At 34.8% G+C, this 72089-nt stretch overlaps 1 protein-coding gene across 1 annotated transcript; it reads left to right on the forward strand.

Moving 5' to 3' along the window:
• Nucleotides 1-166: 166 nt before the first annotated feature.
• LOC104624344 (parkin coregulated gene protein-like) lies at nt 167-52612 on the forward strand (the record flags this gene model as incomplete). The annotated part of the gene is made up of 2 exons (XM_010291688.1): nt 167-313; nt 52478-52612. Coding segments are annotated over exons 1-2 (282 nt in total), but the record flags the coding sequence as incomplete, so codon positions are not given.
• Between the last annotated feature and the right edge of the window lie 19477 nt (nt 52613-72089).

A 72089-nucleotide genomic window follows, 5' to 3' on the forward strand; every position in this document is an offset into this window, starting at 1 on the left:
AGGCGAGGCGCGGGTAGGGTGTGGGGGGGGTTGTCGCTGGTGGGAAGGGAACAGAGGCAACACACCTGCTGCTTTTTCTAACTTACTGAGGGCGCGGCGTTTATGTCAGTTTGTGTTTTTCCAGTCTGTATTTTGCCTCTTGTCCGTCACGGACGCTGGTGGGGAGATGGTGGTGGAGAAAGCGGGCCCAAGCCCCTCAAAGCCTGTAGGTGATAGGTGCCCCCAGCAGCAGGAGCCACTGGGGCACGCGAAGAAAAGCAAGCAGCAGGTCTCCGATGGATTCACTGTTAAAGCCATGATGAAAAACACTGTGGTATGTTTGCTGCTAGTATAGAAATGATGTTAATTAATTTATTCTTGCGTGTCCAGGCAATATAGCAAGTTAGAGCTGAGGGTAAAGCATATCAGGAAAGCGTGTGAGTTGCTAAAACTTTATCTGGAGTTTGCTGGTTGCTGAAGTTACCTTCAGGCTTTATAGAAGGTATTATCATAAGGTAACTGTCTGTGCCTGTGGAAATTGTGATGCTTCGCCTCCAAGCGTATTGCTTTGCTGCCACAATTTTGCTGTATCTTTTTGTGTTGGCAGTGCACGTTCTATTAAACTGTCAGGCTATAAAATTGTGTGCAAGGCTTACTACCTCACATTTAGCAAAATGCTGTCAAATGATACTGTGGTACTATTTGCAAGTTTTTTCATATACGGGCACAGTGTGATATAAATTCAATGTGAATGTCACATAGGATGGCAAAGATCTGAAAAATACATTCATTTTTAAAATAAGCTTGAATAATAATAAAAAGCTTCCACACAGTGTAGGAGAATACTAAACTGGAAACAAACATTAGTTCTCCAATTCATAGTTCAAAGACTAAGAGGGGTTGACCCAGCAAGCATCACTTTCAGTAACAGTTCCAATTTCTAGGGAATTTAGAAGTATGTAAGTGAAAATACTAGGATAAAGGCCTTTCAAATTGCTTTATATTGTTTTATTTGTCTACTTTTATCAGATTTTAGGAGTAAAAAAAGCTTCAGCTACTACAGAATGCAAATGTTCAACGTGTAAGTGGATGAGCTAATATGAGCACCATCTGTGCTTAAACTCCTGAACTGTATTTTTCTTTATTTGGACACAGTGCAAGGTGATAGCAAAGTCTGGTGTTCTCAAGGCTTTTTAGATTCTATGTAGTCTTCTGACAACAGTTATGAAGTATGTTATTTCACTTGTTTTGCTGAAATAGTCTTCCTGGAGCAGCCTCTCTGGACTTGTTACCTGTAAGAACATCCTCCTAAAAACCCAAACAAATCCACCTTTAAACAAATTTTAAATGGAGTAGAAATTGTGAACATTAAAAACTTTCTCCTTATTAGTAAAACTAAAACATGTTTCATCTTAGTGTGAAAAATACAAGACTAAAACAACAAAAAAAACCCTTTGTTTTAAAGATTGTTTGGTTTGTTTGTTTTTAATTCTAGAGATATGTGGAATAGACTATAACACTTCAGTGAGTTTAAGGATTAATTTTTAAAAGATGTTTCCTCTTCTTTGGACAAAATTCACATCATGGATATTTGCACATATTTGTTTACACCTTGATATGTAAAAGACGCTTGATTTTGTGTAGAAGAATCAGCAGTGTCAGTGGAGTTTGAGAAATACATATTTAATTTTTAAAAAGGAGCTTTGACTTGTGAACATAACTAGCTATGAGTTTAATCATTAAGTTTTCTTTTAAATATTTGTAGAGTTTTAACTTCTATGGCTGCAATTCTAACTTCCTAAACAGTAACAGAATGTTAAGTCATGTGGTACGGTCATTAAGCAACAGCAAACAGGTAAATCTACTGCTTTTGGAACTACTCATTGAATCATAGAAATGGTGTTTTTTTGGCATGGACTTCTGGAGATCATCTAGCCCAACTTCCCATTTTAAGTGGGCCCATCACTAGCACTAGATCAGGTCAATCATGAGTTTCCCTAGCTAAGCTGTGAAACTCTCAAACATCAGAGATTCCCTGACCTCTCTGGGCAACTTGTTTTGTTGTTGCCCTGCCTGTGCCCTGGACACCCTGTCAGAGGTAGCATTAACAGTGTTCTGACGCACTCCACAGGTTCTGCTCATAACTGGGTAGGAAGCAGTAAAACTGTTAGACGTCCTGGGAGATTCATAGTGCCAGGCCTGTATTTTGTAAAAGCTCTGAGTCAGGACAGGCAGCCACTGGAATCCTTTCCTGGGGGTCAGTGTGCAAAAAATCGGGACAGAGTAAGGAATATCTCATGCCACTCTGTGCAGAAGTGGGTGTCCCTTTTCTCTTTTCCAGCTGGTTAAATGGAGCTTCAGATTTATCACTGATGAAGTTCTCATGGAAGCCTTAGGAGTTGACTGGAGGGTTGAAAGCACAGCAGGCAAATATAGTTAAGACATGGTAATTCTTTTTGTTAACAGCATGACAAAGCACAGGGCTGTCAGCATCATGTTCAGTACCTCCAGGTCAAACAACTATGTACAGATTAATAGCCTTTGGTGCAAACATGCAGTGAGTCTTAAACTCTTAACATGGAGTCTAACAGATTGCCGTTATGCATATGTAGCTGTAAATATTGGAGTAAAGGTTCCAGATTTCTTTGATGTTGCTTGTGCAAAGAGAATTTTGCTAAGCTATTTTTCATGAAAGTTGCTGGGTAAAGTTTTCTTCCCAAGTCTGCTTTCATAGCCAGCAGTAACTACAGAAATTAAGTACATACAATATTCAAGACTTTTCTCAGCTCTGGCTAAATCTAAAATTTACTTCTTGAAATATATTACTTAATAAATATTCACCAAAAAAAATGAACTGAAGAAACTGTGTTTTCTTTTATGTTATTCCAAAACTGTTAATTTATATAGCAGTTTAGATTAAGAGCAAGACCCAGTAAAGGTCTTCTACACTAAAAAGCTAGATACTGTGACATTAATATTTTCATTGTTTTGTCCTCCAAGTGGAATCAAGAAATCCAGGTTATGTGCTCATACTTTACATGTACTGCAAAGCTAGAACTACGAATATAACTAAAAATTAATATACAGACTACCAAGTAGAAAAGTGGCTGTACATGAATGTAGACAGCAGGAGGATACCTCTCTTCGCTTCTGATCCTCTCCAAATGGTTATTTTTCCTATTTTGTGCAACTGTACATGAGATAATAAAGTGTTAATGCCCCTCTTTTCTGTAATAAACTAGTGGGTAAAAGCACTGTTTCAAGGAGAGGATTCATTTTATTCCTTAAAGGGAACTGTAAAAAGGGTATTCCAATCTACCTCCCAACTTTTAAAAGATTCTTAACCAACAAGTTACAAGATCACTGAGGTGAAAAATATTGCAGAGGAAAAAGTCTCCACATGTCCTTTCAAAGTGCTGTTACTGTGCTGCAAAGAGTTAGGATTTATAGGGCTAGAAAGCGTCAAGGTAGGAAACTCACTAGACAATGTATTTTAGTGCATATATCATTGATGCAGGAGTTTTTGGAAGCTTTGGTTTTGGGGATTTTATGTCCATCACTGCTTGCTAGAATGGTTCCAATGATTTTGGGGTAGAATTGGAACTTAAGACATCCCCTCCGGAGTGCTGAGCCAATAAAGCTATGAAAGGGTGGTGGGTTTTTTTTCTGTTTTTCCTGAATGTTGAATTGCTTACTACAAAACTGCAGAGCTTCAGCAGGTTCTTCTACAGGACCTCCTTCAGTAACAAGTATTGCCAGGTAAATTGAAATACTCTTCTTGCAGCCTGTGAATTTGAACTCCTCTGGCCAGGGTACTGAATTCGGATTTTCTTCCTGGCTTAGCATGTAAGCTAGTAGGTCTTATGTAGGAAATACCACTATTATATCCATCTGTGTTCCATGAAATCAGTCAAAAGCTGCTGCTACTAATGGGCCACATCCAGCCTGTGCATAAGGGATAAAAAGAGAATGTCTACTAGATGACCTTAGAAGGGGAGTGATGCTAAGAATTGTTTTGTTCTTGGATTTCAAAAACCAAAGCAGAGCTATTCAATCTGGGAGAGTCTTAGCTATGTGCAGAAGCACAGCTCCCATCTCTTACAAGAAGTGTAATTGCTTATAAGCAGAAAAAAAGGTTATGTGGATTGCAGTTCTGGATTTTCATTCCTGTCTTCCTCATTTAGGAGTCTACAGTCTGTATGTATTGGAATGAGTTCTCAATCTTTGTTGTTTAAACTCCTCTTTCAAGCCATTATCAGTAATGTGTGTTGTGAAGGACTTTCTTACCCTTTACCCTTTGATAATAACTCATTGCAAGGGTTTCATTTTAACCATCAAAATAATGTGATTTGCTTACATTTTGAAACTTGTGATTTGATATTCTGTTTATATTCATCCACACTGTGTAACTAAAACTACTTTTGTTATTTACCTTGTAGCCATAACACTTTCTGATCTGATTTTAAGGCTATAGGAAAGCATTTTTTCACAAGAAAAAATATTTACTTTTCTATTATAAAAGCAAATTTATTGGAAAAGGCGGTATGTTTTGGGGCAAATAGATGTCAAGTTAAAGGAATGTTTTGATAAATGTTTATTGGGCAGTAGTACGTCCAACTTGGAGGAACTGCTCCAGTTTAACAATAGCGATTTTGTACAATCTACGAGTATACTTTAGTGAACTTGAGTCAATTGACTGTGACTCAAGTGACTGTGAGTCAATTTAAACTGTCAGTGCTCTGGAAGGCAGTACTATCTTCTTCCTGTTTCAGGCTGTTTATTACTGCTGCCCCGTATTGTGCCTGCATTTGTACAATGTTGGCTCATCAGGGAACTGATCCTGCTGAAAAATACTCCAGCCTGTTAAAGCTGACAGTGTCAAACTGCAGTCTTTGGGACTGAGGCAAGCAAAGCTCCTGCTGCCAACAAGGTTCGTCTGTCCTGCCCTCCTCCCTGTCCTGACTGCATGCTTCCATTTCCCCTTTTGCATTTACATTGGTGTTTCTTGCAACTACAGAGCAGGTTGGATCAGCTCTAACAGCTGTTATATGCAAGGAGGAGGGGAAACAGGAATATGTTGTCAGCACAAGCTGGGTGGGTGGGAGTGTCCGTCTTGGCAACATCGTGGTCTTAATTCATTTAAAACCGGGTATGAAACTTGAGTTCTAGCAGAGTAATTCCACAAGCACTTAAAGCAGCACAAACTTGCACCACAGTTGAAACGTGTGGTTTTCATCCCTGGATGTGTATTCTTTGTGCAGTGTAAACTTTTGAATGGCTGTGCAGCTCAGCGTTTTTTTTCCCAGCAGTGCAGACGTGACAGTTCTGTAATAGCGTAAGCTAACAAAAGTTGTGGCTGCTACAGTCCTGCCTGCTTCTGCTGCATATTTGTACCTCCTCCTTTGTGTCAATACACATAGTAAAGCAACTGAATTGATGAGGCTCTTCAGTTGCATTAGTTCCAAACATGAAAAGCTTCAACACAAGGAGGTTTTTATTTCCCCTCATAAAGTTATGTTACTTTCCAATTCCATGCTTGTTTTTACTGTGATGACCGCATAGATAGTAGAATGTAAAAGCAGAATGCACAGGAAAAATACCAATGCTTAAGACCATAATGTCTTCTAAAAGCCTTATTTCATATATTTCATGTTTTCCAGCTATAACTTACATGGCTTAATCATACTGCTCTTGTTATTTTAAAATACTTTCAAATCAGCCCTTAATTTTTGCAAATATGGGGAAAGGTTAATATCATTCGTAGTTCCAGCACTAAGATGATAAGATTTGTTTAATATCCTCAAGTATGAAGAAATCATGCTGTTTTCTTTATGAAAATCTGTTACACACTTGAATCTCCAGTAAATCTTTTTTAATGGGTTAAAAAATTAATAGATTTTTTTTAAAATCAGTTAGACTCCATTTCATGTGTTTGATTGACATTTCTTATTGTCTTAAATCAGTTCATTTGATTCACAGTATTTCACATATAAAAAGACCTTGGAAGATTTTAAATTTCATACCTAGAGGAGGTAAATGTAAATTGATTTTAAAACAGTATGACAGTGATGTTTCAAGACTCCTCTACTGATCAGTTTTTATGAACTAATGAATAAAATATTCTAATTGGAGACAATTACAGAGGTAGTTGTCAAATTCTGTCAATTCTTGCATTGGAATGAAACTTTTAAACTTTGCAAACTGAAACTAACATAAAAGAGCAAATGTCAGACTAAGTTTTTTTAAGTATATGAGAGAAAAGATCTTATGTATTTACAGATTTCATACAAGTTAAATTCCTGCAGTGATTTAAATATCTATCTTCATCTAGTGTTTCACCGAATGACGTGGGCATTTTTCAGTTTTCAGATGTCTGACTGTAAGTGTAGGAATTCAGAACAAAGTATTAGAAAATAGTTAATAACAATAGTCTCAGGAGAAGATTGTAAGCTATCAGCTTGCTGAATAGGTAATTATCTAAAGTCAGTATTTCCCACATGCCACTGCACACACCTCTAGAGCTAGCCAATAGAAAATGTGAAAGAAATTAGTTAGAAAGCATCTGCTATACACTCTTCTCAGCACTCTGAGAAACTGTCAGAACAGTTTCCAAAGAACATATGTACATATTCTTTTTTTCAACTTGATATCATTCATTCCAGCTAAGAAAAATCCTGTCCTCTATGTAGGCTTCAGCCTTTATCTTAGTCTTACCCCTGTTAATTGACTGGGGATGCTATAGGATACCTGGAGTGAGCTCAGTGAAGAGCCATCAAGATGGGTTTCTGGAGCACGTGTTCCATGAGGAGAAGCTGAAGGAACTGTATTTTTTTCATCCTGGAGTAGAGAAAGCTACCAGAGTACCTAATGGTATTAGGTCCTAACAGACCTAATGGCCCAATAGCTATGAGAAGGCTGTCAGGAAGACAGAGCCGGTCTGTTCACTAGTGAATGATGGGAGGACAGAAGATGTGACTTGAAACACGGTGCTCAGGATGGTGAAAAGCTTTTTCATCGTGAGGATAGTCAAGCAGTGCATCAGGTTTCCCAGAGTTGTGCAGTCTCCTTGGAGGTTTTCAAGACCCAAATGGAAAAAGCCCTGAGCAACCTGGTCTGATCTCAGAGATAATCCTGCTTGGAGAAAGAGATTGGACTGGAGACTTCCTGACGTCCTTTCCAACCCAAGTTTTCCCATGATTCCACCTCTTCTTCCATAAGAGGGTGGTTTGTGGCCACTCCATGGCTCTGCTACTACTAAGGTCAGACAAATTAGTGATGATTAAGTGACTCTCGAACTGGGGGAAGAAAAAGGAAAAAGGCATTTGAGAGTTTTTGCTTTAACAGTTTTGCAGCTTTTCTGAAGATGTGATTTGAAGGGAGTAATAAAACCTACAACTGAGTATATGTGCCACCACCACAGCCCCCGTTTTATAATAATATTTTAGAGGTGTTCTAAAAAATCTAAAAGCTTTGAATTAGTTTCTTTTAATTGTAAGTCTCATTGCATAAAATTAGGGGTATTTTATGATCCAAGTTTCTTGTTTCAAGACTAATCATTGTATATTTATTTAGAAAAGGCTGGTGGTCTATATTTAAATCTTTATTAAAAAACAAATTATGCCCTGGCTTTTCTTACTGTACTGTTGCTAATGATTAACGTGACATTAGTATTTTGTATTGGATATCTTCTTAGCTAAAACTATTTAGGCAAAGGTGCATGCGTGCTTTACTGACACTGGCAGCCAGAATTTGATAAACATTTTTTCCCCTCCCCCCAGAACTTGAAAACATACATTCTTACTTCCTAAAGCAGGTCTATTGATATCTCTGCACTCTTACCTACTGCTCCATGCTCACTTTTTTTCTTTCTTTACTTATCCTCCAGATGTATAATTTTTTTTGTATCAGTGGATTTCTCTTGCAATGATGTTCAACAGGTGGGTTTTTTTGGGGGGAAGGGCAGTTCCACATGGCTAGAAACCTTTTAGAAAATGTGCTTAAAAAGCGTATTCCCAGACCTTATTAGAATGCCCTAGATAATAATTTTTACTGTAAAAAAACCTCGAAGACAAGAGCTTGTTATACTTTTAAATTGCAGGTCTGTCAGTTATGACTCAAAAAATATTTTTCACAGGAAGTGTATGTGTATTAGCTCTTTTTTTTTACATCTTTTAGACAGTGTTTTACTAACGCATCTCATGCCCTTCTAATTTGTGTGCCTTTCGTTTATTTTGTCAGGTTTTAAATTAATAGTTTACAGTCAGAGGGACAATTAATACAAATTGATTTGGTCTCCTGCGTAGTATCTCCTCTGTCCGTCAAATTCAGAAAGTGATTTCTGCATGAAATGTGTAACTTCTAGTTGAGCTCAAAGATATGTTTTTAGAAATACAACCTGAAGGTAATTGTGGTGTCAGAGAGTCCATTATATCTGTAAATTATGCCAATGCTTAAATTAGCCAATGCAACACCATTAGAAATTTGCAGTCCAGACCTATATATAATTACCACAAAATATTCAAATTTCACTGTGTAAATATTTTAGAGTCAGACAACCACTTACAGAGAGATACTATTTTTAAAAATCCACAGAAGTAAAGTTTTAGCATGCTTCAGACTGCTACTTAAAATCTGTTTAAGTCATTATTGTTTTATGAGCTTCTAGTATGCCTTTGGACATATTTAGCATGTGTTACAAGATTATTATTCAGGACAACAATCAGGTCTTAATATTTTATTTGATAGTCTCTGAAGGCTTTTGGTCATCCAATTGTTCATCCAGTATGAAGAATTCAGGCAGTTCACTAAAATTCTATAAAATCCAGCACTTTAAAAAAGCAAAATAAGTTCAATTGTGTCAGTGGAAATCGGTGAGTTACACATTTAAGCTTGCATGAAATTTCACAAACTCTTTGGTCTACTGTTATCTTACAGGAATCTTTAAGAGAAGTGTTAACTGTGTGTCAACCATTGACAATGCTGTGCCTGCCAATAGTATACAACATTCAGGGCTTTGGATATAAATTTTGTTGAGGAAATTACTGTTTTTTTAACAGGGTTGTTTCTGTTTGGATTGTCATTTTTCCTTTTCCCTGTCACCAGATGGAATGGAAATTTTTTTTCAGTTTAAGTGAGAAAACAAGTGGCCTTTTAGTAGCAATAGAACAATTCTTCCTCCATATGTTCCTCTATACAATGTTCCATTAGACAGTAATAAAAAAGTGTGTATCAGGATATAAAGTGTGTATATATTAAAATACATTTGCAGAGGTAATCACTAAATTGCCACTAACAAATCTAGAGTTAACTCCAGATTTTTTCCCCTGTTTGATATTACTTAAGCTGTTTATCAGGTCATCCTTAAATAGGATTTAGGTGATTTTTCCCCACATTTTATCCTATTTGTTCTTTTGCTTCTGGTAAGTGGAACACTATGAGTTCTTGTTCTTTAACAATATTAAATATTCTTAATTTTTACTAGTTTTAAGTTAATACTCTTTTAACATTGATAACAAAAAAGCTTGCCTAATGACCTGTTTAGCACCAATGTTTAGCCAGCTACATGGCTAAACACTTCTCAACACGTAAAATACAAGCAAAATGTTTGTTCTGATTACCAAAAAAGTTCCTCTGAAAGCAGCTCTAGCTGAGATGTGCACATGACCTTTTGTGCTTGAAGTCACAGGTTAGTCTTCATACTTTAAAGAGTCTAAATGCATATCGGCTGACTCCTAACTGAATACTCTTCCCAGCAGACTGGAGGTAAACTCCCTTGTGCTAGAAGTTCTTCTAAAGCCTTAAGTCTTGTATTCTTAACTCTTGTGTGGCCTACTAGGCAAAGATAGTTTTGCAGTTGGATTATCAGGATATACCACTGGGAAGTGAAAGTTGTAGACTAGAAATTTTGTGAACTGGAAAGAGAAATGAACAAAGTCACCACTTCCTGAGCTTGTATTGTAACTCCTAAATAAAAGTGAAGAAGATGGAGATACTATTTAAGGGGACCTTCCTGAAAGCAGGTTTTAGTCTTCAGAAAAAAATGTCATGGTCTGCATTTTCAGTAGGCAGATATATCACTTTTATAGTCTTGATTCAAGTGACTGAACTCCAAAGAGGAATGGAAATTCACATACATCCCTTTATTCAGCATCCTGTAGGTATTCGGCATCTCCCCCAGCACTTCATCTTTTAAATTGCTGAAGTGTCTCATTCTCTTCACCAACAGTTGAAGGAGCCTGCATTCAGAGCCTAATTTAGACTCTTAGAATTGCCCTGATGTTGGGGGCTGGTGTTCAACGGTTAGACCGTTTTTTTTACTTTGGGTTTGTATCGTGCATAACTCTATGGGACGACAGTCTTTGACTAGGTATCTAGAAAATACTATAATGTAAATATTGATTATTAACTAGTGGGAGATTTAAAGAAGTTCCACTTAGTTTAATATGTTCACTATGGGTGGAGTCTGTCATCCTCTGTAGTATCCAGTACTGCCTCCTTTGGCCTTTATTTTCAGATTTCTTTTTTCTTTCTTTCTCCAGTCTGTTTCATTATTTTCTTCATACCTGTCTTAATTGACTGCTTTAGATGTCAATGTCAACTTTGGATGAGTTTACTTCAGGGTCTCATAGACCTACTCTCAGAGACAGAGTAGTTCACAAGGCACCTACTGAAGGAGCTATTACAGCATCTTCTTTTCTTGCAAGTTACAAATTGTCTGATTAAAATGGTCATTTTGGATCATGATTTTCCAAAGAAAGGAAATAAGATGTGTTTTTAAGGGAGACCCTTGTAAATATGCCATGGTTCTTGTGTTTTTAAAAGGATTCTCTAAAGCTGTGTAACATTTGCAGCCTAGCCACTGGAAGATTATGCTACTACATGAAAAAAACACAAAGAAAAAATAAACCACTGCACCAACTACTTCAATAAGCATCCAAACTAACAAAGCCTGATACCCTGCAGTTGATTAGTATCAAAATTAAGCTTTTCCTGATCATATTTAATAAGGTATTTCGTGACTAATAACATCAGAGTCAAGCCTCTTGATTGGAGCACTCTTCTCTGTTCTCCGATATTTCCATAAAACATGAAGGCAAATGTTTATGCTTGAAATCTTCCTTTTTCTCAAATTCAGTTGAAAACGACCAATGGATAGAGATTCTTTAGGAATGAAGGCAGGCAAGTATACACACAGCATGGATGTATAAGCCTTGTTTCCTTATGAAGCTGTTTTAGAAAAGGTACCCATGTACATTCTTTCCGTTCAGCAGAAAAGAAATGAGATAACAAAGGGACTAAATAGAATTGAACTATTGCAATATCACAAGTGAATCATACTAGCAAGAAAAAGATTGAGTTCCTTTCAATCAGAAGCCATTGCTTGAAGATGAACCAAAATGTCTGAACAGTTAATACCTGAATTACATAATTTTATTGCTCTCTCTGTCAGACCCTAGACTTCAGTTTTGCAACAAGAACACTTGTTACTTCAGTGGTTTTCCAGTGAAGTGACTGGTGGTATCACCAAAGTTGACAGCAGGGTGCATCAGCAGCACGATACAGAACTTCTTGTGGAATCAGAATATCTGAAGCAGATCCTTTTTGTCACTTGAGTAGAAAGTAGAAATTCTTTTCCTGCAGTGACAGAGGAGAAACCTCAGGCTACCTTTCTGGCTTCCATGTTTAGCCTGTAGGTGTTATTCCACATGACTAAAGGTTAAAGAGTCTGTTACTAAGTTTTGTAATTAACCAGTAAGTATATTGTTGTTTATTGGGTCCTATTGTTTAACCTCCTGATTTTAATGTGCTAGAAACATTAATTTAATGAAAAAGTATTACTTATTTAAGAAACATTTCTCAAACTTTACTAAATGTCATCTGATAACATACATTTGTAAACACAGGAAGCTAGTAATCATGGTAACACTTTTAGTTTGCAAAGCCACAGTCAAGGACTGCAACTGCAAAGCCACCAGTAATACTAAACATTCTAATGTATATTGAAGAGTTTATTATACAAAACATTTGTGTAGCATTAATGAAAACCAGCCTTGCAACAACACATTCTTATAAATAAAATAGAATGAAGTGGTAGATAAAAATAGAAGGCATGGAGGAAACAATTGCTTAGTGTATAACCAAATATTGTGTTCACATGTGACTGAGAATAAGACAAAAAGAGTTTTATCAATGTTCATTAAGATAAAATACGGTTTTGTAATTTATGTAATCTATATGAGTAAACCTGTGAAGTGGTTTTGCTACTTATGTAAGTGAAGAGCAATTTATAACATGGAAGCACCACTTAATTCCCAGCTCTTATGTACAATACTGCATCTTGGGAGGAGTAATAAAAGGAATTCTTCCAAGAATAGGCATTTTATTGAAAATTACCACCAGAAAACATACTTTGTTTTAGAGATAAAATGGTGTGAATGATAGAAGTAAGATTGTATTATGGGATAATAAACTCTTACCACGTGGTTCAAAATCCATTTTGTTTCTTTTAAAAAAAGCATTTATTCAGTGATCTGTGAGTTCAGTTAGTAGACTTATGGAACATAAATATTTAGTGACACCTTAAGTCATTGTAGGGTGCTAGATGAAATGTCTTGGTGAAAGCTATGGTACTTTTTATAGTTCTCAAGAAGCCAGAATTTTACTTCTAGCATAGAAATTTGTTTTGGATACTTAATATTTTCTCAGAGTATATAATTATTTTTATTTAGGGTTCTAAATAGATTCACAACCTACATTAAAACATTACTTTTTAATGACTAGCTATGCTTTCTGTGGGCTACCAAAAATTGAAAAGAAACTGTTAGCTGAGGACTTTGACTATGAAGAATATAGAGTATGGAACAAATATCAGCAAGCCTTTATTTTTTTTTGCTGCTATGAGCCCTGTATTTATGCTTTTTATTTTCTCAAGACCGTATGATTTACTGTCTCTGTGCTGCAACCAAAATTCAGCTATTAAAATATAACTCCTTGACCTGAAAAAAAAATCATGCTTTTGCTAAAAACTTGAGTAGTAGAAGTTTTGATATTTTCAGAATTTGTATACGAAAACTTTAACAGAATGTAAAAAAGACAAAATCTTCCCGTCTTCACTTAAGTGAGGGTTTTTTTAAGATTTAAATGAACCTGCTAAGCAGAACTCTAGGTGCTTAGTATGGAAGGCCTTGTATTTAGTTGTTTAAAACTAAAATATGCTTGCATAACCTTTAAACTCTTAATTTTTTGAAGTATGATATTAAGAGCTTGAGAATGATATACCAAACTGTATTTTCTGAGTCATTCATATCATCCTCAGCTACAGTGTTTGCAATATTCCATATTGAAAGGGAACATGTAGATAATAACATCAATGTACAACTGGAAAATATGAAAGTAAAGATGGTGAGGGTGTGTATGTATGTATGGCTGGTGGCAATGTTTGTGCTCAGTTGAAGCTCAGTGAAGAATCAGGAGGGCCTATGTAACTTAGTTTTGGCCAGCTCTTCAGTCTTGCTTATGGCGTTCGGAGTGCACTAGTGTTCCTGATAAAGCACCTCCTTTCCAGCACAGCCATGAGGAAGATATACATGTACCTCATCAAACCTCTCAGCAATGTTTGGCCCTGCTTATCTTCTAATTGTATTTTTTTTCACAGTACCACACCTTTCTTTGTCATTTCAGACATTTTTTAACAATACATCCAGATTTTTCACAAGGGCCTTAGGATGGCAGACCGTCTGTGTTTGCAGGAATGAAATAAAATAAGGAATCTGCTAGTTTCTGTTGCCACTGAAGAAGTGTGTTGTCTCAAGATCACTCATAAAGTTTTGTGTTAAAGAAAACAAGAGGTAGAGCCAATCGTCGTAGCATCGCACAAATAAAGGCTTTCAGGGCTGGAAAGAAACCACCCATCAGAATTGTCTTGAAGCTGACTGATAGGAATTGACCCATCTAGTTTAGGGTGACTGATTCATTTCTGCCAGTCTCCCAGGCAAGTCAGTAGCACATGCTGATCTTCAGTGTCAAACACTGCTGATAGGTTTAATGAAGTAAGCATGGATATCTTCCTCTTAGCTGTGCCAGAGAGGAAATGGTTCGCAAGCACTCTGAAAGCTGTTACCAAGTCTGAAAGCCCAGCTGCCCAAATTTAGGTCATTGGCAGAGAATTTGAATTCTGTAGAAGCGTATGCTGGTTTGGTTTTTTTAATCATTTTTATGAACATTTTTCCCAAGAATAAAAAGCTATGTTATGTATGGTTTTAAACTAAAAGAGGTCAGATTTAGACTAGATCTAAGGAAGAAATTTTTCACAATGAGGGTGGTGAGACACTGGCACAGGTTGCCCAGAGAGGTGGTAGATGCCCCATCCCTGGAAACATTCCAGGTCAGGTTGGACGGGGCTCTGAGCAACCTGATCTGGTTGAAGCTGTCCCTGCTCATTGCAGGGGACTTGGACTAGATGACCTTAAAAGGTCCCTTCCAGCCCAAAGATTCTATGTAGTAGCTGAACAGAACATTCAGACTAAAAGGAGTTTTTCAGCCTGGGCATTAACACTTCATTTTTCATGTTGGTTTAAAAAATCTGATTTAGATTCAGATTATGTTCAGATTGCATTAGGCTGCTCAGGGCTTTGTATAGGTGGCCTTTGATTGTCTTCAAGATGGAGATTCTACATCATCTTTGGATAACCTGTTCCAATGACTTGCCCTCATTGTGAAAAAGGTTTTTATACTGTCTGGCCAGAATTTTCTTTATTGCAATTTTTGACCATTGCCTCTTCTCTTTTTGTTGTGCATCTCTGGGAAGAATCTGACTCATCTCTACTGTGCCGTCATGCTGGGTAACTGAAGACAGCAATGAGATTCCTGCTAAGCTTCCTCTTCTTATTAAGGCTGAACAAACTGTTTCTTTCAACCTCTCCTCGTGTTATGTACTTCAGCCCTCTCTTCATATTGGTGGCCTTCCACAAGCCTTGCTCCAGTGTATCAATGTCTGTCTTGTACTGGGGAGTCTGAAATGTGACCTTGTGCTCGAAATACAGTCTCACAAACGTCAAATAAAGGGGGATGCTGAATTCCCTCAACACTCTTGATGTAGCAGAGAATGCAGTTGCCTCATCTCTGCCACAAGGGTACACACGGTTCACCTTGTTGTTCACAGGATCCCCAGTATCTTCCCTGCTAAGCTGCCTTCTGGCCTGAGTCAGTGCCTGGCCTGAACTGTTCCAGTGCAGAACTTTGCATTTACTATTGCTGAACTTGGTGAAATTCCTGTCAACTCATTTTGCCAGCCTGTCAAAATATTTCTGAATGCCCCCCTCCAAATTTTATGTCATTCATAAAGGCTCTTAGCATACATTCTGTCCCATAGTCCAGCTTCTTAATGAGATATTAAATAGCTCAGTATTGAGCCCTGAAGAATGCTTCATGTAACGCCCTACCAGTTGGTCAGCTAACTGCTATCCTTTAGGCCCAGCAGCCCGCCATTTTACACCCTCCTTGTGCTCAGCTTTTAATGGAATTCACTTGAAGTGAATGGGATGTAGACTGACTGCCAAATGGCATTAGATGCCACACTACACAATTATGAATGTCTCCATCTCAAGATCATGGGTCCATGCATGAACTCGTTTCTACATCAACTCTCTGTTCCTTGAGAATAAGAATTAACTGACATATTTCTTTTATAAAATTTATATATATAAAATAACTCTATAATTTTAAAATCTCATTCTCCACCATTTCTTGAAGGGATGAATTGCATATCTTAACCCAGTGTGAGGAATATAAAGACTATAAATCTTAATTTTTTTATGTCACTATTATTGCGTTGTAATCAGTGTATCTTGATCTGTTACTCTTCCTGAAAGTGTGGAGGAGTAAATACAGGTCTTTCTGTATTTACTATATAAAATTTCAATTAAAAAAAAAAATTACATTTCCATGAACTGAGAAGGAGCAGCAATGTAATTAGTGTTAACAGGGCCACACGAATTTTACTATACATTTCTATATTATGTAGCTTTCTGTTTATGTAATACAAGTAAAATTTCAGCATCCTAACAGCACTAATAAATATTACAATGCATTATTTGAAATGCTTTCTGAGTTTTGTACCCTTTTGAATATGAGCTATTTTTCACTTGGAACTCCAGGATCAAAGTTGGAAGAAGTTTGTTAATCACTGCCTTTTCTGTGTGGAGGGAGACAGATGGCTAGCTGCTACTTAGCTATATTATTGTAATTATATTTTATGGTATTAGAATAAATGTGGACTGAATATCCTGTTGTATTGGTCAGTTAGAACAAAAATAGATGAATAAATTAACCAATGATATTAGAAGATTCAGTTTTTAGACATCAGGTAAACCAGACCTACTTTTTTAAACCCCATGGAAGAAAGTTAACTCCAGAAAGTGGTCTGGTATCTCCCTCATTCTTAAAGAAAGTAAGCTTACTATTTTATACGTGTAACCTTTCAAGCTTCATGTACTGGCTTGGCTTCTGTTGATTTTATTCTTTTGGAAGTTGGCATTTTGCTTTTCATCATCTTTCTGAACATTTCATTAGTATTTTATAAAATCTGTCAGGTATTGGAACACAAGTAGAGAAAACATGTTTAAAAGGTTCGTAAGCAGTTTTTATTTTGTAACTAGCCTAAGTGAAGACTTATTTACTCTTTCTTTACATTTTTCTATCATTATGTTCTGACTTTCTGTTATAGTCTTGTGGTAGTCTGAGTTGATAAGGTGTAAAGGGTAGCAGTCTTCTGTATAGCACTTTGGCACCGTATAATCATAGTAGCCATCTTTCATTATTATTTCAGTGCTTATAGTAAGATGATGGAATTGTATAGGTGTCAAAACTAACTTCTCTATCTTCTGTAGCTTAGTTTGCAGTCAGTCTGCAATGTCAGTAGACATTTGGCTTGCTTTTGACCAAAAGAACTAGTTACAAGTGAGCAGGGGCATAACTGAGCAACAAGGTACAGTGAATATGAATTAAACAAAGCATCCCTAGAGCTACATGGCAGAAGTCAAGTGTTACTAATTCTCTGAGTTATTACCTCATAATAACTAGCATCCTGAAGGTGTTCTTCTGTTATTAAATTCTTGCAGGGAGAGTGTGTTCTATGAAATACTGAATAACGTTTTTCACAGTGTGTGATTCGCATTGAGTACTTTATCTTTGGTAATCAGATCACATTGCATAAAGGAAATGTGTATGTGGTTGAATCAGGCAGAATTTAGATGAAAATAATATTTTCATTTCATTTGAAATAATATGTAGAAGAAAAATGGAATCATCAAGCATCTTTTTTGCATATGTTTAATGGATCACATCTTATAGACTTCTGGAGTTGCATGGTTGTCAGAAAGTTATTCAGTAAGGGGAAAGGCCAGTGATGAATCTTTTTTAGTTTTCCCATCTCTCCAAAACACTATTTTTTATCTTAAAATGTACTGTTATGCTCACATTTCTAACATAAGTTGAAACTTATCTCCAAATCAGTAAAATAATAATGATTAAAAAGCTATAGTTTGTAGTTTCTATTATAAAATATCATTGCATTTAACCAGATGTATAGCTAGTGATCCATTGCACTGTATTATAGGTTAATTTATAAGAATTAAGTCTACAAATCTGAAAATATTTTTTAAAAAATCAAGTTTTCAAGCATTGTAGATTGACTGAACCTAAGTATTTTACTTGCCCTTGAAAATTGTTACACTTTACCAACATATTTATCCAGGCAACTGAAAAGAATCCCATTTGGGGTAAAGATGGAAGTTAGTTTTTCTACGTTGTTCAGTTCTTAGCTTGTCTGTTAATAATAATTCCATACTGTCAATTGTAATGATGGCTTTTATGGTAACTCAGAAGTAGATAGAGCCACCAGCCTCACTCAGCAAACAGTAATCATATATACACAACTTCCTCTCACTGTTGTGGATAAGGTAAAATGCAACTAAAGGTGAAAAGCTTAATATTCTATTACAAAATGTTAGAATGTCAGAACTTCTGTCTGTATTTTCTGCAAATGTTGCCAAGGAATGAGCTCTTTTCCACAAATCATAAAAAATGGTATTATGTTTTGAGACTGTTTTTGAAAAATCAGCATGTTAAGTAAAAATGCATCAGAGTATACATTTTAATTATACTCAATGTAGCTGATGAATAAATATTTACTATAATGCTCTTATAGTAACATTTGCTTTGTTACTTACGATGCTCTTACAGGATTTAAGTGGTGGGTATAGAGTTCCATCAAAGTCTGCATTTGTAAGGCTTTTGCACAAGTATTTTATGAAAAAAGAAAGTAAGAAGGTACATGGAACCTGATATTTTCCTGTGCTCATTCTTTTTCCGCAAAAGAATCTAGTTGAAGAAAGCCACATTACATCAATTACACAGTTATGCTTTTGTGCTTACAGAAAGCTATCTGTATCTCTCACAATGCCTTTATACTTTAATAACACTTTTTTATTGAGCTACATATATGTAGGCTTCTGAGCCCATGCACATTTTAATTTTCCTTACAGAAGTCAGATGAGCTGTATGCAATCATCGGTGTCCATCTGAACCCAGATCATCAAAGATCTTGGTGTTAATTAAAGATTGTTTGACATATTTAGGATTTTTCTGTAATCCTGGCATATGTCTGATTTCAGCATGAGCAGGCACATAAAACTCCATGCTGCTGTAGCATGAAGTTCAGTACAGGGAAGCTACTGAGGTTAGTACTGGGGAATCTGGATGAACACTTTCATGCCAGAAACTGAAGACCTGCTGACACTTCCACTACCTGTGTCAGCTCAGTTAAAGCTGGTACAGAGTGTGCTTGCATGTGCTGTGCTAATCCTTCTGCTCACAGTGGAGCACCTTCACAACACAGGTCTATCAGATTTTTTTTGTGTCTAGTTATGTTTAATATGATGTATATTAATATATAAAATATGTTACTGAATTGTAAATACCTGTAGTTACACAGATACCTGTACAAATATAAATAACTTTGCATTCTTGTATATTTGCATACAGAGAGCGCCATATTCACAGTTAAGTTACTTTGATGCATTTGTCAAATTCTGTTTTCATACCATTTGGTTATGTGATAATTTAAAAACCAAACTAAGGCATTTTCAGTTACATAGAAGAGAAAATGTGTATGCAATCTTAAAGCCAATTTATCATTATTTGTTGCTGTGCTCGCATAGCTAATTAGGTTATATAGACATGCAAAGATCATTATTCAGTACTTTTAAAGAGCTTAACCTTTTAGCATAGAATTAGTATGAGAAAATTTAGCCCAAAGATTGCTTTTCCTAATCACAAATTTTTGAAAGTAAGAGTTCACAATGGCAGTATTTCTTGTGCTCCATCCTCTTACAGCCTTCACAGCATAGCTTGGTAGCTAATAGGGGCGTTGCTAGCATCCCTAATACTTAGATGGCATAACCTTTTCCATTTTAATAGATTCTTACATTCTTTTCTTTGAGAAGCTGTGCCACTTACAGTGTTTGTAGCAGATCTTTAATTTGGTGTAAATAAACCCTTCAGGCTATGGTATATTTTTTGTAATGTGAAATTCTCTTCATCTTTTGCTGATATATGAACTTGAATGTTGAGATTTCCTTTCTTACTTACAGAAGAACTGTGGCCAACTATCAGAATAATACTGCACCAAAATTTGGAGGCAGACAGGCCTCTCTGCCGGAGTGAATGCTTGAGAGCTCTCTGAGCTGCTTTGTATTGGAAGGGGTGAGGCAGGAGCCAAAACAAATCAATCTGTCCCATCTTCAGAACTCTGCTTTATCCTACCCCTGACAAAACTGGCTGCAGAAGAAATAAAGCTCCGTTCCCACTCCCAGTAGATGTTTCCCCATGTCCAGGGCATTTTATTCCTGCGTATAGTTTCCTTTCTTTTTTCCTCCTTCTTTGCCTCTGACACAGACACCATATGCCCGTGAAGGTATCTTAATATTCCAACAAAACCAATGAGAGGTGGAGAAGAAAAAAGAACTGGAGTGGGTTCTTTCATTTGCCAGGGTGGAACTGTTTGCTTGTTTGCTTTTTCCTTTAAAAGAGTACATAGGAGGGATTACATTGGAGCAACTATTATATTAGTTGTAAAGCACACCAAAATGAGGAAATGCCAGATTCCAGATTGCCCATTACACCTTAATTGCTGCTTCTTTGTGCATTTATAGTATGCTATAATTTTTAATAATGTTGTAGTATACTAATTTTTATTATGCAGTCCTCAGGATAAAGTGAGAAGTGTCAGAAATGAGATTGCATGTACAATATTAAATTTGCTGCTTTTAGATTACTACTTTGTTTTGCAACATTAAAATCTTTTGCTCAATCACTGTATGTAGACAAATGTAACAAAATCTAATAAGTATCTGGGAAATTAATATTTTATAAATGTGTGTATGTCAGATGCATTTTATTTCAATTATTTGGGGAAATTATTATTCAGGAATGCTAAAATTTATTTGATCATAAAATATTTATGGTAATCAATAATGATTAATAAAGTGTATATCTAACTTTATTTACCATTGTTGTCCATGCATGCAATGAAGACAAGAATTTCTGGTTGTAAAATTCTAAGCTGCGAAGCGTTATGAACAAAACAAATTTCAGAAAACATGGTAGAGTTCCTTTTATATAAAAATGATGTGACTCAAACTCCTTATAGTTACGACTACCCTTATATTTGCATCCTTTACTGTATGCAGATTAGAGTTATATTTATGAGCTTATAATAGTTATGAATTTTGCATGTTCATTCCATTGAAGCTTCCACACTTCTTCATAGCATAAAGATTTTCTCATTTTGTCTGATTATCTTTGTGATTCATGCTATTTACACTGTAGATTGTCCTGGCTAATGCTATTCACACATTTTCGTTCAGTAGTTTTAAAGAGGCAAATTGAGAAGTGAGAGAAAAGCTTCTGTGAGTTACCTGTCCTTTCTTATGACTCAGGCCTTTCTGACAGTTCTTAATATTGTAGCTTTTTCCTTCAGCCCATTCAACTTGCTGGATGTTCAACTTCCATCTTACTCTTTGTCTGCAGAAGGGGCTACCTTCAGCACATATTTAAAGAATACCACACTCATCCTCGTGTATGCTCTCTAAAATATGCTTCCAAGTGATTTTTTTGTTGATCCACCTTTCTTTCCACAAAAATGCTTTCTGTGTTTTTAAACCTAGTTCCAAAGGGGGAGAGATGAAGCTAAAGTTCTGTCAGCAAGGCAAGCTCATAAGACATGTTAAAGGATCTGAGGTTATTGTGGTGTTGGGTACTATGGAGGAGAGCAAAACAGTAGGGGACTCCAGTTTGGAAGTCTCCCTATCTTAGAACAATTTGTTTTTCTATATTGCCACTGTAGAAGTGTTTAAACTTGCCCTTGAAGGACTATTTAACATTCCAAAGGGCTAACTAAACATGAAACCTAGGGCACCGATGCTTCCTCTGGAGCCCAGGGTTTAAAATACAGAATTGTACAATTTCTCACCACGTTTGGTAAAGCCAATTACATTTAATTGTTTTAAAATGCATTTGTTTTTTTAAGATATACACATAAATAATTGACACAGGATGCTGTGTGGGTATATACTGCTTTTCTAGCTATCAAGAGGCAATAAGTAATTATTGTTGAAGTCAACAGTTTTTCTTTCTTCTGTTGCTTCCCTGTAAATGGAAAATTGTTTGATGTATATTTACATTACAGCTCGATTGAAAAAAAGCTGTTGTTGAAATCTTCACTTACAAAATTACATTATTTGTGTTTTGTAAATGTTGATTTTTTAAAACCTGATATGCAGTTTATATGCTAAGAATATATTACTCTCTAAAATATATTTGATGAGGTCTGAAAAATAGTTATGAAAAATTCTTACATAAACTTTTGATTGACTGAATTGATAAGTAAATGATTAAATAAACTTTCTCTAAGAATATTAATTCTAAATAGAGGCAACTGAAATGGAGCATAAGCAATAACAATTTCTTCTTAGAAAAAATTTCTTACTTTTTGAAAAACTGAACCTTGACTAATCTTTCATTAGTTATATCTTCCAAATATAAATTTTTTCAATGCTGGGTCAACTTATTTTGAGAATTCTAACTTCAACTTTTATTTTTTGCCATCATAAGGCACATCAATGTTTTATTAGAAAAAAAAATTGATGTCTTGAGCTAGTGTTGTAAGATTAGATAATAGCTCAGAATAGTTCAGCTTATAACTGTTTTTTAAATATATATGTATATATACATATGTGTGTGGGTTTAGGGAGGATTATTCATACAATATAAGAAAAATCTCATAAGAACCCCAATGTGAGATTGATTTCAACTGTTTAGAATTGACCAGAATTGGAAGGTTTCAAAACCAGCTGTCATGTAAAAAAAGCAATAAACTGGTTCAATTTCTGCCCTCTTTTCTTAATTCTGTATTATATTTCTGCACCTATACCTATTTTTTGAGTAATTTCTTTAAATTAAGATATTACCACATACATTGTTGTCATAAAGGAATATAGCTCAGCTTACTCTATATTTCTGTACTTTTCAAGTTCTAGCTGATGATTCTATAGTAAGATCAGCAATTAAGTATCTATACCTGATTTTCCCAGGAGAAGAAAAGCATGCACAGCTTGTTCTTTAAACGCATGCTCTTCCCTTAATTTATAACGGTTACAAAAGTTAACAACATATACAATAACTATGCATACTCAAGGATTGAGACATATGACTGGCTCTGGTTTTGAATCACTGGCTTGCTTGTACTACTGGTTTGTTAAATAAGAATAATAATTATTTTAAAAAAAACCTTAAATGCTTTTCTGACATTCCACTGTCTCTAAACCATTCAGAATAAATCTGCTTGCAGACATTGTTAAATGAAATTTTTTCACATTTATGAACACTTGGTATGTTGAGTATGCTAAACAGTTGACTGTCCAAATAGCTTTTTTTCCTTTGATACGGCATTCTTAGGCGGTCAGTCAGAAAAAAAAAGGATTATTCCATTCATTGTGAATTCTACTTATAGTATCTCAATGTAGTGATTTTTAATGAGCTATTCACTTAGCTGTCTATGAGAAAGAATGAACTTCAGTTACTCTGTAGATCTAATTTCAACTTGCTGTTTTATAGCATGTCTTCAAATACTAGTCATCCAGACAAATCTATTCCCGAAAGCTTCTTGAAGGCTAATTACATATCCTATACTGAGATGCATGTTATGATGATGAAAAAATCATAAATCAGGACATAATTACGAAGTTTAGTAGAGCTAGAGAAGCGAAAAAAGGAAAATTGAGAAGAATTTTTTTCCTACCACGGTTACCATTCTACTTAAAGTTCTATGATTAGCGTAACTGCAATAACCTTGGTAGCGATTTATGCAAACCTATAAAAGATTAATGCTGATCCCTATAGATTTTTGTTTTTGGGAAGCTGCCATAAAATACACTAAAATATTTCCTGTTAATTCAGTGTGGCATAACATGACTTATTCTCAAATATAAAATGTCATTGTAATCGTGTGTTACTGGGATTTATTTTTCCTCATCCAGTCACAAGAGACTATAACTGATTGGCACTTTGCCAACGATAAAGTCCTTGTCTTGAGTCTGGTTTACCCTGTGATGATGATTGTATAACATTTCTCTTTCAAAAACCCTGTGGTTTTGCATTGCCTCTTGAACCAGGTACCAGCTGTTTGATTAGGCATTGCAATCATCAAGAGGCTCTGCAAATCCCAATAATGGGTGTAGAATGCAATCCTAAATTTTAGGCTCTTGATCCCCAGGGAAGAATATGGAATATGCAGGTTAAGTCACTAAGGTCCCTACATAGCATCTTGAGGATAAGTGCCATAAAAAGATAGTCCACAAAACTTCTGTTCTGAAGAGGTGCCTCTTTTGTCTATTCAATAGGAAATTTGAAACACATGGTGTCATACGGTATCACATCAACTTAGATTCATCATCTCTGGCTTAGAGGTGCAGGGAGGTACCCTCATTCACTTGAAGTCAAAAGACTGAAGAGTTTTTCAGAGAATAAACAGCTACCAATATTCTTTCAGCAAATGAAGTCAGGACTTGCTCCTGTGCCACTGCCACAGTTGCTATTCTCTGTGTAATAAACTAGTGTTTAGAGATTTTGGCTAACAAGTGGAAAGTCTAGATTTGGTTCACTTAGGCTTGAAGGGATTCAGGTCCACTTCTCACGAGGCTGTCCATATATACATATATCTCCTTAACTTTTCCTATTGCTTTCTGATATTCATGTCCAACAGGAAAGTCGCCAGAATGAAAAGATTTCAGCTTTTACATTTGGGAGGAGCTGTTTTAGCAGGCAAAATTGGCAGAAAACTAACCCTTCTTTTCCCTAAAAATGAATATAGTTTTCTGATTGTGTAGTGCATGGAAACAGCTTACCATAGCCAGACCTAAGGCAAGAGAGGAAAAGGAAACATTGCACCAAGGATAAGGCTGTTGTGGCACTGCAGCTTTGAACATACTAAAAGATGACTTTTAGTTACAAGAGTAGGTGTATTTGTCTTTGTCTTTGCACTACTCTCTATCTTATTATAACAACGCTGGTATCTAAATTTTAAGAAATAACTGACATCTCTTTAAAGGTTAAGTAAAATATCATTATAAATGAATGTGATTACACTTTAAGAAAACCAGGTGAAAATAGTGGACATAATTAAAGGATGATTCTGGAAACATGACTATCTTAAAAACCGTAATAGAAAAAGTGACTGGAGAAGTAAGTTGCTGCAGTATAAGTGTTTGATTCCCAGCATCTGCACACCATTTTAATTCCTTAAAAATTCCTTTTTAATTTTAGAGACATCCTGGAATGGATGCAAACAAATTTACTTAGTATGTTACTTGAGCTAATTTCAAAGTAAGTTTCTTTTATCTCATCGCAAAACATTGTTAGCATTCATTTACCGTTCAGTGAAACGCAAACTTACAATAGCTGCTTGAACAAGAAAGCCAAATTGATATAACAGGTTTACTATGGTATTTTCAGCACCAAACAACAACATTTTGTCATGCTCACTTTGTTAGGTACTTAGTGCAAAACAAAATGTCAAAATGTAATTTAAGTACAGTATCCATTTTTCTTGTTTTTAATTTGAAAATATACTGATAAATAGTTTTCACAGAACTATTACTTGTGAATACTTACATTACCAGTTATTAAAATAAAATATAATATCACTTTCTATTGATTGTCTACGAAATTGCAACTGAGAATATATGCCCTTCTACCGCTTTGTTGGAAGAGTCCTGTTATGTCAGAAGAGTCAGCAGCGACTTCTGTACTGCATTTGCCATGTCATTTATTTTTATGAATTTAGAGTACATATTTGAAACTACTTTTTAAAAGTTACTGTGGTAGAAACATGCAGATGTGATGCTAAAAGAATTATAATTTTTTTTTAAATGTCATACGCATTTACACTAAGTGCTTCATTGTCTGTGCTTTTTGATCAGGTTCCTGTGTTCTAAATTTTGAATTCTAGTATATTTAAGTTTCATTCCTATAAATACAAATTTGGTAAATGTAGCACTACAAAATGGTCATACAGTCATAACTAAGAGCTCGTTTCCAATGTACACATTAGAATTAGTGAACGAATGCTGTAAGCTCTCAAAAGTTGATTTTAGATGCTTGTATCTGTTCTTTTTAGAAATTTACAAATCTTTAATGGAAAATTTCCGTAACAACCCAAAATAACATACTCCATATAAGGTAGATTTTAAATATCACCACATAAGTCAAACAAGGAAGTCTGCAAAATGGAATAGAAAACAGATTCTGTAATAGTTAACTCTTAATTTTCTGAGATTTCTTTTTCCTTTCATCCATGTTGTATTATAGAGCAGTGCTGATACCAATAGTCTTCAAGGATATGATCAATCATATTATATTTAATAATACCTACAAACCAGTCTACAATATGAGTAGATTTTATAATTTTATTATTATAAACATTATAATTTTGTTTAAAAACCATTATCTTGAAGTAATCAGCAGAGCAAGCAGATAAATTAATGAATATTTACAGGGAGGTACTGTGGCAGATCAGCACTTGCTGAACAAAGATGGGAGTTAGGGTGTTCAGTACTTCATCACAACTGATGTTGCCATTTCACAACTGATGTTGCCATTAACCATCTATCTTCTGAGCTTTGATTTTCATTATTTTATTGAAAATTCGTATCCAAAATAAAAGGAAAGTCTTAAACCTGACGTTTATGCTAAGATGCTGTCTTAATGCACTCCTCATTTAAAAATGGGTGAAATCAAAGTCTTTCACTAAAAACAAGTGTGGTTTAATTTTTTGTGTTGCATTTATCAATAACACTGAGAGATAACCCATTTCTCCTGAGTTTTGATGTTTGTCCTAGCGGCAGTAGAAAAATCAAATGTATTTTAATTTACATTATCTACCAAAATCTTAAATGCCCTTGATAAATAAAAATATATGTGACAGCAAAGGATAGCTCTTCTTTTAATCTGTTACAAAGATCATAAAAGCAGTGAATGTTATGACTCTAAGATGTTTCCTGAGGGATCAAGAAATCTGCACTTTTCTTAAGATTGACCTATCACCTTGAAAAGCAATCATAAAGGAGAGCTGCAAATGCAAGACCACTGTCAGGTCAGCCTGTCTTGGTGCTGACAGGTCTCTGATATAAAACCCAATTTACTGTTTAAGAAGCACATCCATTATCCTTCTGATTTTAAAATAGAACATACATCAGCAAAATGATAAAAGAAAGTGCTTAAGAATTATGAAAGTCAAGGACTATTTCATATCAGAAAGTCACAACCTTTTTTGCATATTACTGATTAAAATTACAGTGAATGTTAATATTCATCTGTGTCTTTTTTTCTTCCAGAAAGTTAAGAGTTTGCATCAGTTGAACTTTAATCATTGTAATTCTACTTTATTATATTATTATTTGGATTAGTCAGACATTATATTTCATTACTCTTTACAGGAGTGGAAGAGGTTTTTGGAAGTGTGGGTAATTTTAGGCAAACTGATGTGTCAGTTTTGGGGAATAACATCTGTCTTTTTGATCCTAATGAAAACAACCCACCAACAAGCAGCCATGTTTTTCCTATCATGAAGTTTAAGCTTCATCTCCATTTGTAATTTGGAACAGAGTAAAATTCTTAAGTTTTCTGTGTAAAGAGGATCTGTAGACTCTTCTACTTACTACAGTTTCATTTCTTGAAAATGGAAAGGTTAGGCATTACTGAATGGGCAGTAAAAAGGAAAAGCATATTAAGATTTTTTACTTGATGACCTAAATGGATTTAAATGTTAAGTTGCATATACTAAAATAGTAGGAACAAAACATTGATTATATTACTAAAATGTCCACCAAGGCTGATGGATAAATAAGATTATGGATTTCTAGTATCAAAGCAGCTTTCATCCTCCAGAACAGTTTCCAGTGTCATCTTACTTATGAAATTTTAAAATAGCTGTTTTAACTTGTGCCTATATTTGATCATACCTTTTTTCCTGTCTTTTTTTTTTGCTTTTATTGCTAGTTAAAGACCTAGAGACTTACTACATAACTCTTAATTCTGCAGAATTACTGGGCATAAGATTGCCTAAGTATAATTTTTAACCTTAAAAATTTCTCGGGAATAGATATAGTATTGGTTTCATATTTCTCATGTGCTTTTGATTTTTTCAAGAGTTTGTCCAGCCTGCTCGTAAAGGATTTGTATTTCTTTAAACTAGTAGGCTTGTGGATTCCAGAAAGGCTCTAAAATCTTGTCAGCCTTTTGTTTTAGTTTGACTTCTACTGGTAAACATTTTAAGATCATTAATCTGTGCTCTGATCAGTGTAGTTATGTTGCAGAAAAGATGAGTGGCAGTAATCAAATTTTCAAAATTTAAATACATTTAATTAATATTTCTAAAGTCTCAGGAGATCTTCATATGGAGTAATTTATAAAGGCACAAAATAATTGTAATTTCAGCCAACTGGCTCAAAATCTATTTTGCTCACTTGGTATGTGTTTGTTGTTGTAGTCTGTAATACACTTAGCATTTCCTTGTTTGTTGAAGATACTGAGATTTTATCATCTGATTTATTTTATTTTATTTTATGTATCAATGAAGTTAAGAATGTTTATAATTTAAAGGTACTCAGAAAAACACTTTTAGCCATGTAGTCTATACACTATCTGGCAAGATTGTTCTTTAATTTATAACATATATAACTGCATCAGTCTTCATGAGACTGATGATTGCACTGCAAGCAGTTGTCATATAGATCTATTTATAATATGCATATCTTCAGGTTCATTGTTTTCGTTGAAAGACAGCTGCTTTTTTGGAATATAAATAAAGCTGCTCTAAAAAGCAAAAGGAGTCTTGTACCTGCACATGAGTTTAGCTAACAGGAAGCAGACCTAGCCATTTTTTTAATTACTCTGATTATGAAAGAAGGTCATCTACCACAGATAGCCTTTAGCCAGAGTTTTACTAAGAGATACCAGACAGCTAGCCTTCCTGACAAGTTTTTTTTTGGTTGGTTGGGTTTTGTTTGTTTGGGGGTTTCTGTGGTGATTAGATGTAGTAGACGTTTTTTGGAATGAATGTAAAAAAATTCAAAAGTTGAATTTCATGCATTTTTAATTTCATGGAAAATTTGAAGAGTCTGTGTTATTCTTTTCATGATTGTTTGATGGAAAAAATCTTAGAGTGAATACTACAGCTCTTAAAGATTCTAATATTGAAATAATTTGAATAATAAAAAATAACATTTACTTTGAAAATTCCAAAAGTTAACTCTGTTTCTCTAAAGTAATTTTTGTAATTTTTGGCAAGTTATATTCTATTCCCTGTTGATTAAGTTGCTTAGTTGTGTGATTTCCTGAAGGATCCTTAAATAGTTTATTTGAGCTATTACAAGTGTTCCAATAAAATGTATTTTTATACAGCTCAGTGTAAGGTTATACAATCTGCAAGCAGGAAATGCAGGCCAAATGTGCAGAGTAAGGTCTATATGCTGAAAAACAGGCATTTCAAAAAACTAAGTGTTACTATCATGAACGTAATAATGGATAAGCAGCAATGGGCTCTGGTCTTGTATATAACGGACTAATAGGAAAACAGAGTTTATACATAGAGACCATATGACAATTATTCTAATCTTATATATAATATCAGCAGTTGGGGATAGGTCGTGAAGATAATTTCTTGCATTACGTGTAGCTCCATTGTACTGCAAGACATATGTAAAGGGAATATTTACCCCTTTTTTGTGTGAATTTTAGATTTTTCCAAAATATAAGTATTCTAGAATAATTAACTCTATGTGCATACTCTCCTCCTAGGTGTGTTTCCATATGGAGTTGAGGAGAAAGACCTTGTAAGAAACAATTGTTCCAGACTAATTAGTGCATATTAAATATTTTGGAAAATTTCCAGATATAGATGAGTGTTAATAATGTACCCTGCAGACTTGGTCCAGAGCCCACTGGATTTAATTCCCTTGCTTCAATGAATTTTCTTTCAGAACTACTGAGCCAACTTGTAATATTTACTAGAATAGATAAAGTTAAGGCAATTTGCAATTTTGAATAGGATTTAATGAGGCATTCAGATTATTTATCGAACTCTCAGAAGTGCTACATTGATTGAATTTCTTTGTAGCTGTCTTACTCCAGAGTGAAGGGAAACATCCTTCTACTCATAAACGCATGTGCCTTGTGGCAACCATTTCCACCAGCTTCCTCCAAAAGCAGCAGTAAATCCTCCTTTCTGCAGGTATGGTTCTATGACCAGATGAGCTCATATAGCGCTTTTCTGCTGCCTAGAAGTCTTCATTATTTCTCTTTTTTTTCTCCCCTGCTCCTCATTGTGCAGTGTGTCTTCTTACGCCATCTCTCCTGTTCATCTGACACTATTGTAAACTGGTTTGATTGCTAAGCCAGCAAAAAAGTATAATCTTTTTCCTCCTTGATTAGTTTTCTACGAAATTATTGAGATTAATCAACTCAGAGAACTCTGACAAGCACATCAGGCAGTGAAAGTCAGATGTTGGGAGTATGTGTCTACTAGTAGGAAGTGGAGAAAAAGGAAGCTCCAACTTTAAGCAGTGGTGAGGGGTTAGATCAGCTCATCTCATTGTGTAGAAATGTTGTCATAGCAAAGCCACTATTGAAGTTTACACTTGACAGGGGTTCCTCAAAGAAACGCTGGCAGACATGAGGCACAGTGTAGGTGTTTTGTTTTGTTTTTGTTTGTTTGTTTTGTTTTTTTGTTTGTTTTGTTTTGTTTTTTATTAGGATTAGTTCTTTATTAAACCCATTGTATTTATCATTAATTGTTCCTTTATGCTCTGGAGGATTATTGATTCTTAATTCTTTTTTCTTCTTTGTAATACATTCAGTTTTTACTAGGTATTCTATTCAGGTGTATTGGACAAAAATGTTCAGGCTGTGTTTACATGCACTCTCTCCCCTTCTCTGTCTCACACACACAGGCATGCATAAAATTCTATATTCATCATATTTCTTTGGTGATTTAGTTTACAATATATTGTATACTGTATATAATATATCTCTACTCTGTTATTTACTTTCTGTAGTTTTCATTGTCTAGTTGAATACTTCCTTTTTTATTTTTCCCTTCCTAATGCACTATGGTACATTTATCCACATTTTTGTGGATAGATTATTGAAACTTGTTTTTGCTTTTTTTGTTAGCAAATCACCTCTTTCTCAATAGGTTAACATTCTCAGTATTTTCTCTAATATTGCTATCATTTTAGTTACGACTCTTATCTTTTCTCTGAAAATACTTTTGTCAGAAGAATTTTAATCTGTTTATTTTGTTAGCTTTTACTTTTATCTCCCAGTCCTGATTGGATTTTGGGGAATAGGCCCAGCTCAGCTATTCTTGCTTTCTAGCATAATAGTGTTGTCATCCTTTTCCTGAGCTGTTTTCAAAAAATCACCCTGAACATTTCTTTTTCCTGTATTTTTCCAGTAAACTGTAATTTATTATTCATTAATTATTATGTCTTTAAGCTGTTTTAATAATTTTCCAGGTTTATATTACAATAGTATTGCAATATTGCATGTTCCCTTACTCCCTCTTTGGGTACAGAAAACCCCATGAAACTAATAAATCAATAAAGATATAGGAACAGAAGACAAGGCACAAACCAATAGTACCACAATTCTTCAACCTTGTTTGTGTATTGGAACACCTCATTTCAGGCAGCTTCGTTCATATGCTGTCCCATTGGTTGCAACAGTCAGTAATAATTATTGCAACACTGCTGATTCAGAAACAATCATAGCTTTTTCAATGTTGGGGTTTTGAAGATTTTTGAAGATTTTCTTCAAATTAGTTGCAGCTTTCTACTGTATTTGTATCTGGGCAAAGATTTGTGGTCAGGTATTTAATTTTCCCAAGTTCCTTTCTTGGCATCAAATATTCTTTACGGTCTTGTTCCTGAGTTTATTCCTTAGCATTTGGAAATGCAAAGGTGTTCTACAGCATAAAACTTTACTAATATTTCCCTTCTGGATCAGTTTCTTCCTATAAGTAAAAACAGAGAAAGCCAGAGAAAGGATGACTTTGTTTTCTGAGATTGCCTTGTCTATATAGCTTCTAAATCTTTGATAAATATCTGTTACTGTACTATTCTTAATGGTGTTATTGAAAATTCATATCACGTTATCACTAGAAGCCATAGTAAAAGAACAGGATCTGCTGATAGCACTGTACAACACAATTCAAAACAAGAAGCTCAAGGTTACTATTTGTGTCTGTTCCTTTAAAAATCTTAGATGTATCTTATGCATGTGATCATTGAAACAGAAACTAGAGAGCATGGAGGAGTATTCTGGAAGAATATTCTCAGAAAATTACAGAAAAACTATGGAAATATATGTATCATTTAATGATAATTGGTAACAGATTATATTTCCAATTTGATGAAATGTTTTAAGTTTTTGAGAAAAGATAATGAATAAGAAAGGATAAAATAAGAAATGTTTAGAAGTACTTTGAATAGTTCTGAACACTAGGTAGTGTATTACCAGCCAAAATAAGATCATGCATGAAAAGGTTATCTAGTTCATCAGCTAGTGTGATGAAATTCATGCATATAGTTAAATGCGAATCACACCAGTGAAAATGGCATTTAATTTTTGTCCTCGTGCAAGATTATGTTACTCTCGTTCCATTTGTCTGCAGTTTTACTATGTGTAATCCAGTACATAGATTGACATGCTGGATAATAACCTTTCTCTTCCAGTGTTAAAAGACGATACAAATGGGAAGAAATATGAAAATACGTTGTTAAAGTTACTGATGAATAATTTATTTGTACATCACTTTTAAGCAAACTAAATCTTTATTTGACCAAAACTTAAACTATTTTGTCACTGAGCTGTAGTTCTTGTTAAGATTTTAGATGTTGACAGTTTCAGTAGTTTTGAAAATACATTTTACCTGTCATCTAACTCTGTCATTGGTCTAATTTTGGATTTTCAGAATTCACTATGCAGTCACTCAACATAGTTTTGATCTCCACAGAACCTATAGCTTTATGAGTGCATTCTTTTCTTTGTCTTCTTACCTGCAATCTACTGAAACTGGCAAAATCAGAAAAAAACATGCATGGAACCATATTCTTTGCACTGGCTTTTGCAATCTTATTGGCTAGCTGTACCTACTTTGGTAGTAGGTACAGGTTTGGGTTTTTTGTACCTACTTTTTTTTTGTTTGTAATCATTATGAAATGATACATGAAAATTAGCCAAGTCTCAGCAGAAGTGTCTGAATCTTCCTTGCCACTAGTGCAAATAACAGACAATACAAAAGACAGTAATTTTTCTTAACTATAATGTTAACAACAATCACCAAAGGCATTCAAAGATTATTTTACCTTTGATAAATGTCTGGTATGCATAGTCATATATTCTTAGAGCATTTCTATTGTTTAATTATTCATTCTAAGATCATACCATTTTTAATTTCTCTGTCTTTTCTAGTTTTGATAGTACCTGAGTTGTTTGGGTGTGTGCAGTGTTATATCTGAATAAGAAAATTTATAAGAAAATTGCTAGCCTCTGGTTTAAGGTCTGGTCTTGTGTGAGGCATCATATGTTCAAATTAATCTGTTACTAGTCTTGTATACAAGGAATTGACATTGCACTCTAGTTACAAAAGCATCTGCCAAAATTTTTGCAGACTGAGATTTGAGAATCTTTTATAAGTCTTATCATTTTATAGCTAGCTTAGATTTAGTCACCAGATCCTCCAGACTCATTCTTGATTTTGGAAATTAGATTCTACATCTACATTTCTACTTTTATTTGATTTCAGTGTATTTAACATAACACTATACAATTTCTTCCTCATTGTCAGAGGTCTGTAATGTTACAGATTATTTCAGCTTGTTAGAAAAAATCTTCCTAAAATAGAGGTACCTTCTGACTTTTAAGTGTTTTATGCCCTATATCCTAACATGGCAAAATTGTTTTTGTTTAATGGTGTTCTCCTTTTTCAAGATACTTGCTCTTATGGTGACATCCTTACAAGTTTGCATTCTTTGTTTACCTTAAGCAGATCCTTTCTTAAAATGGAATGTGCCAACTGTCAGAAATAAGAACTGTTCAGACAAATGAAATCCTTATGAGAAGGAGAGTTTTTCCTTCCACTTATTGATTTAAATATACCTTGACAATCTCTCTATGCTGGTGTGGTGACAGAGTGAAAGTGGGTATTTTTTTTTCTTCAATTTGGGGATTTCTTTTTCCATTTTGAGATTATTTGACAGAGTTTTTACATAATTGCAAATTATTACATAGTAGAATGTTATGATGTTACTTATTGCTAAACATTAGGTGGAGAGTTAAGTCAGCATTCCATCTAAGCTTTCTTCTGAAAAGTGTACCATCTTATATCATGTTCAGTTCCTGTGCTATTGTCTTGTCTGTGTTGCACAAAAGATACCCTTTAAAAGTTAAATCTTCAAAAAGTAATGGAGAATTTGCACTAGAGTATATAACCTGCTAAAAAAGTTTCCTATTTTGAATTATATTCCTGTTCCTATGGCAGTACTGAAAATTAATTTCTGTACATGAAAGGTGAGCATAAATATTTTGAGACATTTAGTATGCATGTTCACATATTGCACAAAAGAGTAATTGAAATCACTAGGCTTTTAAAACACTGGTCTTTATTATGAATACACATTTTTCTGTTTAAAGGTTATACAATATGGCCTCTAGTATCTGATTTGTGCCAGTATCAGTTGTGATTAGTCTGAAAATCTTATACCCTCTTTAATCCTATCGAAGTCCCTTTATTATTGCAAACTCTAGTCTCTGACATCAGTGGTTTTATTATGCCAGTTACAATCTGGATTAATTTAGAAAATTAGTTTTTCTAACTGATTGCATGCTCTGCCTGTGCATCTTTGCAGTTTCTTTCTTTGGCAACTCTGTATAATAGTCTGAAGCATCTTTTGCTGAGTTTTTTAAAAGTTGTGATGTACCAGTAACCATATGATTAGTTTCTTCCTTGTGTTATTACTAGCTGGAAGTATTTTTGATTGATAAACATAAAGCAAAAGGTGACTGATTACATAAACTTGAGATTGTAGACCCTCATTTTTTTTCAGGAATAAAGAAAATACTTCATAGCAAGTAATTCACTCAATGAGTTTAAATGAGTATACCTTCTACTGTTCTAAAAGTGTTCATGAGTATATCTGAATTCCTTCAATCTTATTTATTGTACTGATTTGTTGTGTAAATGTTTTCAGCAACTTGGCAATGAATTTTTAATGTGGATATTTGGTTTTATACTAAACCACAGTTTCAGTTAGGTGAGCCTTCTAAATAGTCTCTTCAATCCATCTTAGTCAACATAGTAACCACCTAGCAGAAGATGATAATTTCTTTTGAAAAAGAAAATACAATGCCAACTGGAAACACTGTACTCAAGACTTCAGAGGAGAACTCAAGACTATTTCATACTGGGCAATAAAATGTGAGATTGCAAGTATTTTGGCATATAAAATGCAAAATGTAATATTTGATCAGCTGATCTTTTCATTGTTTTCAATAATCACATAAATTTACCAAGAGATCTGTTGTTAGGCAGCTGTGTAGCAAATAATTTTTCATTGAACTAGAGTTCTTTTTCACAGAAGGAAAGTGTCCTGGCAATGTAACTGTTGTCCATACGCCTTCTTATCAGAAACCATTTCCATATAAATTTCTAGAGAATCCAATATGAAAATAAGGATAGAAAATTTAAGCTCAATGTTTTTAATCAGGAAAATAAAAAATCAGCGGCAGGTTAAGTATATTCTTCACAGTAAGAACAGCATTAAAATTATTAAAATATTTTATTGAATAAATGATGAAATTTCAAAACTCCCATCAAAGTTTTCATTCCTTCTGCATCTATCTACATGTAAGGAAAGACAATTATGAAGTGTTCTGCTTGTTTCCTTTAGAAGTTTCATCCTTCTGAAAAAAATGCCTCAGCTGGTGCAAAAACTTTCATTTTGTGGCGCCTATTCTAGGTGGTCCTGAATTAATATTTTTTTTTTAAGTAAAATCACTATTTATTTTTGAAATATGTTTCAGCTATACTCATTATACAGACATATATTTTTACAATAAATAACTTGTATATTCTGAAGAAAAATGTGTGATCTGTCCTTAGCTTTTGTCTGATAGCAGAAGAAATGACTGATACTAGGTTACTCATTTATGTGTAGCTCATCTGGGTTTTTCTTCTGATCCTGTCAGTCTTAAAGGAACTATGAATTTTATTGAGGCTTCTGATGCACTTGTAGCCTTACTACCTGTTTGAGAAGCTAAAAAATATTGAAGCTTTTTAATAACAAATGCTTTATATTTCCTTCTGTCAGCAAATTTCCTATATTGATACATTGTGTTTGATTGCTACAATCCTATTGCACTGTTTACATGGTTCTAAGGCACTAATTTTCTTAAGACTTTGAAATAAACTGGAAAAGGCATTATAAATATATCCTTTTTCTTTTTTTAGTTTCGTCATATGACTTCCTTCTGTGCTATGATTAGCTGCAGTACTTGCTTTATTCTGGTTTCCATCAATGTTATTATTAGTTGCTCTCAGCTGACAGCTGAACTGTCAAATACTGTATTATGGAAAATGAATTCCTTCTTAAAATGTTAGTAGGTCTGATAACTAAATAATAGTTACTGCTCAACTGTCTTCCACACCTTTATTTCACAATTACCCAGCTATCTTCTCTTTCCAAGATGGTGCAACTGATATATATCAAAGTAAAGTGTCAGCAATTGTTCTCAAATTCTGTGTAACTTTGAAATTGCAGTTTGTATTATAGACATGAAGGAGGGCTTCTGCTTTGATTTTGCCAGTTATACCAATTCATCTAGTAAAAGATATTCACGCTATCTGCAAACCTTATTGCTAGATTCCGTGTACACCTGACGTCTTTATATGTGTTGCTTGCTTGTATGTGTCAAGGAAAATAGAGCTGATTAAAAAAAAATAAATAATTGCAATAGGTTAGAAACAGTCATTTACTGCAAATCTTAAGTATCTTTACAACCATTATTTAATGCATTATCTTCCATTTCTTCAGTTTGATATTTTAAAATCTGCATCATAATGAGTCATTACATTTTGAAAATGATCAGGAATGAAGGCATGGGAAGGTTTTATTTGGCTGAGTAAGTTAATCTTTGGCAACAATAAATTTTTATTGTTGATCCTCAGTTAAGCAAAGAATTCATGCTTGTGCTTACTTTGTGGTAAGATGAATGAGTTCAAGAAGAAAAGATGGATGAAGCCTAATGTTTTACTACTAGTTTTCAGTTGTCTGCTGTGGTTTCAACTGTACTTTTTAACATTCACTAGGTTTACCTCTTCTTTAGGACTAAGGGAAACTGGATAAAGTCTTTTTCTGAGATTGGAGAGGTTGCAGCAAGATACTGTAACTGCTGATTTCTCTCAAGGACATTGAGCTGCTGGATGTGAAGCTGGGCCAGCTGCCCCCATGGCTGCAGCAAGGGACTTTACCCTCTGCTGTAGTTGACCCTGCTCTGAGCAGGATTGGACTAAAGAGCCTCCAGAGATCTCTTCCAACGTCAGTTTCTCTGTGATTGTCATATATGCAATTTCTTCTACCTACCAAAGTAGAGAAAACAGCTATGAAAATTAAAATAAATTTTGCCATGCTAATATTGCCAGTTATATTCCAATATCCGTGTTAGCTTACTGAAAACTGGCTGCTCTGACAGAAAAAATGGCATATACAGTAGCCCATGACAGCTGACTATACAATGTTGTTTGGAATAGACAGATGCCTTGCTGTCCCCATCCTAGTGTCTGTTTTTATATCCAGCATTGAAGATGAAGAAGGATGATTTCTTTAAATGACCACCATCAAAATTGCTGTGGATGTTGAAAAAAAAAAATCGTCATAAAGATTATGACTTTAACAGAGGGGGAACATCACATCTGTTGGAACTCTGCTTTCAATGTTTCTTCAAACAGTTCTTCATTGCTCTGTATTTGAAAAGTTTTTTCATAATCACAAAGACTTTTTTTCTTTTTTTGCATTGTTTCTGGGAAAATGATACAGTGAGATCAAACGAAAACCATTTCAGAAACTTCCATGACTCAGTCTCATAGTTCTTATTCATCTGTGTTCATGGGAGAACTGCCTTCTGATAAGCTCATATCATTTTTAAGAATCCCTTGGATCCCTTGGAACTTATGGTGAGGAAAATAATTTGTATTTCTTGATTTTGGCACTTAAAAGATTATCTCCTTTTCCCTTAAATCCATCTACTACTAGATTATGTTAACTGAGTTTCTTCTATCTTTTCATTCTTACCTGAAGAGTCTTGCAGGTCTGAGCAGAATTACGCTTTGTGATGCTGAAATTTGAAGCTTTTACTGGAATTTTGTTTTCCTTAAGTATTGGTTGTTTTATTTTAAAATATTGTGCTTTATGATAAAAACAATAGAAATGGTATCACTTTGATTGGCGTGGTCTTCAAAGTATGATCTCTCTGGCTTAAAGTTCAAAGTGGTAGTTTGAAAATTAATTCTCTTCGCTAAGAGATGCTTGTCTGAGAGGCTGCGAGGACATAAAAAATTATAGTAGTCATAAGTACCTGGGTTAGGAAATTAAGCCCCAAACAAATCATTGAAGCAGTTGGCAGCCCAGATGTGTCTCAGGAAATGAGTCTGAATTTTCTGGTAAAGGGTAAAGTTGAATAACAAACCACTTACTTAAACATCTTAAAAAAGCTTAATAAACAAGGATTGTGTCTAGTAGCACAGTAAATACATGCTGTTGCATCTGAATTATAGCCTAGGTCACCTGCATTCTCCATCAGTTGTTGCACTGAGATTTAATAGCAAAGCCTCAAGGGCAAGGTTACCACGCTAAATACCATGTGCAGTTTCTGTGGGCTACAGAAACATACTGTGTGTGTGAAACCAAGAATTTATGATTCATCTAATTAAGGTCTTAACAGTCTGATAAAAAAAAGTATTATCAGTCTAGGTAAGAAGATACTTAAAATCATAGTCAAATTATCCAATTTTTACTGCTTATGCCCAATAATGAAACTATTAAAAATGATACACACGAGGTTTCTAGTACTTATGCCTTACGCTGATACTGTGCTGAACCCTTCTAATCCATCTGGCTCCTGCAGTCAGTGGTGCTATTCCTCCTCAAAAGAAAGGGTTATGGCAAGTCATTAGCATCCCAATTGGGAGGGATGTGATGTTTATGTTGATGATTTCTTTCCCCTTGCAAAGGGGTCCCCCTTGGATTTGTTTGGTATCACATCTATACATTTGCTAACACAGTTGGCTTTTTCTTCATTGGTCTGCATTTCTGCATTATATCCACATTTACTATAAATTATATGTTTTGCATATGTTGTATACTAGTTCATGTCTGGTTGGAAGGGGGAGGGCTGTTACAATGCTGGTTTTATTCAGCAGCCTTTAAGCTGTGGCTTTCTTAAAATCTAAATAATGTTTTACCAGCATAACCTAGTTGAGCATAAATGCTTGTTCCAAGGACATTAATTGTTTACCAATATAACAATGCCTCAGAAGGCATTATGTATAAACATGTACAGAATCAGGTACAATGTCCTGATTGTCAATTGTCACCAGTAGCTACTAGTTATGTCAATATCACTGGTATGTTATCACAGTTATTTCACAGCACAGTGGTTGTCATAAGCTGTAATCTATACTGCTTATCCGTGCTCGAGAATAAAGACAACAAATGTGGTTTAACAACTCTGCAATATTATTAAGCCATTTGGGAAATTACCTACCAAAAAAACCTCCCATCCCCCCAAATTGGGAGATTCATTTCTGAAAGTGACTTTCTGATCAGAACTAAAACATTAATATAGATGCACCCAATGAGTTAACAGTGGAAATAATTGTAAAGTGTGTGAATTTCTAGAACACAAGTTCTGTATTTTATTTCCTGTTGTTATTAATAAAGAAGATAAGTGACAAGATTACCTTTAAAACACCCTCCTGATAAACCCACATCTCAGTTTGCTTTGGGTTCTCCAACAAGCCACTGTCATGTTTTAAAGGTTCCAGTGCACTAGAACTAGTGCACTAGTCCATAGAGATAGGGTCTTTTCATCTTCTTTTCAGAGGACCTCCCTATTTCATATTTAAAGTTGAGTTATGTGCGTGATTGGCTTCGCTACTGCACTAACTCTGCCTCGTCAGACAGCAGACTGCACAGGAATCTGTAAAATTAGCCACCAGCAGTCACCATTGCAAGCTTCACCAGAACTTAAGTCACACTGATGGCATTGTTGCAAAATGACTCTATCTCTGATATCTGCAGAGACCCTGAACTTTTATTCATATTTTACCAAGCATTGCCAAAGCCTCCAAGTATGAATTTGGATTTGGAAAAAACTGCCCTCATCTCTATATACAGCGAGGAATTCTAGAACCCTCCTTTAAGTAAATAGTGGCTCATGGGAAGCATAAATTGAAACTTGACATGTAGGAAAGCAGACAAAAAAAGTTTTGTTACATGTAACTGCTGTTCTTCGAAGTATGTCAACTATGTGTGTTATTCACAGCCCCTTTTGTGTCAAGTCTGATAGAATCTTAAAATTCAAAGGTTGCAAAGAATTAAAAAGAAAAAAGCACATGCTACATCATTGATGGACATGCATTTAAAAAAGAGCTAGAGCTCACTGCAGACAAACTAGAGAGACAAAAAATTGTCTGGATTTCACTGCTCAGTCTTAGAAACACCTGCAACATGCATACCAGGAAATCACCACAAAGAAAATCAGTTACAGGAAAATAACTTTTTCATTCATTACCTACCCTCATCTGCTCATGGTCTGTTTATTCATATAAATTGCCATTAGTGCTAGTAATTTGGCTCAATACCCTTGTGTTTGATATCTTGTGTTGACAGAAGGAAACAGAGCATTAGTCCAAAGGGTTTATTCTGACATGATTAGGTACCACAGTTCAGGCAAATACGTTGTTTGGCTAGTTTCTAGTTGAGGTATTTTTAGCACACACTTTTGTTTCCCATTACTCTGTATAGATGGGTGCTGAAAGACTCAATCCCTAAGGTTTTCTAGGAGGAATATGAATGTAGTGATGCTGGAGAACGGAAAATTTAACATATATGTTGTAACATGGAATATAGAATTACTGAATCATTCAGGTTGGAAGGGTTCTCAGGAAGTCCCTGCTTCAACTTTCTGCTTAAAACAGAATCAGCTCTGAGATTAGACCACGTTGCCAGGAGCTTTACCTAGTCAGGTGTTGAAAATCTCAAAGGATGAAATCTGGACAACCTCTCTCAAGAGAACCTGGTGGAAGCTGTCTTGTTTCAGTTTATGTCTAAATCCTCCTCTCTTGATACACCACCACAAAGAAGAAATCTGGTTTGAACAGAGAGAATGAATGGAGTGAAATATGGACCAAGAAAAGATGAGCATAGTGGTACTAGCAAAAGCCAATTTATCAAAAGCCTTTCTTCAAAAGGTTCAATCACAGCACAGATCCAACAAAATAATACCAGTCGGCATTGACAGAGACAAGAATAAGTGCAAGGAGTTTAAGAGCATTAAAAGAAATGAAAGAAATTGAGAGAGTATAAAAACCTTACAGGATGAGTTTGGCACATTTATTTAGGGGAAGCATGGACTTCTAAACAAGAAATGTAGTAAATTCATAGGATAATTTAAGTTGGAAGGGGCCTCTGGAGATCTTCAAATCACCAAGAAAAGAAAATTCTCATTTAGGTTTTATGCATTCACTATGTAGGTAGACATGGCTCATTTGCTAATAAAATATACTGAAGATACTCTGTTTCTGTCCTTCGACTTTCACATGTGAGTATCTTCATGCTTCCTGCTAAGCTAAAAACTGGTGGAGTTTAAGATTCTGCTCCCATCAGCACCTAGCAGATCAGCTCCTGTGATGATGAGGACTATAAGAAGAGGAAACAACCATAATGAGGAAAAGAAAATACACATATTTGCTGGAAGATAAAGAAAAAATCTCTACCTCTGTTGTGGGGATGCTTGGAGTGCAAACAATGAAATGAGCTCCAAAAATTTGCAAAACTCTGTTTTGACTAGTCAGATAGAAGATATCTTCCTATGCAAGAAAATATCTCCAGGAAGATTCCTGTGAACCATAGAAAAACTTAGGTCAATAATCTGTGTTATTTCAAATCTAGATGGAATAAAAGATGTATGTAATAATGAAAAAATGATATCTAGCCAAATACATAACAGCATAAATATATAGGACAGGAAGACTACCAAGCTACTGAAGTGACATTTTAAGGTCTAATTATCTTATGCGTTAAGAAACTAAGGAAATTACAACTGAAGCAGTTGGACAGGCTATGTCAGTGAATGATGACAACACTGAAAAGAATCTGAGTCTCGGACTTCTTTTCAAAATGGGAAAAAAAACCCAAAAAACTCTCCAGTCTAAAACTAATCAGCTTACTGAAAAGAGATTTGTAATATTTCAAGACATTTTTGATAACATGATGGAAATAGTGGATCATAAAAACATTACTAAGATAATAAAAAAACGCTTTGACATTCAGTGAGAAAAGGTATTCTAGCTCTACTTTACTACATACCTCAGACATCATGATGTCTAAACAGTTAATATCAACTCCTGCACAAATGGTCTTTTAAAAATTTATGGTAGAACTCACAGTTCATTAACTGCAGATACTTCTGAAGAAAATTCAGCAATTTCAGCAACAGAAGAGGAGACTTCAGAAAACGTCTTAAGTCAAAGAGTGATTAAATCGATTTAAAGCCATTACTTAAGTCACAGCACACATAAATGGAGGAATTGTTAATGAAAAGCATGGAACTTGATATGGGAAAGATTTTAAACTTGTCACTGAAGAATAACAAAAATCAGCATATGATTGCCAAACTAAGAAGTATGAAGATAACTTCATTTTAAAGTTAGCAAAAAGGTCCCCCATATCTTCCAGACCTCAAAGAGACCATGAAATTCTCCCTGCCCTGAATATAGGACAGATTGATTTAGCTGATAGTAACAATGCTGTATGATTTAAAGATGCTATATAAGAGCTTCAGTATCAGAAATAGCTATATTCAATAAATAGAAATGGTAATAGGAGCTGACAGAGTAGAAAGTTCAAAGTTTTTTGTCTAAATATTTCATATGTTCTGGTCAAGATTAATATATTTCCATGCCGACCTAGTAGATATCAGTAACAGACAGTATGTCTTCCAGCTGTGCTGAAATAATTAACATCAGCATAACAAAATTTTATCACCACCTTTTCAGACATGAAAAATTATTTTTCAAGGAAAAAGGATGCTAACAAACAGTAAGTCTAGACGGTTATGGAGATTGGAAAAAAAACCCAAACCCAAAACATCTGGAGAATATAGATGTCTATAAAAAGTTCTTTATTAATCCTGCATTTGCAAATATGAAAAACATTTGAATAACAAAATCTATGAAAGTAATAGCATTTTTGACCTATGAAAAACACGGATGTCCCTCCACAGTCACAACCTAGCCACTATCAGTATGTGTGAAGACATATTTTGTGAGAGCTCCTTTTAGCTTGCATCCTACTCTTTTGAGTTCTGATTGACAGGAGACAAAATTGACCTTTTTCACCAAGGAAAATTTTACCTCTCATAGGGGGATTTTTTTTTTACCTATACGCAAAGCAGACAAATGGAGGTTGTTAAAACCTTTTCAACTGCATACAGTTTGAATTAAACAACTATTCTTTTCCTACTAGGGTTCCTCTTGGGGGAGAATTATTTGAATATTACATCAAAGAAAGACTTGCAAAAAAGGATAGGTATCTTAGCAGGTTAATACATATCTTCATCAGCGTCATTAGCACTGAGAGAAAGGGAAAAAAAAAAACCTGCCATACAAAACAATAGATATTGCATCATGTCCTAAATTCTAATCTCAGTTCCAGCAAACTTTTTTGCTACTATTTTGTCCCAATAATATCTTACACAATCATTTGTAATTGATTTGAATCTGAAAGAACTAAGGCAATTAAACAGGTAGACAAAATACTCATACAGATGAAACTTTAAACCCCAAATCAGATCTTTACAAGCTTCATGTATATGCCTAAAAGAAAGGAATAGAAGTGAAGGATGCGTGTGTGTAGGGCTTCTGTGTTTATATCTAACAAAAACAAAGAAATAAATAAATTGAAGTGCTAAACAGGCTTTCCATTAACTAAATAAAGAAACATGAAGATAACTCAAGTATTATATGGAGACAAATTTTAACAGATAGAGGCAGAACCTCTCCTATGTAGAGAACGTATGTATAGCTTTAAGAATGCTGATTCTCCTAAAATTTTAAGAGTCTCCTAAAAACCTTAGAACAGCCCAGTAAGTCAACTGAGAACCCCACTCCGATATACAAAAAGGCTTTTCACATATACTTTCTGATACACCATTTTTTGAAAGCCGGTTAAAGTACAGATGAATGTGGTGACACATCAACTACGCTAAGTCTGTTCTCTATATTGTTTGAAATATTATTATATCTGAATTTTGCAGTTATAGCACTCCAGGAATAATTTCCTACAAGTGAGATTTGCTATCTGTTTAAGACAGACAAGGAAAAGTTCCTAAATAAGCAACTACTAAATGATAAATATTACAGCAGTAATTCTCAAACTGAATAACTGTGGGTAAACTTACTTCATCAAATGATGCAAAAGAAGCTGACAATTAAAAACAGTTAATTTCCTTTATGTTTATAAAAAGGTGAAGTTGGGGGGGATAATTTTACATCTAGCTAACACTAATGTGTCATCTTACTTTCAGACCCATCATTCTTCAACTGTGGTGGCATTCCAACTCTGTTCAACCATTTCAACACATTCTCTGGAAAAAAAACTATTTTATCAAAACAATATGAATAGTTTCCTGGCAGATTAGAGCACTGAAATGTCTCACTGCAGGATCAGGCAAAGACCAAAATTAGTGCAAGAGAAGAGATAGTATAGATCCAACTGGAAAGGAGGGCAGGACTTTGAAATTTAAAATAACAAGAAGCAGGATTGCTATGTTATGCCCTTGCTTTTATTCTCTTCCCTAGATATCCCCTGCCAGGGTCACAATAATAAGTTAGGATGTTAGGTGTATTCCAGCATGGACCTTCACATATGTGTGTGTGATGAAAGTGCAAAGTAGACCGAGAATAACTCTCCTGATATTTTAGTTTTACCAACTGTTCTTTACTTTGAAATATACACAGATATGCCATGATAATATATAGGAGCATTATGAAGAACTAAAGATTACAGAAATCAGAAAAACTGTAATTGAATTATATATATAATTAAAAACAATAAAAGCCACGTGTTTCATTTTGTTTTCTAGACATTATTATTATTATAAATTGCAGTATGTAGAACTACAACAAGTTGATTTGGCATCCAAAAATACATATGCAGCCATAAAGAATGTTGTGGTTACTTCTACATCAGGGAGCAGTGCAGGCCAATAGGAGAGGATCACCAAAGGAAAAGAGCTGATGCTGAGGATATGATGCTTTACACATTTAAAGGATTTTCTTCATTGAGACTGACTGTTGTCTGCAAAGACTCCAGTTCATTCACTTAGAAACTGCTTCATGATGTGAACCGTAACTGGGTGCCACTTCAGAAGCACACTTGTGATCCCAGCTGAAATATGAATGCAAATGTACTCACGGTGAATTTATATTTTTCTAAACATTAGACTGCAGATGGAAGAATTCCTACAATCAGGAAAAATTTAGGAGGCTCACAGATTTAGTGGAATTGATGCACCAGAAAGCCTTGTGAAACTAATAAATCAAGAAAAAAAGAACTGTATTCATCTGTAGACTGAAAGAAGGAGAGCAATATATTAGCAGTTGTCACTTTTCTCCCTTTGCATCAAAGGAAATTGCTTGGCAAGCATCAAGAGAGAAATCTATATGATATGAAATAGTTACACTATGCTCCAGTGGAGAATAAGAGATGGAGGACCTTCTGAGAACAAAGTGCTGTAGAGCAGTTTATAACATAGGCGCATCTGGCTTATCGAAACAGCTTATCTTTTCCCCAATCAAAAATAACATTTCTGAGGTGATGAAATGGAGTAATTCTGTATGCAGCTTATGACTTAGTTTCAGTGTTTCAAGGCAATAATGAGATATAATATCTTTGTACAAAATCACATCTGATTTTTCTTTCAAGTTCTGGTGCTTTAGAAGCATTTGAAATGTTTGCTGACCTTCTAGCAGTAGTTTCATTTTGGAGTCTTATAATTGATTTATCTCATTTCGACTTTTGAGGCTATGAGATGGGCTTTGATCTGTTGTCCAGATTTGTGCAGTAGCCCCAGAAATAGCTTTTAAGCATTAGATGTGGCACCATTTAAAGCATATTAAGAGTGGCACATGTGAAGAAAGATCTCTCTGTTTCTTTTTGGATATGAAAAACTTTTGTCTGATACATGTTGATGGATCATGTTCTTTTGATATTGAATGCTTGTGATATTGATATTAAATAAAAGGAATTAATGGGGAACTCAAGAGTACCTATTGGAACATCTTACTGTGCTTCTCCTGTCATTTGAAGTTTCTCATTCAATTTTCACCATGTCTACAAAGCAAAATCAAAACATGATTGTAGAATGTATTAACCACCTATGTTAGTTTAATCAAATTAGGATCAGTAAATGAAGACAGAGCAGTACAGGCTTTGTTGCTCATTGCCCATCAGAGTAGACACTTGGGAATGCCCAGTGCAGATTCTTACTGTTAACACTTGCTGAGATTTGTGTTTCCAAGTCTTTACTACTATTACTTAATGTTTATTAGAAAATCTGTGGATATGTCACCAAATACTATTAGCATGCTATTGTTTTGTTGTGTTGGTAGCTAACTGCCAAAATCTTTTCTCATACGTGGTTGCTGGGCTTGTCTTGATGAATGGACTTGTCTTTGTTACAGGTATAGAAACACATAAGGTACCTATGTGCATACTAACTCCAGAACCACAAACTGGGGATCATGGCTTTTGCATGTAGGCTTGCTCTCTGGGCACAAGTTGTAACTAGGCAGTGTTGTGCCAATGCCTCGTCAGCCAAGTTAAGAGCTCTATTGCACTGTATGGATGAAGACCTTGCAGTTGATGGTTCTAGTAAATCTTTGTATGTCAACATGGCACTGCATAGTGCCAGGTATATAATTTGGCCTTTAGTCCTGCTGGCTTAAGTATTTCTTCATTGCATGGTGTAATTTATTTGACTTATTTAATATATGTTACATTTTACTTGAGGTTTATATTAGGATTTGGCAGCAGCTTCTGGCTCCAGTACACAAGGAAACAAATGGTGATCTTTCCTGTGAGGAAATCAGTGGGTTGCCAGTTGGACTATGCTTGCATTAGCCAAGTAGAATGTCAGTTTAATACCAATACAAGAGGAGGATGAGACAAAGACTCTGTCAATGGTTACACAAACATTTCCTTGATGCCATCACCTTTACATCTGCCCTGAGACAGTAGCATGCATTAGTAGACTCCATTCTATGGATATGGTGCACTTTTATACAAATACATTTTTCAGTTTGAATACAAAGAAATAAGATTTATTATTTTATTTCTGAAAATTTCACTCTTCAAGATAATAATGTGGTATTACATTTTCAAGGAAGACTGCATTTTTTAGGTAAGACAGTTGTGTGTCATATAACCTTTGATCCCTATAGCTTCAAAAATAAATTTGATGAAATATTTTCGTAAGGAAAAAAAACAAAAAGATGTGGTTAAATTCTGGTCTTCTTGTAAGGAACGTAGCAGACAAAAAAATTGAAGTTTTTTAACTCTTCCCAGTTCTCATCAAAAAGCGTTATCATGGGTTATTCAAATAAAGATATGTCTTTAATCATTCAATTTTATTACAATGTCACTGGTTGGGGGGGGTAATATATGAAACATTATATAGCAACAGTAGAATCTTAGTCCATTCTACTTTTAGAAAGTAAAAACATTGGTGTCTTAATATCTTGATTCCCTACAACTTAATAGGCAGATGAGAAACTGTATGTCCAATTAATTCTTGATCTTCAATATAAATTCAGCACTGCTCCTTGAAGAATCAGTCACCTATTTGTTCCTGTCCCCCCATATGCTGCTCCCTCCTTTGTGCCAGCTTAAGTGTTCATTCATGTTTTCAGTAAACCATCTTAAGGATTTAATACTTCACGAATCATCCTAACAAAAAAACCCCAACCAACAACACCAAAGAAAGCAAACCAAAACCATCCCTTTGTTCCTGATCTGGTCCTCTGAATACCTATATGAAAGCTGCCATTATTAATGGAGGGCAGTACATTGTGGTAGCATCCAGGTGCATGAGATGGGAAAGACCTCCTAGCTCTGTGTCAGTGTCTATTTTTGTCTGGCTTAAACTGCTCATGAAACTAGTGTTGGTTTTCACAAAAATCTCAGTTGTCCTATGCAGGTACATATTTAGGTCCCTGAGTATGCATACAGTTCGACACTCAGGAAATTTGAAAAATTCAGTCTTCAAATAATTAATTGCTGTTTAAATCTGGCTTCAAATAATTTTTCTTAGTCATTTTCCTAATGTGCCATCACTGAAAAATCTAAGAATGCAACCTGATACAATGGTTTTAAATGCCCACAAGTCAATGAAAGAAATATGGTCTTTCTCTTTTTTTTTGCTTAATGGCTTGCATCTTTTATGTTGTCACATAGTTCAATGGCATAAAATTACAATAAATTAGTTTTGCAATTATCAAACTCTTCAATTTCTTTTTGACATTTAACGAACCTCAGAAGCTGCTTATTGCTTCATATACTTTGCCATCATGAATATTAGCCTTTAATTAACTGGTACTCTAATCTTAATCTTTCTAGCTATGTTGCAACGAAATACTTTTGTTAGATTGAAGAAGATAGTATTTGTTACTGTTTCTCCAATAAATGGAATACTTTCAGAATGACCTTTTTAAGTCAATAATTATAACAATATAAAATGTAAGAAGACAAAATTCATTATCACAAGGATAAGTATTGTGTGCCTTCTTTTTGTATATTTTACTTAGCAACATAAAAACACAGAGCAGCCTCAGCTGAGAGAGACCTCTGGAGATCATCTTGTCAATCCTTCTGTTGAAAGCTGGGTCCTAGATTTGTTTTTTTCAGGTACCTGACAAGACAAATCTTGAATATTTTCAGGGAGATTCCACCACTTCTCTGGGCAACCTATTCCAGTGTTTAATATTTCTGAGAGAGAAGAACTTTTTTCTTGTATCCAGACACAATTTCCCTTGAAGGAATTTGCACCTGTGTTCCCTCTTGTCCTGTGCATCATTCTGAAAAGAATACCTCTATCTTCTCTATAAATATGTGCTAGGAATTAGAAGACTCTGATTAGATCCTCCACTGAGCCTTCTCTTCTCTGGGCTGAAGACCTATGGTTTCTTGAACCTCCTGCCGTGATGTCCAGAAACTCTAATGTTCTTCATGGTCCTCTGCTAGACCCTCTGCCTTTTTCTTCAATTTTGCCATGAACTGGGAGGATCAGAACTGAACACAATATTCCAGGTGTGTCTTAGCAAATGTCAAGTAGAGTGGAACTTGAACTGCTGACTATACCCTTACTGATGCAACACAGGGCTCATTCTGCCTTCGTTGCTACAAAGGCACTGCTCACTCAAGTTTAGTGCTGTCCATGAGAATCCCCAGGTCCTTTCCAGCAAAGCTACACCCCAGCTAGTCAGATCCCACTCATCTTGTACTGCTGCTTGGGATTATTCTGTCTCATGTGTAGCACATTACATTGATGCAATTCCTGTTGGCTCGTCCTTCTAATTTGTGAAGGCCTCTCTGTGTGGTGGCTATTCCTTCTGGTGTATAGTACTTCTCCTCCCAATTTGGTATGATCCACTAACTTGGTAAGCAGGCCTTCAGTTCTGTCATCCATATGCTTTATTAAAGACATTGAACAGTATCAGACCCAATGCCAGCTTCTCTCTTTGTGACCAGCTACCCATGAGGCACTAAAAGCATATTAGCCTTATCCTAAAAGTTCAAGGCATAACATTTCTGTAAGATTCTGAAAAGCATAGTTTATGTAAGCAGCTTGGTAAATCAGATTATTTCAACTGTCACTAGGATCAGTAGGTGTTATCCCTCTGATTTCTACATTTTTTCCCTGAAATTATGAACCAGATGTGTCACATTGCAGCTAGGAAGGTCCTAATGTGTTGTACATGGAGAAATGCTAAATCTGCATGAGGAAAAGAGCTATTAATAATGGTCATTTCAGCTGTTAGGAAAGACTGTTCAACAGTTTGCTGTGAGAAACTTACCTGCTGTAGGAAAAGCAAGAAAGAGGTAATGTTGACTTTGTTTCCTGGAGAACTTGACTGGCCTAAAGATTTTGAGACAGCTTCTCACTGTGGATATTCTGTTCCAGAATTTAATTGTTGCTCTTTTTTTATAGCAATTACTCTGAATCTGTGACTGGCATTCTTGCATTCTAATAGTCTGCAAACAGAAAACAAAAAGAAGTCTGGTCTTAAAAAGCCCTACTTAAAATCTAGGTATAGGAAAACAAATTCTGTACCCTCACTCATTATCCTCTTCTGAACCACTTCTAATTCTACCATATCTTTTTTTTTTGAGGTGGCATATCAGAGTGGGCATACTATTTAAGGGACAAATAAACAGATTTGTAATCAATTTTTGAAAGACTTTGTGTATATAATAGAGGAATATTAGAGGAATAATAGAGGAATGAATTTGATAACCAAGATCCTTTTAGTCCTTCTAGTTTCTTTGTTCCTGAATAAAGAAGAGGAAGAAGTCGAATTAACACCAACATATTTTCTAGAAAATTTGTAAAAGTACAGTAGAAAAAGGTTCATGAGTTGGGAAGAAGAAAATGTTTGGTTTCAAATAAGATGCAGTTTGGGATTGCATTAGCTACCTCTACTGATGATAGTCTCCAAGAAATAATTAAGATTGTATCTCATGTAATCAAGACAACATATTGTTTATCAATAACTTCAGTTAAAATTTAATATAACAGTGACCCCTAATATTTTACAGAAAATAACGTTGTAAAGGACATGTGAAGGTCCTGTGTGTGAAAAATATACAAGAAGATCATAGATGCTTTTCTAGTGGCCTTAAATAAGCAGTGACTCATAGACTTGCCTGAAATGAAAAAAAAAAAAAAAAAGACAAGTGAACGTACTTATACTAGTGCCACTGAACAAATTATTCCTCTGCAGTAAAGTGTAGATTTATTTACATTGGTTAGAAATGCTTTTCTTGGAGTATTACTCTCAACTGCTGCAGATGTGTTTACTAAGCAAAGTTACCGCTATGCATATCAAATCTATTTTCACTAGACATGGTCTATCTGTGACAGCAATATGCAACAATGAGTCACGGTTTAGTAGCTGTAGTTTAAGCAATTTGTAGCAAACTACAGTATAGGCATATCACTAGTGGACCCCTCTACCTCAGCCAATGGAAAATGATGTCAAAATACTTTGGAGGAAAAAAGTGCCAAGTCAGATTTAGGTCTGTACTTAGCACAGCTAAATTACAGAGTAGCGCAAATGAAGGAAAGGGTGTTACATGTTTGCATTGTGTTCACTGGAAAGCTGAATGTCTGTACTGCTAGACACTAACAGAAGCGTCACTTGCAGACATAGCGACAAACAGAACAATACAAAATACTGGATATAATTTATGATCCTTGAAGCTCTCACCTCTCTTTGAAAATGACACTTTCTATGTTATAAAAGGTAGCAAGTCATAAAGGTATTTTTGAAAAAAGAGATAAGCAGAGAATTGTAGGAAGTTCTTATCCCAGATGTATGGCTATTAAAAGAAAGGCAAGAGTTTCTCAGGGAAAAATCACTTGTCAAGGACATAAAAGATTAGATTAGCTCTCTTAGTCTCTTTTAGCATTTGAGATTAGCTTTGTTAATTAGCTTAAACAATAGATTTCTTATAAGTACTTGAAATTCTATTATCGTAGTGCCAATTGTTAGTTGCTGTTACTACTATGTTTAACTGAGAAGAAAATTCCAGCGTGAGCATTTTGGAATTGGACTGTCATTCAGGCACTCAGACTATGCAGTATGCTGACCAGCAATAACTCAGACAAGGAACTGGGCAGAACTGAATCAAATTTTTCCTCCAAGGCAACACAGGCAGAGAGGAGAGGTCTGAAAGAAGACTTTCCTTCATTTCTTCCACTACTTCAGCCATCAGTACTGAAGGACTGGAAGTCATATGAAAGCCAGATCCATAGCACTTGAGGAAAGGATATGGTGAAGGAGATTAGGTAATGGCCAGAGGAAGACAATGGAAGGTGAGGACAGTTATATTAAATGGAAATCAAGTCAAATGACTTCTATAAAGAAACAAATAGGAAAATACTTGTCAAGGAGAAATGCTTAGTTTTCCAAGAACTTCGACTACATAGTGTGAATATGTTCTTGGTGTTTTATTCTTGCTTAAAAATTCTGTGGTAATGGAGATAGCTACATCAAAATATAAATAGTTTTTATGGGACAATCTGAAAGTAGAAACAAAAAAAAAAGCAGTTAACAAAACCTGTAGATCATTGCCAAACTGTACTTTCAAAAAAGTGAAGAATAGCATGTTAAGAAGAAAGCAAACTTAATTTGGGAGTTCAATGTCATTCTTCTTTCTCATCTGTTTCTATTTTCAGCCATATAAATTAGGCTTTTTCTAAAAATATATTACCAATGAACTATGTTTTTTTTGTGTTTTGTTTTCTTTGGTTTTGTTTTATTAAGGTAAGAGGGCCCCCACTTGCAGGAGCATTTAAAGAAAGACCAACAAAGCCCACAGCATTTCGAAAGTTTTATGAGCGAGGAGACTTCCCAATTGCCCTTGAGCATGATACTAAAGGAAACAAAATCGCCTGGAAGGTAAGTCATGGCACAGCTGTGACAGCCAGCTGAGCTTATTGAAGTGACATCCCTCATTGTCAAAGTTGGCTTATAAGTAAGTAAACTGAAATAATTTCTTAGCAAATAGAAGATGGTGGGGAAGCTGTTAGAGAAAGGCTCCTAAGTCAGCTGTCTACCTTGGATAACAATTAAATTATATGCTGCAAAAAGGAAGATGACAGAGTTGCTATGCCTTAGAGAATTGTCTCCTGCCCAATTCATCTCTATTTTTATGAGAACCTGGCAATGCAGCCTGTTTCAGGCAGTCCATCAAATAATGGAAGTGGCTGGATACAGTGAGCAGTGGCCATTTATCTCCCCCAAATTTCACCTTCCTGCAGGACACTTCCAAATAGAAGCTTTAATTACCTAAATGGATAGGTCAAGATTGCCTGCTCCCTGAAAATGCAGAGCAGAATACAAACGAAGGCAGATTCTCATTCCACAGCTGTACTCTCAGTCTACAGCATATGTCAGACAGCGTAATCGCTGTCATACGTGCCCCTGTTAGAGGATGACCTCCACTGCTGAAACCATTACAGCTCTGACATTTCTCTGACAAAAGGTTAATTGGCTTCAAAATAAATGTATTGCCTAATGACTCCATTCTAATGCGACTGTGTTTCTCTCTAAAAGGCTTGGTGATGTTATTTGTAAAACTTGCCAATCTTCTAAGTAACTACCGCAGACTTTTAAATTTAATTTGAAAAATGAATGCTGACCTTTAACCTGCTCCTGCTATTTAATTATTTTGGTTATCATGAATTACTTTATTGCTTTGTGTTATTTATTGGACTAGAATAAGATTTTGCTGGAAACAGTGATAGTTACAGAAAATGAACATGATATGCATGAGCAAAATATGTCAGCTTTGTAGAATGTTATAAATTGTTCATGTCAAGAACATGATACCAATTTTAAATGTATAGCTATGTTTATTCAGCACAAAAAGGAGGGATTTTGCAATCTTATAGTTGATTCTACTGCTAATGAAGCCAACAGGATTAGACCTATAGTGCGGTAAGTAGTGCTATATGGTTTGTAGTAACTAGATATTAAGGTAGCTTTTTTGCCTATTAAAGTGTAGAAGAGAGATTTGTGCTACTATTTTGTTGCCCGTAGCAGTGTTGAATCAGCAGAAGGAACAATTGATAGTTCTTGCAGCAAAGGGAATCTCTATCCAGCAAGACTTTACCCATGATCAGAATGAGATTCCAGTGCAACTGGCCTTTAGGTGACTCTAGAAGTGTCCTTTCTGGACTAAAACGCACAGACTTACAACATAAGTCTGCATTCTAATCTTTCGTCACCAGGTAAGACTCAAAGGTGATTTTCAAGGAACTGCAAAAAACTGCAGGATTTATTTTTTGGCTTGAAGCATTATAACTTCCAATTTCTCAAAGTCAGACTGAAATGTACAGACAATTTGCCTCATTTTAATTGCTATTTGATGCATACACTTCCGTCATAAGGACTAGTATTCCACTAGATGATGCTAGTGACTGCTTAGTTGACTTAGGACACAAGGAAACAGAATGAAGCTGTTTCAGGGAAAGTTCAGATGGGACATTGGGAAAAGGTTCTTCACTGAGATGGTGGTTGGTCACTGGAACAGGCTCCCCGGGGAAGTAGTCACAGCACCAAGCCTGTCAGAGTTCAAGGAGCATCTGGACGACACTCTTAGTCATATGATTTAGTTTCAGATAGTCCTACAAGGACCAGGGAGTTGGACTCAATGATCCTTATGAGTCCCTTCCAATTTGAGATATTCATTGATTTATAACGTCTTTCTAACTTGCTGTCTACAAGTCTTCCAACCACAGCCGAATGTCTAGAGTAAGTGTTTGCTCCCTGTATCTGACAGTTTGAATTGTTTGAAAACATATGACCTTAAGACAGTCACAATGGCAGTCTCTAGTCAAAGATCCAGCACATATATTTTCTTAACACAGTTTGCAATCTTATAGACCAAATGTCTCCCTCGTGTCCACCTACCACGGTAAAACATTGACATGTAGCTAGTGTAATGTAGGACTGAGTTGTCATGCAACAATTGCTTTTGCTATTGCTGTTAATCCTTTCTTTCGAAACAAATTATCACTACTTCAGCATGCATGCAAGAAGGCAGCATAGTAGCGGACTATTCCATTCTTATATTAGTGCATGACAGGGTCCAACCTTATTTCCCTTATACTATACCACTTGATTTAGTCACAAATCAATCCAGACTGAGCTCTGTAGCAGGCACTCAAGAAAAAAATACTGAGGTAGTAGAATTACTTGAGGCTGTTGTTTAATTTGGCATGCAACCATCATTGATTATTGTGCAGTTTAAGTAGATGAAGCAGGCAAATAGGAGTTTTCTAGTTCAAACTTTACATGAGATAGCTTCTAAAGTCTTAGATACTGCCCATTGCTGCAAAAGGGTGAGAATGTTGTTCATCATTAGCTAATATTTAAACGTGCAGATAAAGTAAGGTCTGTATTTTTCACTTGTTTTAAGGACATGTGAATAGTCAAAATATCCAACATATATCTGATGGCTAATTTTTATCAGTTCACCTTACTTAGTTGTAAATCTCATTAAATAAGTATTTTTTTAGAAAGATATTTTAGTCAATACTGCTTAGATTCATGAAAATGAAAAAAAAATTTAATAATGAAATGTGTCTAGGCAAAATTTTCTAAAAAATCTTGGCTGAACTATATTTATTTGCATGAATCATAATTATAGTGGAAGGATAAAAAGAATAAATAAATGGTAACCGTGATATCTTAATCCTGCTATAATTGCACAATATCAATGTTTTCTTATGAGAGGGATTTTTTTCTCTGTTCAGATGTAATGTATATCATGGTTCATTTCACTCTTGTTAGTTTGTCTACCAAGTGGTGCATGAGAAAATGCAGGGGGGGGGTATCAGAAACATGATTTGTTCTGACAAAGGAAAATACTACAGGACTGTGTTCTTTCTGGCAAAATACACAGTTGTATTTGTTTGTTTGTTTATTTTTATAATTACTGAAACAAAACAAAATAACCACAATTGTCAGACATTAAATATTTTTTTGAAAACACTTAGAACTCTTGTTCACTGTATTGTAATTCTGTGGACAGAATACAGACACTTTCAGCTAGAACGGAATAATCTGAAATGTTTTAATATCCATGAATTGTGTTAATATGTACCAAAAAATATGCACAAATGACCTTTGATTTTGTAACGGTTCTGCATATCCCTAATTTTAAGCCCATGATTACTTTTCTGTAAGGGCTGCCTACATATAACTATGGTTGTAGACCTAGATAAGATATAAATTCAAAGTTCAGGAACTATTCAGAACTATTTCTGAATAACTGCATGTGTTGAATGTTTAATTCTGAAATAATAGTACCTTTTTGTTGTTGTTGTTCAGCTTAATTATTTCCAAAATGGCTAAATTTAGAAAGAGGCATTCTTACGCCAAATCAATCCTAAGCGCAGATGAGATTAAACTGTGCAGATAAACCATGATGTTTACTTTGGTGCCTTTTCTTAAAAAAGGTACCAAAGCAAATTAGATTTCACTACAAGATCGTTATATAGAGATGTGTTTTCTATGTGAATTCTCAGACTAAGTCTTTAAGTTTAGACAGGCATCTCTTTGAATACTCCTGTGATATTGGCATTCTGCTTGGTAGGTTTTACTATTATTTCAACTTCCAATAACCCTGTTTCAACCTAATGGAAGAAAACAAATGAAAACAGATAAAATGTGTTTACAACATATAAATCATTATATACAAGAACAGGAAACTGAACCTGGTTTTAAAGAATACCATCCAGAGGGGGGAAAAAAAAAAAGGCATTAAAAAAGCTCTGATAATACCAAACTAAAATTATCTGGTGTTAGAGGCTGTAATTCTGTTTATTTCTAAAAGAAGACATGACTGTCGGTGTTCCTAATATTTGTTTTCAAAACTGGAGAAAAGTTGTCCTTTTGTCATTTTCAAAAGATGAATATAGAGAATGACTTGTTAATTATGTCTGTGAAAAGAAACCCTCCATCTTTGTAACTCACTACACAAATTTCTGGGTTTAATTACAATTAAAGTGAAAGGATCCATACAAAATTAATTCAAGACTTCTTATCCCCATTCAGGGGATCTATAGCAATCAGGGAATTCTTTGCTAAATGGCATACACTCGATGTAATGTTTTAATATCTAATTTAAATCCTTTGTTTGTTTTCATGCTCTCTCAGTGGTCATTAAATAGAACTGTATGGATATTAATGCCTTAAAATTGCTGCAAATATGCAATACTCATATTTTTTGAGAAAGCAGTAGCTTTTGAGATCTAGAAATAAACAACAATTTTGGTTGAATCATTCAACAAATGTTCAAGGGTCTTTCCAAATTTGAAGCATTTGGTTTTGTCCACTAACAGAGAATGAATAATAATGGTATGGTTTGAAAATATGTTTCTGATGTGTATCAAACATAAAAATTTGGAACATAAGCTGTTGTTAATTTAGAGTTAGATAATAGTAGAAAATGATCTTTTTAGAAAAATAATTTGTTAAGATATTTATAAGCCCTTTGACTACTTTTGTGGGATCCTGCGGTTCTCTTTTAGCCTGTGTATATCACAATTTTATTTCAAAATGTAGTAATACATTCTTTTGCACAATCTCATACCAAGCTACAAATAATGAAAGCTCATGGCTCAGGTCTGAAGAGAACTTCCATTTTTAAATATACATTACTGGATTAAAAAAGGTCAGAATGCAATTAAACCTTTGACTAGGAAAATGGATAAAACCAAGAAAGTATTTCTGAATTATTAAGAATGTGTTTGAAATGCAGTCTCTCTGTACCGTACAGAAAGTCATCAGAATGTTTGAAAAATTATTTTTTTAAGGAGTGGGGTTAATTATGAAAGTCATTATGCAGGGGGAAAAAAAAGCATCTATTCTTCAAAAGAATTTTAGCACTTTCAAAGAAATTAAAACCAAATTCAAACATGCAAATTTCTCAAGCAAAATGTCAAAATGAACATGTTTTCCATCTTTTGGGGTTTATGGTTTTTTCCACAATACCTATGTTCACTAAGGATGTGACTTATACCATTTTAATTTATCTTCATTCTCTCTTTCCTACATAGATTGTTTTTTTCAGAGGCTAGTATAAAGGATGGTAGCAAAATTACTTCTTGGTGATAGAAACTAGATGCCGTGGTAAAAGAAAGTGTTCTGCCCTTAACATAATGAATTTGGATTGTGCATAAACTTTTTCCTTGTGCAGACTATTGAAGGTTCCTTTTGGTAATAGCAACTACAAATAATTTGAACATGCCACAGAACTGCAATTTTTATTAGCATCTCTCATTCTTCATTTTGTTTTATCAGCATGTTGTATATTAGTTTGTATAAAATTCTAAGCTGCCATGATTAAGCTGGTACCTATACCCAGCACCAAGAAAAAAAATTTTTGTGGGGGTTGTTTTTTTTGTGGGGGTTTTTTTTGTCTTGATGTCAGGCTTTGTTTTAGGTTTTGAGGTTTTTTTTTTCATGAAATAGCTGGGTTTTAAATTTTGTTTTCTTTTCCTGGAAGTGCAACCTTTTTTGCTTGTTTGAGGGATAAGTTTTAACTGAGAGAAAATATATTTTTTTACATCGACTGATACAGTTGGGAGACAAATTTTCAGTTGCAGAGCTCTCAAGTAAAGTTTCTCAGTATTTTTCATTTTTGTGGCATTGTCTTGCCATTAAACCACATGAATAAACACTTACTCTATGTTATTCCCTATGTAGTATTAAGTAAACTTAGATAATACTTCCCAAAGTTCAAATCCCAACACAAATTTAAAATAGTTGGAGGGAGCTCATTTACCCTACAGAATGACCCCATTGTTACAGTAATGCCTTGCAGTTTATAGGGGTGAGATGTAGTTCTTACTGCCATCAGAAGGGGAAGGTCCAACTTCACCTCTTCCGCTCTCTATTTCTGAGGCATACTTGGCACTGGCACTGATGTGAGCGAAGTTATCTCTCTAACTTAGAGGAAAAAGGTGGACGTGTCTTTTCTCAATTAAGAACATGTTCACAGTCCCGTGATCTTTGATTACAAAAGCGTCCATGAGTGCTAAAACTCATGTGTGTCGGTGGAGGAGAGAGAAACTGTACTGAAGTACAGCGAACAATGGGAGAGAGTTGAAGATTTTTAAACCTTTTTCTTTTGACAGCAATGAACTACTAGGTTCGTTTAGGTGCTTATGGAATTGTAGCCTCAGAAATGTGAAAGCAGAGAGAACAAACTGCCAAAAATAATACCTTTCTTTTGGATTTATTTTCATATATAGACGTGTATTTTTTTTCTAGTTCTATTCTTTGTTAAACTATGTTTAATATCTTCTTAATAAAAGATGTTGAGAGGACACTGTCATCTTAAAGAAAACTTGTAAATCCTCCCAAGTGTTGTCATGCAGAATGAAAGCTTTTTGCAAGATTATATAGAAAGAGAAGTGGCCATGTATCATGCTTAGGCACAGTGGGTACAGCACAGAGTGACATTAGTTTCTATTTTATGTAACGTCTTGATTAATGTTTTGAGAAATAGTTCAGAGTTTTCTTCTGCAACAGACTTATGTTTATCTTCCCCAGAGGGCTTCTTTTTTTTAAACATTTCAGTGATCTTTTTTAATCCTGTCTCTGATACAATTGTGTTAGTATAACATAAAATTGCAGTGTGGATTCAAGAGAAGGCAACTGAGAGCAAGAATTTCTTAAGCAAGAAATTATACATAATAATTTAGACAGACTAGAAATACGAGTTGAGGTAAAGATATAAAGTCTTGGAGAAAAAAAATGTAAATGCTGCCTCTGGGAAAAAAAACGCCACAATGATTCTATTAATAGTTTTAGTGTAAAGGAATAGTTTGGAAAATAATAATTTTATTTTTTAAAGGACAGTAAAAACCTCAGTTTTCTGTGGAGACAGCAATAAAGCAAACTTGAGATGTGGCATGGTAGCAAGAAAGAATTCTTCATTTTTAAACTAAAAATGTAGCAACAGCTCTGTTGCATCATCTTAAATCAGAAATTATTGGTAATACACTATGGCTTACTGAGGGAAGCACAAGCAAATACTGTTCATAAACAGTTGGATATGGACAAATGCCATTCATAATTCTTTGCGACTGTGATACTATTGCCCAACTAATGACTTATCAAAAGTGCTGTCTTCACAGATGTGCATGTGACTTTTTCTTAGAGATTGTTAAAAATTGCAATCACAAGTCTGTTCTAGTTGCCTTTTTTAAATTCATAATACTAAAAATAGCCACATCTTAATACTATGATCTGATTTTCATTTAAATGAAAACTCCTTTAAATCTATTAAGCAATATTGTGCATGTACTCCACTTATACCTACTCTATGACCCAAAATCATACAAGAGCTACAGAATAAAGGTAGAATAAATGCAATATCTTTTCTAGTAAACAAAACAACAAAACTCCTGTTGACTGTATTAGAATGCGATCCTTATTGCCATAGATAAATATTATGCATTATCTTGTCATTTCTTCTCCCTATGATATTATAAATTTTCCTACTGATCTATTAGGTTTTCAGTCCTTGCTAATGCTCACAGGAGTCCATTTCTGATCAGCTATGAATTACAATGTTCTGAGTTATCAAAGTTATAGAAGTTATGATCATCCTTCTGATAACAGCAGACTTAAATCTCTCTCTTACACCTAAGAAGTGTTAGTTTGTATTTAATTACATTTATATTCAACAATGTGTTAATTTTTTATTTATATTTAATAGATATGTAGGGTTTTTTTCTTAAAAAGTCACTATTTATAGTGACTCTAGCATTTTATGTGAGTTAGCTAAGATTAACCATCTTTCATTTACAGACTAAAATAGGGTACCAAGCTGATGTCCTTCAATTAAGGCAACAGTTTTAAAGTTGTTGAGTAACTCTAGGTACTTCCAGTTTCCATTCCATGATACATATGGTCACAGAAAGTGTTGGAACAGCAGGTTTCTCAAGTCTGAAATTTCTTCATTGATTTGATCCCACAACTAAGTAACATTAATTCCAAATAAATGTAGTCTGTTCAAATCTTCCTTTTCAAAAGCACTATACCAGAATTAATTTTCAATTGAAAAACATTTCTTAATAATAGTGCATCAATTAACTGCATGCATAAAACAGTTATTAAAAATTTAGATAACCAATGGCTCTGTAATATGCATTTTTCTGTTGGCTCACTACTTCTTAATACTAATCTACGATTCATTCATGACTTTACTCGTTCCTGTTGAGTTCTTTTTTATGTCTGAAAAGGAGATGTCTTTGCAGATCTTAGAAGAAATTTGTGATGTTAGAGATTAAAAAAGAATCTTATAAAAATGCTATTGCAAAACACTGTAGCAAAACACTGTTTTTATGACATCCCATAAAATTCAAAACAACTATTTCAATACTTATCAACATTCTCATTGGTTGTTTTTAGTTTGTACATTTAAACTAATATTTCTGGTGAAACACTGAATTATGTCACCTTATGTATTAGAGGTTACTCAATGCAATCTCTTCTTTCTTACCACTTATGGCTCACAAAAATGTAATTCTTTCTAGAGATAGGTTTTTTTACAGTCCTCTGGTCTTTTCAATTTCTTTCATATTTATAATTTAAGAATCTAATGAAATGTCTCTTTTATCCATGCTCAGATAAAGTACCATATTTATTTTAAAAATGACACATACGTTTGCTTTACAGCTGAATAATATGTTTCCCTTAAAAAGTAAAGAATGTTTCCTGGAGATGACTGAGATCTTTTTTTTAACACCACCAATGCTGAATCTGGGGACTAGTGTTCAGCTGGAGTCTAAAACAGGCCCTGCAGAGCAGTGACAGTTTACCTGATTCCTATAGTACAGAGTTGCCATATTTCAATTATTAATTCCTCTGTGGCTAATTAATAGTCGCAACTTATCCCAGGATTTTAGAAAACAGTAATACTGTGGCAGTTAATTTGCTGTTCCTTTTTCCCTGCATACACAATTAAAGCCATTCCTTTATTTGATGTAAATTGCCATCTCTTGAAAGCGTATGGAATGAAAACTCAGCCATGTATCAGAAATAACTTTAATTTAAATTTGCTAAATGACCTCTGAAAGCTAGATGAAAGATTTTCTGCTGAATGGGCTGGTGCTCCCTGCCTGTATAATTTATGTGAGAAATTAGTGTGAATGGTTCACTTTTATGGAGCAGTGCTGCTTGTAGCAAGCCTGCAGAAACAATTTTCCCCGAAGCCTCCATCTGTTCTTCAAACCAGGGCATATGCCATCCCATCGAGCTTGAAAGTCAACTGATTTATAACTCCTGAAAAGTGCATAGATTGAAAAGAAAGGTCGGCTGCTGCTCTGTGACAATGATTTGCTAGGCACTTGGATAAAGACAATTCACATTACTATGGACCCTAGAGGACACAAGTGATGTTGTAAGCTTCAGAAATTGGTAGATTGACATATAGGACAAAAACAAATTGCTCCTCCTTCAGTTAAGCAGCTACCTCTCTTCTCGAAGTTGGAAACTTTTTAGAAGGCAAGTAGGTAATATAGCCAAGACATCTTGTTATACTGCATTTCAGGCAGAATAAGCTTTTCCTAGCTACAGAGGTTGCCATCTAGAAGTGCCAGGACTTGTTTCACTTTAATCTTTAAGCTGCAAGCAGAAACATCTGTCTTTAAAAGCGCCTCTTGTTGTTTGTCAGAAAGTTTTGTTCAGTGCCCCAAACACAGCATTGATGAATTTTCTGTATCTACCCTGAAGGTGATTTCTGAGCCCTATTCCAATTAATGGACGGCTTGTTCTCTGTCCATTAGTTGCCAGCCTTCCTCCTTTTACCCAAAAATTGCAGAGTTCTCTGGCAAGTGACAAAACAAATGGAATTGACAACGTAAAAATCAATGTGTGTTTAATGTTTTCATTTCTGGTAGTCAGATACTGTGACCGTTCTACTTTGAGGCTCAGAGACTGAATAATTTCTTCAACTACTTTGTCTTATCAAGTCTGAATTTTTTTTTAATGATTTCAGGTAAAAAATGGCATATAATTAAGTGCCTTTTAAATTTAAGAAAGGTGATGTAGAAATGATGCAAATAGAGTCTTTTAATGTGCAAATTTGGGGGCAGATTTTGCCTTGTTGTCCTTTTACTTTCTTCACTGTTGGTTCTTTCATCTGTATCTCCTCTAGCTTATCTGTGAAGAGTTTGTCTTCATATGAAGTTATTCATGAGGACAGCTTGGCAGGAACTGGTTTAAGCTTTATACTCAAATAAGGAATGCTTTTTACATGTTTTATTATGGTGAAAATGTGTCATTGAATAGAAATAATTCAGATTAAGATTCATGAAAAGTTCCTAAAAAAGCAAGACAAATTTTAACCTTTTTTTTTTTCCCCAAATTCCCTCTTCCTTTGAAACTTGTTGACAACTCAGTTCAATAAAATAGCTGTCAAGGTGGCTTGAAAGAGCTCTGTTCCTGCAGAGGTTTAAGCATGTACTTAATGCCTTGTGATCAAAACCACTGAAGTGATACTTTTGCTTATGCTATGTAGCAGTGGTGTTAGTGAGACGATGTACCTACCTCTAAAATGAGAAAAAGATATTACATTTGTTTTCAGTCATAATCATCTAGCTTTCTTAATAAGTGCTAGTTTCAAATTGTTATTGCATCTTTAAGACATTAATGGCCAAGACCTTTAAAAATGAAACTCATTTAAATGTGTCTGATAAAAATTGTATTAAGGTGGTTGAATTTTGCTTTTTTATGAAAACTTTGAAGACTGAGTTTATGTTTCAAATAACAGTGTGAATGTTTGACAGTAGTAGTAGCATGTGGTAGGCTATCAGGGCTAAAATAAATTATCTTAAATATTTAAATGAGATGGTTCCCCTTGACTTTCAGTTTTTGCACATTAATGCACAGGAAACAGCTAACTGTAGGGAATTATAAATACTGCAGTTTTTGGACTATGTGACAGAATCTCTGGGTTTCTAGTTTTCTCTCCTGTGACTTCCATATCATGCCAAAAAACCTATTTTACTTTGGTTTTAAAGGAATACCAGCTAAATAGTCTCTGTATAATGAAACAATCTAAGTGCTGTAGGACCTAGTGGAAGTCTATATTTATAATATCAGAGTTAAAAACACCAAAAAGCTAACTGGCACATTACACATATCATAATTAATTTGAATTTTATGCATTGGAACTGGTCTTCTATGTTTTAAAATTAAGATTATGTACATATGTGCAGGTAAATCCATGCCTTATTTAAAGAATTATTACAAAAAGGTAGACAAATAATACCTCAGAAGATCACAAATACAGATGTTTAGAGAGAGATGAATATTCAAGTGAAAATTTCCTCAGGGTAGAGTGAGGCTAAAAAAGGGTGTTGCTTCCAGTGTAATCTAAACTTCAGTCTAAATACATATCTCTTTAGGATCATGAGTTGTATTGTAATATAGTGAATCTTATAATGAAGACTCAGTGCACTGAAGTACGGTTCTACTCTGAAAAAGTAATACAATTAATGTTGGTGTCTTCTGTTCATATCCAAAGAAATTCTACTAGGGTCAGAAGCCAGTGGTCGTACACTTATGAAATCATGAATATGAGCCTGTACAGTAAGTGATGTTCCCACTCTGTGCTTCTTCCCATGTCCTTTCAGACTCTTAAACAGGCCAGTTCAGATGGGAGACCCCTGCTTTGCCTTGCCATTTAATAACAGCACTGGAACCTTGCTGCTTTTATTATTCCTAGGTTGGTAGACTGGGAGCCCCAGCTAAAGCCTGTGTCTGAGGCAGAAACATCCCTTTTAGCAAAGCCCGAGTTGGAGTGTCAACTTCACACTTGAACTCAGGTGAATTTCAGTTTCTTTGAGTTGTCACTTAGCTTGTGCTTCCACAATGTGAAAGACAATATGCATTATTAGCTGATCTTAATATAAATTTTTTCCTTAATATATTCACGATCAGTTCATAGGCTTGCTGAAACCACCACCCCACTACTCCTTATTAACCAGATGAAAACAGTGAAAACTGCAGTTCTTTTTATGGCTGTGCCTAACGTTCTGGTATTGTGCAGCAGTTTGGGTGGAAACATGAGCAGCTGTAAGTTAATACAAACAGGCATGGTACACATAAGTTTGGGAACCTGGGTGTCACAGTTATTAAGACTAATTCCCTCCTTTCAGAGTTTAAAATTTTTGCCATCATATGGTTCTCAGGGGTTGATTCAGTCTGAGCTCAAATAATGGTTAGCAATTCTGTGATTTAGCTGGAAATTTCTAGTTTAAGCTAAAAACACGGAAAGCTACATTTAATTTTTTTCTTGTAGAATTAAACTTGTATTTGATTTCTTGTTTCTGCTATACCATTTTTCATTGCTTATATATTTTATTGCTTTTCTGAAGAAATGTGAAAAATAGCTGTCTAAAACTCTTCAGTAACATTACTGAATTTGCCCTATTCTTTCTTGACAAACTATATGCAGCATATAGCCACAGTCATCATACTATAAACCCTTCCCAAAATGATAAAATAGGGTTTTTTTTTTTAGATAAAGATTATCTTATAAGGAGAAACCTTGAGCTTTATTAAATTTATGCATGGAATTTTATTATTTTTTAAACTTGAACTTATTCAAATCATTCATTCAGAAATTAAATCAGAAATGCATAGAAAAATATTTGTAATATGTTTATCACCAGCTGTGATAAATTTGATTTATTATTTCTGTGAGTTAATAAAAGATCATAAAATTCAGTCCAGCTACAATAGGAATCCTTATGCTGTGTATGACAAGTGTAAAAAGATGAAGTGAATACAAATTCCTGTTCACATAGATCTTGCCATCCGTCAGAGATCTCTTGTCTCCAGACATTTCTGATTACAGATAACAAGGTCATATTTATGCTTTCTTGTGTACAGAGTTGCAGATAATTAGGACAATAAATCTGTTTTCTCTCAAGGAAATGGAAAGACAAACTTTTATGGATTTACCATCTCAGAAAGTGATTTAATCTATCTGATTTTGCATGAAGTTGATTTGTAATGCTCACGTACGTAATAGAATAGACTACTTCAGTTGGAAGGGACCTACAACCATATTCTAGTGACCACTTCCTGATGCATTAGTTAGACACAGCTAGTAACCATCAGTACTAGCAACCATGGAGAGCAGGAACTTCAGCCCCATACATTTTCCCCAGATAATTAATTATTTATGCATTTAAGGATCCTAGATCATTAGTCTAATTTTTTGAAACATTATAACCTAATGTGGTGATACCACCTAATACAGTGACTATAAGGTTAGAATAATGGCTTAACTTTTAGATATGTACCAGTTGTGGTCCAGAATTCCAGTTCTTGGTTAGCATTAGGTTATTTGATGAAAATTTAAAGATAGTAAATATATGTTGGGACTGCTAGAATTGTGCTGTTCCTCTTAAGCTTTTTTTTTTAATCAAAGAAGTTTGCTGATAAACCTTAGAATATAAAAGTAAGTTCTCTCTGAGAGTGAAGCATGTTTTCTGTGCTTTAATAATTAATTCTGTACCCATGTATATTTCATTAAAAAGTGGCATCCTTTTACACTGCTGTTACTTCTGTAAGGAAGTCAAAATTACTCCTCTATCCTTACACAGGGTAGGGGATTATGTGCACAAGAACTTTAGAATGTTTTTTCGCTAAGTTTTTATTTTTAAAACATTAATATTTTCATATCAGCTAAGAAATCTCTTCACTTACATGCACATTCTCACCTGCAGATAATGAAAAAGGTGGCATAACAGGATAAGCCTCTAAAATATCTAGGTAAAACTTACTGCCTTTTATTGCCAGAGGGGTTTTTAAAAGTATGATATGATATGACTCATCTGATACGACTTCATATGAAAGAGATTTGATTCAGGTCTTCCATGTCCTACCATATATATCAAATTTCACTAAACCAGTAGAAGCTACCAAAGGCCTACCTAGAATGGACCGTTGTGCATCTCTTTGGAATTCTTTACAGTCATTCAGCAAAAAGTAGTGCTTGAGTCCTGTTGTTTGGTCAGTATTTATTGCAGAATACCTTGAGATGCTTGGTGAAGTTGTTAGGTAGTAAGGTTCTTTGTTCACAAATTCCCATTTAAGTCAATCTATCTAAATTGTAGATTTAGTGGGCCAAATATTTTCTACTAAATATACTGACTTTTTACTCCTATTTATTTCTAACTTTAAAATTTTGTGGTTTTTTTTCTCATAGAAATGTTTAATCTATTCCCTAATAAATGCTGCTTTTTTATGAAGAACCATGATAAAGCTGTTTTAATGACAAAAGACCTTCTAATTAAAGTGCAGCTTATGATACCAAATGTTTCTCTGTTGCCTACAGCTTTGTTGACCTTCCAGGAATTCTAATAAGTTCAAAACATTCCTTCCTCCTTAGCAAAATGTGTTATAACTATATTCTATAAAACGTTCATCTGAGTTTTTGTGGTTTGGGATTTTTTTAAAGTTCTACCATTTTTACCATTTGTAATGGTAATTACAAAATTGTGAATTTGTATTTCACAAATTTGTTATTACCAATTTGTTATTACAAATTTGTGAAAAATTGTAATTTTCACCATTTGTAATAACAATTATTCTATAATTTCTGGGAGGTTATTACGTTTGCTGTTCATCAGATATTTGTCCCAGTTACTGCTATTAATCACAGTGTGAATGTTTTCTAGCACATTAACCGCTCTATACTCCTTTCAAACTCCCACCATCTGGTTTAGTTTGTGAGTTTATTCCAGAATCGTCTCCTTTTTTTTTTTTTTGCCACATCAACTACTGCTGTTGGTACTTAATTTTTATTGCTATAAAACAGAAAGTCTTCGGGTTTGTATATTGCTTTTACATTATATATTCAAAATTATAACAAAGATGGTATTTACCTTCTCATCAAAGTCCTTGCTTTTCTAAATTACATTCTGAGATCCCAGATCTTTTTAAGTTTCCACAAATATTTTATGCTGGCATTTTATCATGTTTCTCACTGTTTGTCTTTATACATTTATATATTAGTTCTTAGCTTGTTTTGGGGGCACTTAGGGTTTTTTTTTACATGTGTCTTACTATAGTTTATGCTTATTGACTCCAAGAGAGGTGATATATGAAGGCCAAATTTTGACAGATTTCTTTTTTGCTTAAATTAAATGAAATGTGATGTTGAAGAATGGCTGACTGGCTAGTAGCACTTATACAGAAAAGGACCTGTGGGTCCTGGTGGACAGCAAGTTCATCACAACTCAGCTGTGCACCCTTGCAGCAATGAAGGCTACCCACATATTAGATGACATTAGCAGTATAACGTCAGGGAGCTGAGGGAAGGGATTATCCCTTTTACTTAGTAGTCATAGGGTTGCATCTGGAATTCTGTGTCTGGTTTTGGGCCCACAGGAATAGAAGACAGATATCAACATAGTGGAGAGGGTCCAGCAGAGAGGCCACCAAGATGACCAGGGGACTGCAGCACATAACATGAAGAGATACTGAAGGAACAGGGTTGGGTTAGCCTGGGCAAGAGGAGGCTAAGGGAGTGCTAACTGCAACCTTCCAATGCCAAAACAGGTGTTGTGGAGAAGACAGAGACAGACACTTCTCAGTGGTGCACAACAGAAGGACAAGAGGCAGCAGTCACATTTTGCAATACGAGAAATTCTAGCTGGATAGTAGAAAAATATTTATCTACATTTGGGGCAGGGGGTTGAGTGACATGATCTTCAGAGGTCTCTTCCAAAGTACACTATTCTGTGATTCTATGAAATTAGATGGAAGAGCCTATTATTGTCTATTTCTGCATTACCTCTCTTCTTAAAATGACAAAATGTACTACTGCTTAATTAGTAAGACTCCTCACTGCCTCTGAAACATAGATGTTTTATAGGTAAAGAAACTGAGGCACAGAAATAATGGTACAACTTTAAATCCTGTAAGTCCATTAAGCTGTTAATGGGCTTAATTTGTTCCACTATATTCTTAACATTCTTTTAACTTGAAACCACGTTTTCCATGTGCGGTATTTATATATACATATATTTTTATTCAGTAAATAATTGTTACCGCTTTCTAGTCATATCAGGTAAATTTACAATTGCATTCATAAGATTAATGAGATTTGTAGTCATGTTCAGTTTACCATAACTAAATGCTAAATGTAAAAACACCTGCAGCTTTAGATACTGCAGCGAACACCCTGTAGCAGCTCTCTAAACGTGTGTCAGTGGTTCTTCTTGAAGACTTTGAAATTGATGTAGCTTACTGAGGAAAATCCCTTCTTGATGCAGAAAAGTCAGAAACATTTAAAATTACTATGATTAGTCTATTGACATTGTACAAAGTGCTTTGGGCCTCTAGATTTCATGTGATTTAAATGAAAGTAGAAGAATTTTAATAGTACCTGTCATGTACTATTAGGTTCTGAAACTGACTCAAATAGAGAGTCTTATCTGTTTTCTTTTAAGTTTAAAACAAAATATAAAATTCCTCACAGATTTCCTACAGACCTATTGAATAGCAGAACCTAGAGGCAATATATGAAATAATAACTAATTTATCTGGTAACCATCTTGGTAACCATCACCTGAATCATCTTGACAGTTCCTCAACATCTTTCTTAAGGTGTGGCAAGGAAACAGGACATAGTATTCCACATATAGCCTCGCCATTGACTATTAAAGGAGGATATTAACTTTCCTCTACCAGCGGCCACATTCTTTTTAATGCAGCCCAGGATGTGATTTGTTTTCTTTGTGATGGGAGCTCCACTGCGTGTTATTAAACATGGCAATCACCGTAACCCTTAAGGGAGCAGGACCGCTACTCAGCCAATCAGTTCCCAAACTGTACTGGTGTAGAGGATTGCTCTATCCCAGCTGCAGCACTTTGCGCTTCTCCTTCTTAGTGTCACAATGTTTCTGTTTGCCTAGTCTCCAAGTTTCTAAAGGTCTCACTAAGCTTAAACTCTGTGATATAGTTACTCATCATTCTTAATATCAGGCTTTGCCTTTAATGTTGGGGGGGGGAGTGTAAAATGGAAATATAAAATCCACATATTATAGGAAAGTAAATAGTCACTTCAGTGTTGCTATGAAAATATCTTCTCCAAAGTCTGTAGGTGTGCACACCTGTGTGTGTGTGTATATATATATATGTACACATGTACATACTCAAATAAACTGCATCCTGGAATTGCTTGCTGCTATTGCAGTGATGAAGGTTCAATACTGCAGTTTAAAAACTCTTTTGGGTAATAAGCATCAGAAGGCAAAAGATGTGAAATATCCTTCTGTAATGAAAGTTCACTCTTAAAAAAAAAAAAAAAAAGAAAATATGCCAAGCAAGTACATAAACTACTCAGGTAGGGTTGAAAAACATTTTGATTAAATGAGAAGAACTTGAGACAGACAAAAGGAAGTTATTTTTTAATAAATGTGAATGTAGAAAACTGAAATTCTAAAATTCTAACTCCAGATTTTAGCTTGATTTCTTTTATATAAAAGTGTGGGAAATTGAAGGGTAGCTCATTTTGGTAATTTAGAATGATCAATGTAAGGATGAGTTTTCAAGCACAAACTGTAGAAACTACGTAACTATAGAAATGTCTGGAAAGCCCAAAGATGTGGTGTTGGACAAGCAGACAATATCTAACCAACACATGGGATCCAAAAATCCTTCCAAGGTCTTGGATCAGGCTGCAGTCCTTTGGCTGTACTTTGTTCCTTTAATAAGGCTAGACCAAAGTAAGCAATATAAATCCCACTGCCCTTTAAGAATCATACCTGGGCAAAGTTATCCAGGCTGGTAACATTTTGGCCCCTTTAACTGGCCTGTACTGTTATTTGCAAGAATAACTTGTATTTTAAAAAACTTACTATTCAAAGAGATACTGGGCTGGAAAGACTAGGAGAAAATTATGATGGTGTTCAGGATTTTTGAGTCTCCGTGTTCTGATGATACCACAGGATTTCTGGGAACATTTCTATGTTCAGATACTGTTCTGTTTTTCCATACCCAATAATGATGAGTAACACAATATCTCTCTTCATGTGGAAATGGTCACAGCTTTTGATTACAGGTTCTGTCCCTGCTGATAAAGATTCTTGGTGTTGGTATGATGCTACATAAATCTTCTTAAATTTTCATTTGCCTTTTTAACAAACTAGGAAACTCTATACATCACAATCAACAAAAACTATATTTTGAATCATTATTATGCTCTTTAACTACAGAATCATATATTTTTCCCTTAGAGTCTCACACCTAATATGCAGGATGGATAGTTCACTTGGGGTGGGGCTACATGAACACTTGCGGTTGCAGCAGAACCAGAGAAAAAAGTTCCATCTGTTTGTTCAGGTCCTGTGCCATAGTTCAATGCTCCCTGAGTTGCACATAGGTTTCATTCTATTAATCAGACCACTAAAATGGTAGATCTTAAAACCAATGAAAAATGTTTGTGGTGGTTTTTTCCTTTGTTTTGGTTTCGGGTTTTTTTCTCCTAGTTTTATTTTTATTCAAGTCATTACAGTAACCTGAGTGCAGCCACACAGACATTTGCACTGGTGCAACTGAAAGAAGTGTGAGCCATGGCAGTAGAGTAGGAAGAAGCAGCAGAGGGAGGGAGAGATGACATCTTAAATCCATTTTACACATGGATAAAATTTTAAAATATAAAATATCAAATCAGTGGTCCATAGGAGCATTGCATGAAGAATATGTTGGCTTATATCTTTTTAATCTGTGCTTTTTTATACTGCTGTCAGTATAATATCAGATCACCTCATAAATGTTCATCAGTTTATTTCACACAGTTTATGCTGTTAAACATGTCTTGCAGATAAAGAGAAAGGTCATAGAGGGAGACTTTGTATTAGATTTCCAACTCTAACCTAACCCTGATAATTATTTTAATAATTTAGTGATTAATTGGAAGCTGGTAATTTTATTCTAAGACCTGACTGTTCAGATTACTTAATTTTATTTATTATATCTGTTCAAAATGCAGCTCCTGCTGACTGATACAATTTTTATGAAGGCTCTAATTGAAAGACTTTAGAAACCATTCTTCAAATTTTTAAATTAAATGTTTTAAAATTGCTTAGAATCAAAATATGCTATTTCAGTAAAATGAGACAAATGTTTTGGTTAAAAAACTAGAAAATGTACTTCTCAGACAGATGTGAAACAATCTTTTCCTTTTAAAACCAAACCAAACCCTGTTTATTTTTCTATTTGGCACTTCTCCAAATCAGATCCAGGACTCTGAAGTATGGTCCTTGAAAAACAAGGAGTGGACATTTAAGTGGGCGTATGAAAATTTTAATGTAAAATACTCTATGGCCTTAGA

Source organism: Phaethon lepturus, unplaced genomic scaffold, assembly GCF_000687285.1.
Source record: "Phaethon lepturus isolate BGI_N335 unplaced genomic scaffold, ASM68728v1 scaffold9367, whole genome shotgun sequence".
Lineage (NCBI taxonomy): Eukaryota > Metazoa > Chordata > Aves > Phaethontiformes > Phaethontidae > Phaethon > Phaethon lepturus.